The 72089-nt window shown below is 36.0% G+C and overlaps 3 protein-coding genes across 3 annotated transcripts; all 3 read left to right on the forward strand.

Annotated features, from left to right (window-relative positions):
• Nucleotides 1-1670: 1670 nt before the first annotated feature.
• On the forward strand, nucleotides 1671-2265 carry LOC141826023 (uncharacterized). Its single transcript, XM_074713278.1, has one exon. It carries the CDS (start codon nucleotides 1674-1676, stop codon nucleotides 2235-2237), a length of 564 nt encoding a protein of 187 aa, XP_074569379.1. The 5' UTR covers nucleotides 1671-1673; the 3' UTR covers nucleotides 2238-2265.
• Nucleotides 2266-8484: 6219 nt separating this feature from the next.
• Nucleotides 8485-31353, forward strand: LOC141826552 (uncharacterized). Its single transcript, XM_074713807.1, has 18 exons — nucleotides 8485-8570; nucleotides 8940-11980; nucleotides 12188-12338; nucleotides 14884-15041; nucleotides 15156-15235; nucleotides 16660-16791; nucleotides 16858-16974; nucleotides 17212-17304; nucleotides 17962-18039; nucleotides 19350-19406; nucleotides 22108-22843; nucleotides 22924-22979; nucleotides 24915-24991; nucleotides 25126-25208; nucleotides 25319-25398; nucleotides 25616-25695; nucleotides 26589-26634; nucleotides 29804-31353. Exons 2-18 carry the CDS (start codon nucleotides 8992-8994, stop codon nucleotides 30983-30985), a joined length of 6195 nt encoding a protein of 2064 aa, XP_074569908.1. The 5' UTR covers nucleotides 8485-8570; nucleotides 8940-8991; the 3' UTR covers nucleotides 30986-31353.
• A 35138-nt stretch (nucleotides 31354-66491) lies between these two features.
• LOC141826358 (WUSCHEL-related homeobox 11-like) lies at nucleotides 66492-67591 on the forward strand. Its single transcript, XM_074713599.1, has 2 exons — nucleotides 66492-67035; nucleotides 67389-67591. Exons 1-2 carry the CDS (start codon nucleotides 66492-66494, stop codon nucleotides 67589-67591), a joined length of 747 nt encoding a protein of 248 aa, XP_074569700.1.
• Nucleotides 67592-72089: the final 4498 nt, after the last annotated feature.

The following is a 72089-nucleotide window of genomic DNA, read 5'->3' on the forward strand; positions in this document are numbered from 1 at the left end:
GCAAAGAAAAATTCCTTAAGAAAAAGAAATTGACCAAGGAACGACTTTAAAAATCGAAAATAAATGACAAAGTAATTAAAATTTTAAATAATTTAGTTTCAAACGACATTTTGTATAGAATAGGAATATATCAAGTTAAGAATCTATAAAGTAAGTTTGTCAAACTTCATAAAAATTATTGATAAATAATTTGAAAAGGAGATAAATCATCAGAGATTTCATTCTGACCCAATAATTCATTGTACGAACGGGTGAGACAATCAATCGAATATATATTTCGCACCTATAATTTTATAATAAATAAATAGATCACCTTTTACAGAAGAGTTAACATCTCGCATTTGACAGGATAGACCGACCAAAAAGGATGTGTCCCCGTCCATAACAGTGATTCAACGATCCACATTATTAAACTGATGGCCTGTAATATTAAATCAATGATGACTCTACCAAAAGGAGGTGCATCTACCCCTTGAAAAGGTGCCTTGACAATGGAAGCAGGAAGGCAGTGTGTCAACTCTTGCATCGTCATTTCATCGTTCATCAATTTGAATCTTTGTCTTATCGATGAGTTGAATGGTTAAACCCTTTTTGTTGGACCAATCTCATTAGCTCAGAGAGTTTCCAATGACATAAGATGTTATAATAGTCTTCTAGTGCTTTTAGGTGTTTGTTTTTTTAAGAGTAATTAACTCAGCTAAGAGACAGTAAGGGCGTGAACTACATTTAATATCTTATTAATATTATTTATTATAAATTCATATTTATATATTTCTTTGTATATCTCTTTATCCATACTAGCGTGAAAGCTTTTTAAACACTAATTTGGTCTAAATTTTACTTTGCAAATGCTTATTTCCTAATGCATAAAGAAGAGGTATATATATACTTTTGTAAAAGGTGAAATTCGCTATCTCAGCAATCCCACACGGTCGGCTCCACGACTATCTATGAGGAGGTAAATCGAGAAGATACAATTGACCACGACGGAAAAAGACATTTCTCGGCTTCAGAGATTCAAATCTTATCCATTCTATAATTCCTTACCCATTTTTATTCACGACCATCTGTTGTATTGTCTGACTTCGCCAGGATCAACTCAGCTATAACTCAGAGACAAAGAAAAGATATATATACGTACCTTGATTGATTGGATCTTTGAGATCATAAAATCACACCCCACCCCACCCAAAAAAAAAAAATTGTTGACTAAATCCAACCAACGAAACCAAGAAGTCACTGTCAACATCCGGTCAGTCTTCTTCCAGAGACCCACTTGCTCAATCAACACTCTGAAAGTCTAAACCTACCCGTCATTCACGGGTCAGCCATTCCACAAACACTGACAGACTTCCCTTTAATCTCTTCTTCATCTCCTAAATACTCAATCAATCCGGTAAAAAAACTAATAAAGCGAAAGAGGAAGATCTTTCGAGTGTTGACATATAATTTATTAAAATGATATATTTCGATCATCCTTATTCGTCACAGTATGAAAGTAACAGCTACTAACTAAAAGATAAAGAAAGTTAAGCAGATGGTGAATGGAGTACTGTCACTGATGCTTTCTTTACTACTCGTCAACTGCCCCATTTGAGGTGGAAACAAGCTTCTAATTATAAGGCCTCACAAGTCTGTGCATGCGTTCGGACTTGCAGGCTTGTGGTTGTGCTATGGGGAATCTTCTTTCATGCGGAGTTCCCGGCGGCGTCGGCAAAGTTGTGCTCTCCGACGGCACGGTCCGTGAGCTCTATGGGCCGACACCGGCAGCCGAGCTGATGGTGGAGCACCCTCATGAATTCGTGGTCGACTTGTGCTTGCTAGCCGCTGCCAATTACACCAGCAAGGTAATACCGTTGTCCGCCGACCACATGCTTGAGCCGAGCAAGGTGTACGTGATGCTCCCCATGGCCGGCACGATGGCTTCGGCTGGCTTGTCGACGGTTGAGGCTCGTCGGGCCTTGGCAATGGCTAGGCAAACGATGAGATCAAGCACGAGGGGCTTCTTGGGAGTGCTTGGGGGAGGATCCAAGGAGGCAATTGAAGCACCGACGACCGAAGAGAAGAGCAAGGCGGGGGAACGGAAAGCATCTATGGCGGAGTACGGTGAAGGGGCGGCGGCAAGGCCGGAGGTTCTGATAAGGCAACAATATCTGTGCCCAAGGTGGAGGCCAAGTCTAGACACCATTTTGGAGATGAGCTTGGAGAAGCACAAGGTGCCTCACTGGTTGTTTTGACATGAAATTAATACAATGTTTTAACTAAGCATGTCATGTAGTTTTTACTCTATTGCAATCTTGTTTTATATAAATGTCTAATTAGAATTTCTTTATAAAAAAATTATATGGTAGTCAAGAATATAAATATGTATAAATTTATTATTGGGTAGGTGAATCAAGGGAAAATCATCTACTTGTTATTTTAAAAAATGCTTAAGAATTTTTTTTCAAGTCATTTTCATGAGAGTTATAACTAATCTTCCTTAGTCTCCAAAGGTATACCTTATCCTATTAAGCTCCAATTACTACCATATCATTTGATTGTGACCTAGCCTCATTTGATTAAAATATTAGTAAAACTAAAATAAACCCTAGACCTTTGCTTTCTACAATGTCCTCTTATTTCTAGTCACTTTTTTTCAATAAAATTCCATCCACTAACTCTCTTTTTGATTGGTGAATTCCAAGTAAGAAGACATGTAAATACCTGTATACTCTCGCAAACATAGTGTTACTCAATCTTACTACAGACATTATTGTCAGAGTTATACTGAATTAAAAATTATAGAAATTCAAATTTAAACTTATCTCTATTAAGTTGGCCTTGCTCACATAGCTTGCTTGGGAAGGCTGGACAGCATCGCTACTGGAAGTCCAATCTTTCCCGAGTGACCCAAGCTCGAGTGGGAATCGTGCCCAAGCAATCCGAGTGAGTCAACACTAGTGAGTAATGCCCGAATCCGAGTAGGTCGCTGAGTGGCAAGTCGGGAAGGAGAGAAGTCAAGGTATGTGTTTGATATAATTTTCTTAAAATAAATTCGTCCTCTTCGACAATACTCTGAGGTAACAATGGATATTTGTTTTTAAGAAACAGCGACAAAACCACTATTTCAGCTTAGCACAGATTATTCGTGAGGAGCTAAGTATGTACCCAAACAATATCATAGAAGAGCTACTGAGTGAGTCGTTGGATAGAGAAGAGAACGGAGAAACGAGCTAGAGTTTCTACTCATTATTTTTATGCATCTCTTTCTTCTACCAAAGGAGGAGCCTCCTTATATAAGGGCTCTTATCTTTAGCTGCATTAAATGACCAAATAATAATCATTATTCATTGCCTTCATATTGTAACATTAACAACTAACCATCAATGGTTGGTTGTTTCACTCGAGTAGGTACGAATAAGTAATTAAAGCGTCTGTTATACACTTTGAGCAGATAGTGAAAAATAAATTCATGTGGCAAAAGTAGGTTGATCCACTTGGATAAACTTTTCTCTTGATCGATTTGATATTTGACATGTGTAAGTCAGACTCGCACACAAATCAGTTGAATTCAATCCAATCTGGATCTTAGATTTACACATACCCCTATAGACTCATGTGTGAAAAAGAGTCTCTCCCTATACATGCTCACAACTTCGATAATTGTGATTCATTATAAACGAACCTTCAAGCCACTCATCCTTCAATGTGAGACTAATATCTTATTCACAATGGAGTCCTACTAATTTTCATCCACCACTTTTATCATTCATATTTTTCCATCTTATCACCTGACTAGTCCTAAATGTGGGTGACCTTTCTCTTAATTCGCCGATCAAATAAATTCAAAAGTATGAGTGGCTTGGTGGTCCAACTGTTCCAATTTTTGACTACGACGACAAATTTCTTATTGGTCCTGATTCGAACCTCGGTGCATGGTAGTATCTACTAGGGCCTTGTCGCTAACACGTGCCCAAGGAGGCAAGTGAGTCCTATTATATATGCCTCTATTCCAATCCAAAACTATTGCAAAATGATCATTTAAGAGATTAAAAAATCTCCTTAATGCCTCGTCACACAAAAGTAATGTCGTAGCTAGCTCTTCTTTGATATTCCCAAAAGTTCAACTCTATCAATTCAGATGAGACTAAGGTCCAATTGGTTATTAAAGAGTTTCTTTTTTAGACAATCCTCCTAATTGCTAATTTTGAAAAATAAAAAATATAACACTTCTTTGAAGTTTCTAAAGAGTCCAACTATGTCAATTGTTAGCTATATAAGGTCGAATGAATCACCGAGGAGATTTTAGAGCATATCCTTATGGTTTGCACTCCCAAGCGTCGATATAAACCAATTTTAGGCTAAAATAAGGTCAAATTGCAATCAAGGTACGATGAATCATTTACTTTATAAGATTGCATGGAACTAGTTAGAGGGATCCAAGAATGAATAACTAGTGTCGTAAAATTCTTACAAACCGATGAAATGATGATAGAAAACATGATTTATATTCTGATTGCTTGCCAATGGCCGACTGTGAACAAAGGATCAACTATCATATGAGGCGTGCAAGACTTGTCTACTATGCTAATATGTCGAATAGAGGGACCACCTCTTCTTTCAATGCTTAGTCAGTATGAATTTATGGACAAAAGTGAAGCAGTGGCTAGGCATCCGACGCAAACTTGCCCAGCATCTCGAGGCTATTACGCACCATCCGAAGCAAATTCTAAGACAGCAGACGCTTGATCAAAGCATGATCGTATTCCTATTTTATGGCCGGTTGCATGTGATTTCCTTATATGGAAATGCACTAATCACTCCTTGTGAGGCAATAGAAAAAATGTACAAATTGTTCTATTAAGGACACAAGCTCGATAGCTCTACAAACAAATAAATCTAACTAACCTCTCGATTTCCTCAACCAAGAACGGTAATCAGTTGTGGAAACCCTTTAAAAGGAACAACATGTTCTAAGTAAAGAAACAAGTACAAGAGAAAAACAATCCTAATCTCATCTTCAAGAATGAATATTATCACAAAGATAAGAGTAGACTTATCGAACCAATTGAGAGATTGAAAATGAAATTGAAGCCTTTGATCAAGAGCAAACCCTTGGGATTTAGATGACCTCTAGTAATTAGAATATATAAATCTAGATTTGAATGGTCATTTGTGGAATAATTAGGTCTACCTAAGAAAAGTGTATATTGACTTAAGTCAAACTTCTATGATCATTAGAAGCCAATGTTTAAATTTGGGTTGACCTAAGGAAATCTTAGGCCACATTAGAGATATCTTGGCTGATCTAACCAAATGTTAGTTAGGCCTACCTTCAAATTTGAAGGTTCCATTATTCATCTTAGGGCGAGTAAAAAATATCAAGGTCAACGTAGCTTTGAATTAGTGGATCATGTAAGGTCAACATACCTTTGATTATTGGATCATATTGTTACTGTTTTTTTTTTTTTTTTTGTAGTAATTCAGGTATCCAGCTCTTCAAATCGATTAATCCTAAAGGTGATCGATCCGACCCCATCAAAAATTTTTCATTGGCCACGACTAATCCTAGAGGTGATCGATCCGATCCTACAAAAGTTTTTCATCAGCCACTAGAATAATTGAAAAACGCAAATAGTGTATCACTTCGTAGCTAGCATTCTAAAGTTGTCTTCCATTGGAGGAAATTAATCTGTAGTACACCGCAGCTAAGAATTGATATGTGAATGCTAGTTAACTCCGGAAGCATTTTGCAGTTGTACCGTAGCCCTGAGGGCTCTTGGATCATATTGTTATAGTTAGAGGTGGTGAATAGACAAGTATCAATTTTCATTGTTAAATCATTTTTGCCTCTGTATTTTGTTAGTTGCACATCAAAATATTAAAATATACATAAAAAATAATAATACACCAATCGATTTATATAGTTCGTAACTTACAGTCTATAACCTGGTAGATTATTTTTGATAACACTATTATATTTTCTCCACTTTACATATTTTTAGGAGGTGAAAAAACTTCTTATAATTTCTATTCTTACATCAACAAACACAAAGAAATGCAAAAATACAATTAAATAACAAAAAAAAATATAAGAATAGTAAAAAGTTATAAAGAAAAAGATCGTTTGGTTGCATTCTTGTCCTAGTAAATTGCTCAGAGGCTTTGAAATGCAATAATACTTTCCTTGGAATCAATTATGAGTGTTTTCTTCAAAATCTATATGAGATCAATTTTTATAAGCCTCTTATTTGAGTTTAGAAATTACTAATAAGTTGATTAATTTTAACATATCAATCGACTAGTTCATTGTTTCATCTAGGTTTGTACTTGTTCGTTCACTGACTAGTTCATTAGTTGGTTGAACCTTGATACATTGTCCATTTTCATCTGGATCTAGATCTATTCATCCATTGATTAGTTCATCGGTCGACTAGTAATTCACTATCAATTGACTAAATCTAAGTTTAATGTTTATGTAATCATACTCTAAAGTGGTTTGATGTGATCATGGGATTTGATGTTTGGGCAAATGGTTTAAATTAGACATTTTATGTGTATGTGTTTGAGCATGCAGGAACTGCAGAAACACATATGAAAAAACTCTAGAGTGTTGACCTAGTGTGACTACGTTGGAGCTTGATGGCTCGATGTCCATAAGATCAGAGAAGATTACATGAGACAAAGTGAGGTACTGCAAAATAAGGAGTATTAAGGCAGCGAGGATGACATATGAAGAAAGCAGACTTCAAAGGCAATGATGTAAAAGATGGTATGGAGAAGAGTCATGAGCTTAGGTGCATTTAAAAGATGTGGGGCCTAAAGGAAAAGAAATTTGATGTGAAGTCAAATTCCAAGGGGGTAAGAAACTACTGACTAAAGAAAAAGAGATTTGATGTAGGCCTATGCTCTTGTATTAAACTACTGACTATAATTAAAAACCCATGTTTTTATGTTGTAGGCTCTCTACAAGTGAAGCTTATCAACGTCATCTGTTGCATAATATTGCCCAAAACAAGTGAAGCCAAAGATGAATTCTTAAATCCACCCGTCTATTATTTTATAATAAATAAATAATAAAAAAGATAAATAAACTATTCTTTTGTTTGAAATAAACATCAGAAAATATTTTCGTACAGTAAACTTTCTTTAATTTTTATTTTCGTCCTCCCAAATAAACATAACATTATGCCCAAAGGCATCCAAGACTTTTGGTTTATTCGATGGTTTATATCATCCTTTACTATAACAATTAGACTCTGTATGTAATTTACAAAGTCCTCACAAACACATACACAAAATCGGTAATATATATAAGCATAATTTAAACCCTTTATAACACTTCAAAATATTTTGGTCGAACCTGATTGCTTGAAACACAATTAAACAAACATGTATTAGGGCTTGAAAAGGAATAATATGTCATGACTAAGAATTCATGATGACAATAATATAGTTTGAGGAGTAGTATTTCCGTAGTGGTTAACTGTAATTTCTCGATTTACCTTCTATGATAGTCGTGAGACTGACCATGTGAGACCGTTAGGTTGACAGATTTTACCTTTTGTTGCAGAGGTGAGGTGAGTTCCTAGGATTAGTGTGTACTTAGTACTAAATGACAATTCTAGATCTTGAGAGGAGCAATATGTAGCAATTAGGTGTATAAGAAAGAAACAAAGGTTAGAGCTTTCAGGAGTTCAATAGATGAGTAGAGTTCAAATCTAAACATTTTGAAAAATTGATGTCTTGATAGGAAAGTATTTTCCAAGTTTGGCAAATGACATGAGCCGATGAGCAAAATTTGTCGTCTTCGGCTAAAAATAGAAATTCATAATCTAACGGAATAACTATTCGTTAGTTTAACTATAATACATATACCTTATTTTGGACCAATACTTTTGTTGGAACCTAATAACTCAAAATGTAAATTAAGATGAATCTCAAGATTCTTAAACTCTTCTTTTGAAATCCTTACCTATTCCACCACTCGAAACCTTCCCTCATCAACATCTATTAAACTGAAATCTAATTAAGATTAAAGAAAAATTAAAAGCTAAAATAAAGATTTCAGACCTAAACGGCCCCCCCCCCCCCCAAAAGTGGCCTGATCATTGCATTCCTCCTCCCCTGAAATTGTACATTTTACTATATTTAGGCACCCAAAAATATATTATATTTACACACAATTATCATTTAATAATTAAATTAATAAATAAACACTAATTTTTTCTCCTCGGCTCCGCGTAAAGACCATGAGAATATATAACACATATGCCAAGAGGACTTTCCTGACGTGGAAGAGTCTTATTGGCCGATAGGTAGGGCCCGGATTGGGGACCGCTCGCAGGATAAAGACGGGTGGATAGGTGAGCGAGTCGAAGAAGTATCTACCCCCTCCGAAATCGTAGAAGGCAAGAAAAACAATTTCTATAAAGCGCCGCCGCCCTATTTATTTTCGTTTTTTGATTATTATTAAATCCGTAACACCAACCGAGGGGAAGGGAGAGAGAGAGGGAGAGGGGTTGGATGGACGCCGACGAGGAGGCGATCTCTCGCTGAGCGTCAAGGATTCGCGGTTCCTTCTCCAGGTGCGCGTGGGTTTTTTTGTAATGGTTTTTTTTTGTTTTCTGAATTTTTGTTATTGGTTTGGTTTTGGGACGATGTCGTTGGATGGTTTTGACGAAAGCCCGTTTTCGTCTCTGGATTGGCTGTTTCTGTGATTGCGATTAGGGTTATCGCTTCCCCTTTGGGGGATTTTGTTCCAGCGGATTTTCGGGCGGACATTTTCAAGGGTTTTCAATGTAGGTTTTCTATGGCCATATATTTGAAGACTTTCTTGGCTATGTCCTTATCTTTCTGCGTTCTTGATCTTTGTGGGTTCGGTACGGGATAAAAACTGTTTTTAGGCATTCAATTGATCTTTTATTTTTGTTTTTTTTTACCCTCTTCTATTTCAGGTGGCTGGATCATTTGTCGAGCAATTTGGGTATGATTTAGGTTGTCTTAGGAATGAGGGATTCCTTTGGCGATCGAGATATTTTGTTTGGATCGCCGGGAGGATTTGGAGATGAAATGCCCGAAGGGAACAATGATGGGTTTGTTTATAGGAAAAACGGGGAGGAATTCCCAAGTTTTGAAGAGTTTTGTGCGCTGGTGGATGACAATCCTGGTTTAACTGAGAAGGCGTTCAATAGTGTGAATGGATATAACCATCTAGAAGACATCTCTATTTTAAATTCTGGAAACAAGGACGAAGCATTCATTGAGGAGATAAAGGATGTAAATGAAAAATCTGGTTGTTTTACTGGAGTTGAGGAAGAAAGAAATAAACTTATTATAAAGCAGGGAGTCTCAGCTGAAAACCAAAAAACAGTTGCAGCAAAAGACTTAACTTACTTCATATCGGATAACTGGAAGGGTAATTCTGTTGAATCTATGAATAGAGCTGGATTATGTGTTGAGGATATGAAGGAGACTAATGAAAGTTGTGAGAGCCATTTGCCATCTTTTGAAAAAAATGACCTTGTTGTGGGCCAAGGTCTGTGTGTTATAACTCCAGATACAACTACAGATGTGCTACCTAGAGAGTCTTTGAGCACAATTTGTTTTGATTGTGGCGGCAGAGGTATTCATTCCAGTGCCGATAACAGGAAGGAGAACACAGAATCATATGAAAGATCTGTTCGGTCTGTCAAAATGGACGGTTACTTTGACTTAGAGGACAAACAGTTGTTAAAGGGTGCAAAGATTATTGATGAAGAAAAGCATCATAGAATTCCAAGTCTGTCATCATCACTAAAATTTACAGATGTTTCTGAAACTTCTGCAGCAGAAGATGCCTTAAAAGTTGAAGATTCAATTGCTCAGTCCCACAATGAGAAAGGTTCCAAGAGAGGTGGAAAACCTCCTCTGGGTTATTCTGGACTAACAATTGATTGCTCCTCAATCAGTGTTGATGGATTAATGCCTCAGCAAGTGGAACCTTGCATTGCTCTTTCTGATAACATGAATGCTACATGTGTTGGCTCTTTGGTAGCTGGTAAAGTGGAGGACACACTCCTTATAGATACTGACAGACTTGAATGTAGCCTTCCCAAGGATAAACTACCTGTATTAGATGGTGGCAATGATGAAAAACACGAGCCATTTGATTCACTAGATGACCAGGGGTTATGTTCAAGTTCCTTGAGAAGGCTGAGACAAGATGGTTTTTGTGTTGAGGGAAAATTTGTATCACCTCAGCAGATTGTTGATGGAGCTGTTTGTCTTGTTTCAAACATAGCTAGAGGATTAAGTGAAGGTTCCTTTGAGGAAGTTGCTTCTTGCTTCTCAGGAGAGGGATCATCCTTGCAGCAACCATTCACTGCATGTACTGCTGCATTGGGTCACTCTTTTGATCCTTCACTAGGAACCAATTATGACAGAGCAGCCATTGGTAATTTTAACATGACATCTACTAGCTGTAGCAATGTAAAAGAATCCTGTGGAAAGGTGAGTGAAGGGGGGACAGTTGATTCAAAACTTGATCCTACGATTGTCTTTAGGCGAACCAATCCAAAACGTGCTGTGTCCTTTAGAAACAAACAGATGGATTCAAAGCCCAATCACTTAACCAGAAAAAGGAATAAAGCAAGGAAATGCAAGACTGTAGCTGATGGTAGTTCATCGTTTTCAATACAAAATAAACCCACAAGGAAAAGAAGCTGCTTCAATAGAATGGCACGAAGATCTCTCTGGGGTGAAGCTTCCAACTTAATAACATCTTTCACAGTAAATTATGGGCCTGGAACATCCACTTTTGTTCTGGATCAGATTCAGAATAAACCCTTTAAAAGAACTCAGTACCAAAGAGCTAAAGGGGAAATACAAACTGGTAGCAGGGGTAGTATTGTTAAATCATTGCAAACACAATTATCCTTTTCAACTGATTCTGTCCACCTAAAGGATGAAAATAATCGGCAACTGAATGTCCTGAATGTTGCTGATTCACATTGTTCTCTGGAAGGGCGTAATATTGCTTTACCAAACTCAAGTGGTACTACTGAAGTGGGCATACCCAATATACATGGTGAAGCTGGTGAACCCTTGATTCATATGCTTGCTCATGGTGTATCGTTTGTTCAACAAGATGGACAGCAAGCTGATAAGGACATTGAAAGTACTCTAACACAAGATGTATCTGTTGATGACATGCTTGGGGAGTGCCCTGGTATTTCATCTGAAATGGGCCTGGAATCCTTGGTTCACACGGTTGTTGACAAACAGTTGCTCGATCAAGAATCTTCACCCGACTCTGATATTTATAATCCAGTTGCCAGTGCCATTCCTACTGATACTGATATTTTGAGGCTCCAGGATGCTGGAGAAGATCATGAGTCAGTTTTACCATTGGATATGCAGCATCAAACTGGAAATAAGAAAGTCTTGGTAGAAATAGTTGAAAAGACCAGGCAAAAAGGATATGACTTATATGAGGATACTTTGATCAATGATAAATTTCAGAATTTAAAGACTGAGAACATTGCTGCAGAGCCTTTAAAATATGTTAGGAAGAAACGCAATGGATATAGGGGAAAAAATCTTGTATCCTTAGAGTCTAAAAACGAGGCCAACATGAAAGCTTCCATGAGGTCATTTCTTGGTGAGTCTAGTATCCATGGAAAGGCAGAATTGGACCACAGTGAAGAACCCTTGCAAGAGCCGGAGTGTAAAACCTGGACATTGCCTGGTAATTCTATCAGGAATATACAGCCAGAAGGAGAATTGTTTATGTCTGATAAAATTAAAGGAAAGAAAGTAACAAAAAGTGACAGAATGAGTTTGGTTAAAGGGAAAGCAACTAAAACTGATTCTTCAAGATCTCACAGACTGAAATCTTTTGACAAAAAGAAACATGATGCAGTGAAATTAGAGAAGACAAGAAACAAAAAGAAAAACCAGCTGCTAGATGCTAGCCAGGAAGTTTGCAGGAGCACGTCAGGGTCTCCAACATTAACTTGTAAGTTAACTGTAATCGATAATGAGGGATAAGAGAGAATTTTTTGCTTGTTATCAAGCCTAAACTACCTCAGTTTATAGATTTTAGCACCTTTCCTTTTAAAATCTTAGCCTGCTAGACATGAGGTACTTATGATAGGATTGACACACTTACTGTCGCAATGTAACTTTTGACATAGCTCTCTCGTGCTCATTTTGGTACCTGCAGGTAATGAGTTGGAACTGAAGAACAGTAGCACTGGATTAGATAGTCAATCTCTACAAAAGAGGCAAGCATGGGTGCTTTGTGATGATTGCCAGAAATGGCGATGCATACCAACTGCACTTGCAGATACCATTGAGCAAACTAACTGTAACTGGTATGGAATTGCTACTGCAATTTTGCACTAATATATCTTATATATCTTATATAATGTTTTATGATTTCCTCTATTCTACTTTAGAAACACTTGCGCTTAAATCCTATATGGTTTATGGAATGGATAAATAAATGGCTATTATTGTTTATTAGTCATTCAGGAACTAATCAGCATATTTAATGTTTACTAGAATATTTCTTCTGATGTGAGACTTGATTCCTGGGACAATAATCTGCTCTTTGTCAGATATAGTACTAAAACCTGAATGTTTGATGTGGAAAAAATCTGAAATGATTTGCATTACTGAGTATTTTCTGTGGGAGTTCAATGCATTTTGATCATTTGATCGGGAGAAAATAGAAGCTTTAATGCATTCAGGCTGCAGTGCCAGAAATTGAGATGTGTTCTTTTTGATGTTAAATCTTAGATTTCTGTGAGAGAGTATCCCACATAAAATCTTTTAATAGATTGACACTAAACTTTAGACATCCTTTTTTATGGTCAATTTTATGTTAATGACAGAGTATACCACATAAATTACTTAACATTGTATTTTTGCTAGCAGAGAGTTTTGATTGGCTGTCATATAATTATACTAATTCATGGTGCTTTAGGGCATTTTGAAGTGGTTACATTTTGAAGTGTCAAGGTTTTGTTTGGTAACTAAAACTTCTCTATTTTTAGTTTGCATTTTTTTGGAAACTAAAATAAAATCATTCAGAATAAAAAGAAACAATATTTATCACATCATTCACTTCAATAAATGTAAATGTGTAAAAAAGTCAATTTTAAATATTTATTTTATTTATTTTTTCAACTTTAAGATTCTATTTTCTAAGAAACGAAATTATAATAAAGTCATTAAGAATTAAAAAAATCACATCATTAACCTCTAATGAATTTAAATGTTTTAAAAAAGTCAATTCTAAATATTTATTTTCAACTTTAAGATTCTATTTTCTAAGAAACGAGAAAAGATTTTAGTTTAATAAAATTCTGAACCAAACTGGGCATCATTACACAAGGACAGCCTCTATCCTGAATCACCATTTGCTTTTATTGGACAATTCCTGTGCTCAACTTGTTTATACAAAAGGTTAGCCACACCAATTGAATAAAACCTTAGTGAAATGACCAGGATACACATGCATTTTGATAGAACAATATCTAAAATATCCTATCAATGACCCATGGAATTAGCAAATAGGTCGTACATATGGCCTTGGAGAACTCTCCAATTTTAATTGAGATGATTTTCCGGTTGCTTTTTTCCCACTTGCTTGTGTTGCATAACAAAAATCTGCTAGAGAAGAAGATGATTTGCTCATCCCATCTCACCTTCTTTCTGCTCTGATTAATCCATTTTTAACCTAACAAGAATACTTTGGTGACTTTAATAATTGAAATCATAACATACTCTGCTAATTATGACGGCATGCATTTCAGGCATTATATTTCATTTTCTCTATTTGCTCACATGTTCTCTTTGAATTTGTATGAATTTAGAGGTATCTTTGTTTTAGTTTTCATTTTGCTTGCATGAGTATAATGCATCTAATATCTCTCACTCTAAAATCTACATGCCGCATATGTTTGGTGGTTGTCATGATATTTCATTCCATCTTGCAGACAAATAATGATAAATATAAAATGAAGCAATGCAATAAATATAGTGCAAAAAATATGATAATAAACAAATTAATTGCAAGTAAAACAATGTCAATGATTGGATTTTTTTAATAAAGAACAATATGATAAGTTTTTGTATGTTTTTTATATAAATAATATTTGATGATATACACAAATTTTGAGGAAAACCAATTAAATATGAAAAGGAATTTTCAAAGAGAAAATGTGATAATATTGAGATGGTTCAAGCTTTGTAGATGTTAAAGTCGTAGATTTATGTCAGCTCTAATTAGTGTGATGATATCCTCTTTTTTTCCCTTCTGTTGATGTAGATTTTTTCTGTTTCCTTAGTTTTTTTACAGTTATTGTTGCTGCAGTAACAATATATTTCTGAAGGACTGAAATGTAAAATTTCAAAATTTCTAGACTAGAATGCAAAAATACAAGTAATGTTACTACTGCAACAACATATTCTTCTTTCTTTTACCTTTTTGTAGTTTTTGCTAAATGCAATTGCTTAATGTTGCTCAGCTTTTTACTACCGACCTAATCCCAGATACTTCATACTTCAGTAATTTTGTACATGTTTGAGCTTGAGAGGAAGGAACTTTAGCTTCTTGCCATGGCTCCAGTTCACATGCCAAGAGTAAAACATCGCTGTCCATAACAAACAGAATAATTTGTTTGGTGAAAAATTGTTTTAGTTTTCTACCTTTTTATCAATTCACTAGATTCTTTCATGTATTTGAGTCAATAACTCTCTTCTATGTTCTTTAGATGACTGTTTTTTGGTGAGATATGCATTTTTAAGGATTTTGGGTGATGTAATGGCATGTTTGATTGGCTTGGAACTGATATGTGTCTTACAGATCCCTTTAGCTATGCACTAGACTTACATGTGTTATAATATTTACAGGACTTGCAAGGATAACACAGACAAGGCATTTGCTGATTGTTCTATACCACAAGAGAAGACAAATTCAGAGATAAATGCTGAATTGGAGATTACTGATGCTTCCTGTGATGAAGATGCTGCTAAGAAAAATTATGTTTTACCTGTAAAGTCAAAATTAGGTTGGTAGGATCATGAGCTATTTGATAAAGCAAATATATCAGTCATATAACTAACATGTACTTGAGCATTTTAACAGTTATCCTTTTGATCCATATTCTTTCCGTCATTTTCAGCTAACCAGCCAGCTCCTTGGGTACCTGTCAAATCCAATGTGTATCTCCATCGTAATCGAAAAAATCAGACAATTGATGAGGTTTGGGGCAATATCATCATTTAAAACTCTTTTATGCAGTAGTGTAATTAGTCTTTGATTTTCAGACTGAGTTCTGTTTTCCGTAAGAAAATCTTTTACGCACGTCTTCACTTCATAATTATCTTGAGTTTTCTTTGTGGAACAATAGATGTACAGCAGTTGTCAATGCTGACAATGTTTTGGAGTTAATTGAGAAAATTTCTTTACCTTTACTTTTCACCCTGCATAGTGTGGGAGCTATCCCGATATGTATCTTCCCTAGGCTCGATGTGATTACCGTTATCATGGTATCTTTGTTTTATACATCTATTAAGAAAATGGGAATACTACTGAAGTGTGGCTTACATATATTTTTGCTGCTTTTAGTAACAAACCAATATTTATGCTGAAGTTGGTTTCATGTAAGGTAAGGATGTTGGGATCTGGAGTAGATTTTCTAGATTAAGAAACAATTCTAATTTTGGAATTTTTTTCTTTTTTCCACTTAGGAAAGATACTATAAATAGGGTAAGTAGTAGTACAGCACACAGTGAGAGATGAAAGACAAATAGGACATGTGACCAACATGAATATTAGGATAAAAATGGGCAGGAAGTGTACTCCAATTGTCAGGGTAATTACAAGGGAAACTTTAATCAAGTTGGGTATCTGAATGGAATAAAGATATATATGCTGGTGATAAATGTCATACAAATTATGATTTAATCTAAGGAATGCTCTACAGATATGTTGCTGTGTGATTTTCCATTTTTTCCCCCAAAGAAGTGTGTTAAACAAAGGAATTCTAACTAGTGAGAGTATTTCATTTCGCCTCTATTTTTATTAAGAAATTCAGACTGACCAGTTAAATCAGTTCAACCAGGATTGGAAAGCAAAATTTATCCAGTCCAATTAATAGAAAACATTCAGTTGAAGTGGAAAACCAAATCAGTAGGGTAAACGATTCACCCTTCAGTTTTAGCTTCCAAAACGTTTGGTTTTACCTCTTCTGCAAACTGCCTTGAATTTCATTATTGTCAAAATACTCCTTAGCCTTTGTCTGCAAAATGCAACTTCATTGTTTATAATATGTAACTATTGGGGTCAAAATGTAATTTTATTATTGTTTGTGCTTGAATTCTCTCTCCGAGATGCTATCCCATTAAGCTTGAAAATAAGTCATTCACTGACCAGTTACCACAAGAAATGTTTTTTGCCTTTCCTCTAAATTTGATGCTTTGAAACATAGTGCTAGTCATCAGTATATAGCTATTCCTCCTGTGTTACTTTAGTGGGTGGCATACCTCTTAGGTTCATCTGCTTTATCTCTTTTAAAAGAACTGTTTTTTCATTTAATTCTTTCTTTTTAGATGAATATGCAGGTTCTCATTGGTTTTTGTCCCTATCATCATCATTTCCCCTTTGTTTGTTTTTATAAAAAACAGATCATGGTTTGTCATTGTAAGCCTCCTTCAGATGGCAGTATGGGTTGTAGAGATCAATGTTTGAACCGGATGCTCAACATAGAGTGTGTCAAAGGAACCTGCCCATGTGGGGAGCTTTGCTCGAATCAACAGGTCTGCATCTACTACTTATTGGTTGAACATATGGACTCTGTTTCATAGTAAAATTTTTGGAAGCAGTTCCAGAAACGCAAATATGCCAGACTCAAGTCGATTCCTTGTGGGAAAAAAGGATTCGGGCTCCAGTCGCTTCATAATGTATCCTGTGGACAGTTTCTCATTGAGTATGTAGGAGAGGTAGAATTAAAATTCCTTTTCTGTTCTTCTTACTTGTTCTTTTTACAATGGGATAGATGTGTATATGGTGCATCAATATGATTTATCGCTCTTCTAACAAAAGTTCCAATTTTTCTTTAATTTATTTCCCTCATCAATTGACAATAATGGCAATTCAACATACCGACAAAGTTGACTAATCATCTTGCTCTTTCTTTTTGATAATTAACTTCACTGAGTTCTCAGCTAATTTTCTAGGTGCTTGATTTTGCTACATATGAAGCCCGTCAAAGAGATTACGCTTCCCGAGGTCAGAAGCATTTCTACTTCATGACCTTGAATGGTGGTGAGGTTTGGCCTATTCATCTTACCCTATCTTTTAAATACCATTGCTCTTTTAGTTTGTCATAGCATTTCAATGCTAGTCTGCAACATATTTTCCTTGGCTTGCAGTATGTAAAAAAAGACGTGTATTTTCTTCACTTATTACTAGTACCATCACTTGCAATACTTTATGGAAAACATTAGATGATTGAGTTTTTTTTGTCACATTGTGGTTAAAGACAAATAAAAATCTGAGTCCTAGTGGGGGCAGGAATCATGGATGATTTCTTTTCTAAAATCATGAGTGCAAGTTGTGGTTTTGTCGTACCCTTGCATCGATTGATGCTTGTAAATAATTTTCAATATGGATATCTTTACAACACTGCTACTGTTATAGGTTACAGAAAATGTTAGATGGTTGAGGCTTTTTTTAAATATTTTGTGCTGACAGACAATAATATCTGAACTGTAATGGGAACAGGATTCCCAGATTATTGCTTTTTCAAAATAATGATAGCAAATTTTTTACATTTCCCAATTATTAATTCATCACTATCTTCCATCAAGTAGGAGAAAATTAACAGAAAATATCAGCTACATATTAGTCAATCAGGTGGATCTTATGCATGTTGGTTTGTTAATTTTCTTCAGATAACTAGCCTTTTTTTTTCCTACATGATTCAGGTAATAGATGCATGTGCAAAAGGAAATTTGGGACGTTTTATCAATCATAGTTGTGAGCCTAATTGTCGGACTGAGAAGGTTTTTTTTTTACTCTATTTCAGCTTTTACTACATGTTATTAAGCATGTGATGCATATTCCAGAGAGCATTCACTATTCAAGTGTTTATCCAGTAAGGTGTAATTTGTTTCAGAGAGCATTCGCTATTTTAACTAAAAATTGGAATTTTCAACTGTAATGCTTAACTTGGATCAGTTCATTTTTAATATTTGCAAAGGGACTTTATGTTCAAAGTTCAAAGAAGCTCTGTCTCTGATTTTTTAATCAGCAGCATAATATAACCAAGAAAACAAGTGTGTTGTTAGTTAAGATTCTGCAAGTAATTTTACTGTAAAATAAGCTGATGCACATTGTTAATTCTTGTTTTATTTTTTAAAGCAATACCGTCTTATGGAGTTGTGTCAGCTCTATTTACTGTAACATATTATTTTTATTAATGTATATCACACTTCAATGAAACACAGTCTAATATAACTAACATATCGACAACAATTTATTTTGTATATCCTCCTATTAAATGTGAGACGCTCTACTGACGCCAGTCTCAGTCTTTGTTAGTTTTGATTTCTCTATGCTGTCTCACGTCAATACATGGCTGTTGCTAACTATGTCAACCATATGGTTGTTGCAGACTGGTCTGCCTTGATTTCACCTTGGAGTCGAGAAACTATTCAGCTTAATACCATATGTTCTAATCACCTATAAGAAAACAAAATTTTTATTTTTGTATTTTATTTCATGCTTAATGTATATTGGACGTCAATAATATGACTAATATATCAAAAACAATTTAAGGTAGAGTAGGATCCTCTCTACTGATATCAGTTTGTAAGAGCATACTGTTAGGTCATGCTCCTGGTGTTTGTGCATTAATTAAGGATTGTTGATATTTAAAACTTGGATTGGCATGGGTGAAGCTTAATTATTTTAGAATGAAAGAAACATAAAGAGGTGAACTAGAGTAAAATAAGCAAAGAAAATTTCACATCGAGAACTTCAGCAAATCAAGCCTGTAAGAAGAGAAATAAAGTGGTGACAGAGATAGGGAGAGAAGACGCTTGAGAGGGGAAGATAGCTTGAGTTAGGAAGAGGCGGCTGGGAATGTGTGGTATGTGGTGAGAGAGAACATGTATAGAGGAGAGACTTGCTTGGTTACTATACTGGCTGTCATGTTCTGTTTCTTTTTACATCCAATTTCTTTTGTTATCTCGATAAATTGTTAAATATGTTTTAATTTTAAAACAAATATCCTTTGTTTATGTTCATTTTCCCTAGTATATAACTTGTTAATATATTATATAATTTGGTTATATATTTTCTTGACAAGCAGTGGATGGTAAATGGAGAAGTTTGCATCGGACTATTTGCAATAAGGAATATAAAAAAGGTTACATTTCATTATTTTAAATTCTTTTCTTTATATCAGTTGAACTAAAGCTATATGTTTGATGTTTTAGGATTGCCTACCTTATCTTCAAATTTGTATCTGTTAATAGCAACAGCTGTAGCTTTCATAATAGGCATGCAATTTTCCATTTTTTTTGTGGCAAATACTAATATATATTATGCTTGTGAACATGTAATTGACATAGAAAAACATTTTTAAGGGAAAAATGTACGAAGATAGTCTTTTTTATGCATTGAGGAATTGCACTGAATGAATGGAACAAAAAAAAGCAACACTGTTATTTGAATTGTATTTAGAATAATTTAACATTGAAGTAGGGCTGTAAATGAACTGAACGTTCATAAAATAAGCTTGGTGTTCGACTTGGTAAGAGCTTGTTTATGTTTTTTCAATATATACAAGATTAATTAAATGAATAAGTTTGAACAATTCATTAAATTAAATGAATAAGCTTGAATACATATATGTTTAACTCCTTCTTTCGTGAACAACGTTCGTGAACGATGTTCATGAATACTATTCGTGAATAACCAACCAAACAAACTTAAAATATAAAAGTTTCAAACAATGAATTGAGAGTTCGATAACATCTAAACGAATCAAACTCAAGTCAAGTTTGAACCAAGCTCAAGCTCATAAAAAGGAAACCAAGCCAAGCATGAATAATCATTTCAACGACTTGGTTCACTTAAGGCTCGGTTTGGCTTGACTTAGTTCGGTTATCTTATCAAACAAGCTTGAATACCATAAAGCTTGACTTGACTTGTTTACAGCCCTTTGAAGAAACAATTCAGTCACACAAAGGCCAATTTTCTGGAGTTTGAGCAGACTTTAGGTAGAATTTAAGTCACATTAAGATCAGGCACCCAATCACTCCAGCACTTTTTTTCCAAATGAAGAAACCCACTTTTTAGAATCCTCCTCACATGTGTCTCCTCAAACATTACCAAACAAGGGATTTCTGATACATAAGAGAACTATATCAACCCTTCATCTAAAAAAAAAAAAAATCAGAAAGTACCATTTCAATCAGAGAGATGGGATGGACAATCAATCAGAGTTCCTTGCTTGGCTAACTTCCATCAATGCCGTTCCTTAATGAGATCATGAGCAGTCACCCACTCCTGAGCCAATCATAGCTCCCAAATGACGAGAACCATCATTAGATAATCGACCAGGATCATTCAGCAGCCAGGATCCTGGGCTCATCTCCTAAACTATTGCTTGACAAGACGCCTCCAACCATCTTATTTCTCCAGAAATATTATGGAAAATTTTTTATAATAACACAGCTGAGAGTCTGAAGTCGTAGATAATGTGGATTTCTCCAGGCATAGCTGGAAGGGCTGTAGCTTAGTTACACCATACTCTCTTGGCTAACCAAAGAGAATGTCTAAGTTCTTCTGGAACTACCATTCATATGGTGGGGTTCTTCAATCAATCTTGTTGATGTTCCATGCCCACATAGACAAGTGGTCAATTATATAAAATTATTCTTGTCACAGCTCAAGTGTTTGGGATAAGTGGTTAACAACATATGGGAGCAAGAGCATTAGAGTTCGAATCCTGTGCATGTCAAAATAAAAAAGGCTCATAACTCTAGGTCATAATGAGCATGAAGGAGCATGTTGAAGAAAGGATGCTTCCTGCTCATTATTCCCGCATGGACAAGTGTGGTGGCCTTGGTCCTTGCCTAACAAGTAAAAAAGCAAGCTTTTGAGATAACTGGTGAGTCAACCTTACAAATTCTTTACATGGATCATTGTCGGACTGCTTCAAGACATCAAGTCTGTATTTTACTTAGGTGCTTGATGTCACTGAGTCTGTTATTGGAATAAAGGAAAATATCCTAACCATCAAAATTTCATTTTAGCCATTAAGGTGCTACAAAATCTATCCTTTTAAAATTTTGCTTGGCAGCAGATGTTGAAAATCAGCACAAAGTAACCTTCTCTTATACAGCTCCTTTTGCTTTCCTACATAGTTATGTTGGCAGATTGAATAGTGATTGTAGTACATCTGCATGATATCACTTTTGCTCGTGGAAGAAAAGCACATCTTGGAGCAGAATGCTATGTGAAATCTTTAAAACCCTTCTAATGGGGAATTTCACAATCATATGCACGGTTAATCATTGAAGTGTCAGAAAATTGCTTAGGTGCAGAACATAGGTATGTGGTTCTTTTATAATAAATTTGAGCAACAAGCCCCCTAAGCAGGCCAAAAAGGTTGAATGAAATTAACACCCTTAGAATATCAAATTCATAGGAATCACCAAGTTTAAGTACCATGAAACAACTTATAATAGTGATGTGATGGAAATATAAACCTGCAATAATTGCTGAAACTACTAGAATGTCAAGATCATGCGTGCTTGTTCCTTGTCAATTCAAATTCCTTCAGTGTCCTTAATGGAACTATAGAACTTGAACTTTCTATAACATATTTCAATCTTAAATGCTTGATTAAGTAGGAAATCGTTAGAATTGAAGCTATGAGGGATAGAGGGAGAATGATGAAGTGATTTAATTAATTTAAATATCACCAGTGATTTAGCCTACTTTAGTTGCACTTGTATTTGCATTCTCTTGTTTTAGAATAGATTTTGACATATCTTGCTTATGCTATCTTGTATCTAGGATTCTTTTGCTATTTCTTGTTTATGCATGGTCTTTCCCAGGGTGAAGAACTCACTTTTGATTACAACTATGTACGGATATTTGGTGCTGCTGCCAAAAAATGTGTTTGTGGTTCTTCTGTTTGTCGAGGTTATATTGGTGCTGATCCATTGAGCACTGAGGTAATTGTTCAAGACGATACGGATGATGAATATCCTGAACCCATTATGGCCCACAAAGATAGTGTAAAGGCATCATATATTGATATGTCAAACTCTGATGCCCATGATTTCCTTCTGAAAGATACAGACGTTTCTATTGAAAAAAAGAAATTATTAGATGAGTGTTCTCCAATCTCAATGGCAGATGATTGCCAACAATTGAAAGATACATTATGTGCATCTAGCCATAATGATACCATATTCACTGGTTTTGGCAATTTAAAGGTCCAGAAATCTATTTCTAGACCTATGAACGAGATCAAATTACCAGAAGACAGCTCAAACACATTGGATAATCAAAAGGGAGAGATCCTTTGCTCTCCCTCGACAGATGTTCAGCAAATTAATTCTCCTTCTAAAGCTTCTCCGTCGATTGCTGACCTCATTACTGATTCTGTAAACATTGCCTCAACATCTGATACTAGTAATGAGCAACTAAATATCGTAAAAACTAACATTCCAAAGTCTTCTCAGTCAAGTCATATGGTAAAAAAAATCAAGCCAAGTGTAAAAGCTATTGTGCCACCAAAATCTAAACGATCATCAGTACAATCTAGCAGTGCTGGGTTCGAGAGAGGTAACCGCCTTACTACTAATGGGATTGGTTGCTTTTTGTCATGAATGCCAAAATTTTAATTGGCCTCCCTATTTCTGCAGTTGAAAAAGAACTGAATGAGTTGTTGGATGCAAATGGGGGCATTAGCAAGCGGAAGGTTAGACCTACTCCATTTAATATATGCTTCTTTATGATTATATTCATCATGTTATTCTGTAACATTGATAAGCATTAGTTTTACTTTCTTTTTGGACTATTTTGATATGCTTCATTCATCATCTGTTTTTTAAATGGAAGGTAGATTATATTGATGCTATTCAGTCTTGTTCTTGATTCATTGTAAGGTAATGGTTCCACTAGTTATGAGGTCCAACATTTGGTGTAGGTTACTGAGCAATATTCTGTATAGGTTAATATAAATTTCTTAGCAAGTACAAATTTAAAATGCATATGTAGGAAATATGGGTTGAGTAATCATTTGTGTTATGTGAAGTATAGTGACAATGATGTATAGCTTCATGTGATTAAAAAATATGAGTTATCTATTACTTAAAAGCATGGGTTGTCTATTACATGATACAACAAATTAATCAACCTAAATAACCAAGATAAACAAAATTTGCATTTAACATTTGATAATTAGATTAATTATTCTAAGCAATTTATTATTTTGTGTAAGTGAATATGAATAAAAGGTGTATAAAACAAACAACACTAACATATAATAATGTGTAATGTATAATGCAAGTTAAACCAATTAACATAATTCATACAAAAGAAAATTTAAATCTTGTCCTATGCAATACTTAATGTATGCTTCTTATTTGTCTAGATGTATATTTGGCTAAAGTAGTTAAAGTCTCGTGTCGTGTTGGGCAGCACAGTCAAATAATGACACTAACCAAGCAAGGGTAAGGTATCCATGTCTGGAAGTGAGCTACACAAAATCTTCCACAATTTCTGCCCCTAAAATCAAAATAATTATGATGAATAACTCAATTTACCAAAAGGATTAAGGGTGAGATCCAACCTTGACAAAAGGATTCCTTAACAACCAATCCACTTTTCACCAAAGATAGATAACTTTGTCATAGGCCAACACCAAACCATCACAGAATTCCAACATCAGATCTCAAGAAATTGACCAACGAAAAGAAGGAAAAAAATATATCCTCCACTTACCTGACATAGGCTACAAACCTATGAAATTATCTTGGTGAAGAGATCAAAGGTTGGAATCACAGCCATGGCATCTAATAAACTGTGATAAAGGAACAGAAATAGGATAAAGGATGCTCACTGATAACCAAAAGAATTGAATTGGAACACAATTGCAGGAGCATGTACTTTGGTTTGGGGTTTTCGAGACACAAGATAAGTGGGGGGGGGGGGGGGGGGGGGGGGTTGGAACGCGCAAGGTAAAGAGGTAGGGGTAATGAATAGATTCTGGGAAAGAAACCCTAGATAAACCACTAAACTAGAATTCTCCGTTGAACTGGTCCAGTTCACTATTTGGATCAACCATTACTAACATTAACAAGACTCCTCCACTCCTCAATTTAATCCACATTAACTTTAGGTCCGCCCTAACATGATAAAATTAACTCCAACTCAAGCCTTGCTGGATTTAAAATTGAGCCCTACTTGTTCTAAGCCTCAATTTACCTCACGAAAGGCCTCTCACCTCAATATAATCCCTAAACGATGCTCAAATGAGTCCAACCCCTAAACCTGATTCCCAACCATAGAGGAAAAAAATAGAAGATGAAAATGAGAAAAAAAATCAGAATACAACAGTAACATAAACAGTTTATGTGGATGATTTGCAAAATAATGGTGTAATGTTTTGTGGTATACTCTTAAACCCCATGGAGCTACTAGTTGATTAGTGTTGTGTGGTTACTTGCTAGGCTGAGTGCATGTTGTTTAGACCTGCTTTATCATGCCATTCACTATAATGTCTTGAAGTTATATGAATTGTTTTCTAAATTTTGTTTGCTTAATTACAATCTTATCTATGTTAACCTTTTCAGTTTTACCATCATTATCATGTTTTATCCTCAATGCTTTATTTTTTTTTATTTGTGAACAGGATGCTACTAGAGGCTATTTAAAGCTTCTGTTTTTGACTGCAGCAGCAGGAGATAATGTTGGAGGCACTTCTCAAAGGTAGTTGTTATGCCCCGTATGTGATTGGTCTATTGTTTATTTGATAAATATCTAACAATTTTAAAAGTTAGCTTTTATTCTGCTTATACAGTTGGTTATTATGTGGTGAATATCTAACTTTCCATGGTATTTAGTATACGGGACCTTTCCTTGATTCTTGATGCACTCCTCAAAACAAAATCTCGGACAGTATTGATGGATATTATCAATAAGAATGGTATGCTATATCCTCATGTTTTGCATTGTCTAACATTTTTACAGTGCAAATGAAACTTAATGCTTGAAACATAATAAGCTTTTTTCTTCTTTTTGCTTTTTATCTTTTAGGCTTGCAGATGTTGCACAATATAATGAAGCAGAACCGAAGTATATTTAGTAGAATTCCTATAATTCGAAAGCTTCTCAAGGTTTGCAAATTTATTCATTTTAGTGTCATGTTCTTTTTAGATATGGCCTGGGTTTTAAGTCAACCCAGTCTATAGTACACTTTTGTTTGCACCCTTCACTTGTGGAACTTATGATGTCTTTAATATATAGGCACAAATATTTGTTGTGCAATTGAGTTATTATTTTGTGCTAAAATAACCATATAGTCTCCTTCATTAAATAATTATTTTCATGCAGGTGCTGGAGTTTCTTGCATTAAAAGAAATTCTTACTCCAGAGCACATTAATAAAGGTCCTCCATGTAGTGGGATGGAGAGGTTAGAAGCAAATTTTATTAAAATGTTTTTTGTTGTATTATTAGCTGTATGCATAGACTTAGAAAGGTTTTGCATCATACAATTGCATTGCATTTGTGTTTATTTAGTTCAAATAATGAAACTCATATATGATACTTAGTTAACCTTGATTTTAATCTTCCATGTGTTTGACTTGCTTTTTATATTTATATTTGATATATTAGGAAATATAACCAAAATATTCGATGGGAACTGAGCAAACCATTCAAGTATGATTTGAATCTGGTGGGTAATAATCCAATATCCCATTTACAAGTGACACTTTATAAGTATGGAATGTCAGCTAGTCTTAGGATGGTGGAAATTAGAGTATAATAGTTGCCTTTTCATAGGTCCAATTATTTTTGTTTGGGTTTAAACTTACACAGCCTGCTATTATCTTGTGAACCTCTTCTTGTGCGTGTATCTTTTGTCTATGAATGGATAGGGCTTGGATATTGGTTGGTTTAAGGATGACCGATGTGTTTCTTGTTAATGCATTTGATTATGCATGCCCCATATTAAAGTAACCAAGTTTATCATTGATAAGAAATTAAAAGTTTATAGTTTCTTCTTTCTTTTGCAAATTTCTTTGTCTTTTACCAAGGCAGCTTTTGAACGGCTTATAGATGGATGAGGCAAACAAACACAGCCAAATAGTAACCTTGTCATTGTTGTGCACTATGATGTCATCTATGTATACGTACCATTTCAGTAAATGGATTTTGGATGTGTTTCCTTAGTTTGCTTTACTCATTTGTATCAAGTCAACATTTCCAACCCAATCTTTATTTAGTCTTTCCTCATATTGTATTTCAACATTGTCCTTGTATCTACTGTTACATATCAAGGGGATTAATGACATTTCTTTACAGCTTCAAAGAATCAATGGTGAGTTTAACCAGGCATAATGACATCCAGGTAAACCTAATTATAGTATTTCTGATCTAGATTGACTATATTTTTGCCTCACACTAGTGTTTCTGATCTAGATTGACTAATATTTTTTTGTCATGATTTGTTCTTTCTACCTTGATGTTTTGTTTTGATCACATTGATCAATATGTCTACTAAAGTTGAGTTGTTCTTGTTGCTTTTTCTCCCGTGTCATCTAATGAACTATAGCTGCATCCTACTTTCTTCTGATTGCATTTCAAAACCACCATCATCATTATCATGAATCCATGTTAGTCCCATCCTTTGGTGCATTGCTTTATAAATATCTTTGTCAAATGTCTTTCCTAAAATCTTAGGTGAAAGGGCAGAAAAGTATACAATAAAGCTCCTAAATAATTGTGGCAGAAGTGCAAGAAGTATTTGGCAATCATATATCAATGTGATAGTGTACTATAATGTTTGTACTAGTCTTGTAACAATTGAAACTGTCACAGATAATGATATGTTCTTATAGTTGTAGGTTTACATCAATCTTTCTTTTTTAAATGTATTTGACAAATTATTAGGTTTGGTACCAAAATGGTGTATTTAATCAGCCACACCCCATTATATTTTGCTAATTGTTAATAATGTATTTTAAATAAATTAAACTTGCAATCTAGTCGAGCTCTAGAAATTAAAGGTTTTAGGTTGAAATAGAAGTTTTAGCAATAATAAAAGAGGTGAAAGAGTAATAAAATGGATGCAGAGGAAATCCTTGAGTTATTATTTGGTTACCCAACAATAAATATTGGTGAATTTTATATGAATGGAGATTAAGTGGAAAATTGGAGAGGAGCTTTTAAAGGTATGTGTTATCTTCTTGTACTTGTTAGTAAAAATAAAATTCAAAAGACTCTGGTCTCTTGTACAATTTGCTGAGCTTTGGGTTTTGAGTGTTGCACAATAAAATCATAACCAATGCATATAAACATTATGCATTAGAAATAAAAATATTAAGATTGATGTTCGACTAGGAGAGAAAAGTAGAAAAGTGTAATAGTAGCTTCATAAAAAAAGAGAGAAAATAGAATAAGGTAGTATTATCAATGATGACCTTAGATTCTATATTTTGTAAGTTGAATAAATTCAGGTTTCAGACCTCAAGAGTTCTTAGGATCGAGAAATTAAAATGAGGGGAATCCATTAAGATTAGAGGCTGTGCATTATTTGGTTCAAACATGGAAACCTAAACCAAAATGAATAAAAAATTTCTTTTCTTTTCTACTAAAGTGGCTTCTTTTAATTTGGGTTAATCAAAGCATGACAACATTTTGGTTTGGTTAACCGTGAAAGAAACCAAACCACAATTTTTTTTCTGGTTATTAGAAAATATTTGTCATTGATATGTATTTTAAGTAATTCAACATCATAAAGTTTATGTTAGAAATAGACAATTTGATATGAAAAGTATAAAAAATTATGATGTGGTTGCTAATTCATTTCAATTCAAACCAAACTGAAGTAAACTGATAAAGTTTGATGCTGCTTGCTCCTTTCACAATGTGGGAATCTTTATGTGACATTCTTGTGATATATAAGATCTATTGTTAGACATATCCTCCACGAACAACATGTGTGACATTTTCCGTCGCTTCCTACATACGCTGTGCTACTCGCATGAGATACCCTTCATGTTCTTGCTTCCTTCACATTGCCTTAAATTAGAAGTGTCTCAATCACTCAACATTTTATTTTTCATATATTCTCTTTATTATCTCTATGGAAGATATCATTATAATTGATGACACTGTAGAGATCACAGGGTTGAGAATTTATCTTCATCAACCTTTATTCACACTTTTAGATTTGGGTGAAATAAGATATTTAATATAGAGATTATTCACACGGGGGAGAGATTTATATCTTTGAATAGAAATATGTGCTTGATATGCTATAGGAAATCAGTACACTCAGAATGTGCCAATTAAAGCCTCTACAGATTCGAATGTTGAATTGATACCAGAGGAGGGGAACCATTAATAAATTTGAGAAAGTAGAATACTGGTTAGGACACTAAACTACTTTAGAATTACAAGAGAAGGTATTGTTTTTAGTGAGCATGATCAGCCAATTTTTCAAGTTTTATATTATGATCATTGAAGGTGGCATTAACAATTCTATGACTTGCAAAATGCAAGGCGGTGTCAACAATTTTATAGACTTGGAAAATGCACCAAGGAAAGGTCTTCTATATCAAGATGAATGTCCTTAAATCGTGTGTATGTTTCTCCCCAGATAGTGAAATAGAAGATCTATATTGAGCTATTAGTACCTCCTGATAGACAATCTGAATTTTTGGAAGAGCAAGAGTTAGTTTGCCATAACTAGATTGAGTGTATAAGCAAAGTATAGTGCTATAACACTAGCTATATGGCAGCTTATTTTGAGTTGAACAGCTCATGAATGAATCAGAACTCGGACTTAAACATTCATTAAGTTGTACTATGGAACCAAGCTATCATGAATTTCATCTCTTAGTGCTCGATAGAGAGATATACATAGAGATTGATTGTCACTTCTTCAGTGAGAAGGTGTAATCTATTAAGTTCTAACATATTTTGCTAGCTCCAATAATCAATTTGCAAATTTACTAACCAAGTCCTTAGTAGATCTTGAGATTGCATATATCTATAACAAACCAATTGAGTTTTCTTAGTAACTTGAGCCAACGTAAGTGGAAATCTAGGAACCTAATTATCTATATCATGTAATACAACGTTTGAAAGTGTAATTTTATATTAATGAATAATAAAGCCTAATAATCTTCCCATTGCCTTCTACAATGTTGTGTTTACATCCATTATATTTATCATAGTGAGATTTTCTATGGAAATTATGTTGTTATTTATTTCACTTCTATTTTAATACTTTGATTTCTTTTCTGTTAAAAAATAATCCTGTTTAATAAGTAGCTTGTTCAGACTGTATTGTTACATATGTTGGATGCCCTTCTAGTTCAATTCAATTTCTATAACCATCTTGCATTTCTACTCCAACTGATAGCCATTGCATTTTTATTTTTGATGCTGGTGCTTGCTAGTTGTTGCTTTACATTTGCATATTTGTACCCAAAATATGGGTGAAAAGATGGACTTTCTGTTTATGGACTTTTGTTCCATTGATTATTTACTACTCTAATGTTTGTATGTAGGTTCAACAAATTGCTCGTAACTTCAGAGAGAAGTGGATTCCTCGTGCAATTAAACGAGTTGAACCATCAGACCGAGATGTGGTACCAGATTCACAGCGATCCTATGGTGCTCGGTCTCATTTATCATTCTTTAAATGCCACCTTGATCTAGGCTCAAGAGACAGTGATGCCATTGTGTGTGTTAGTGAACCCATGGAGCAACCAATTATTCCGACTTTACTCAATCAACATGGGGAAACATTTGCAAATTTGACCGATAATAATTCAAATTCTGGGGCAAGGACTCGCAAACGGAAGAGTAGATGGGATCAACCATCTGATGACAAAGTTTCAATTCAACAAAACATCTGGTCAAGAGAAGAGCAAACAACAGAACCATGTTTGAAACTTAAGAAAACTGCTTTTTCAAATGTCGAGTTTAGTTCTACAACTGAAGTTCTGAGACACAGTCAGAGCCAGATTAAGGAGGATTGTGGAGCTTCTAGTGGGAAAGCTTTGGTCCGGCATAGTACAGATGAGGAGGTACCTCCTGGGTTTGGTTCACCACTGAAGAATCATGTTTCTTGTGGTGAAGTGGTTGCAGGTCATCGTCAGGATAGATTTCTCTCGCACATGACTGTGTCATATGGAATTCCTATGACCGCCGTTCGGAATCTGGGAACCCCTGACCGAAAAGTAGACTCTGAGGACCACAATCCTTGGAAAATTGCACCAAGCATTCCTTTCCACCCATTTCCTCCCCTTCCTTCATATCCTCGAGGACAACCAAATCACCAAAATTTTGGAACGGGATGTTTGAACAACAGCTCAGCCCATGCCTCAAGTGCAACACACTTATGCAAAACAGGTGTACATGATTATCATTCAGCAGATGCTCCTGTTCAATCTGTATCAGCAGGAATGACAGCAGATAAATCAAAAACTTGGCCAAGGAACCCTCAGATTCGGGAAAGAATGAATTGGAGTTCCAATGGCCATGGCAGGAGGTTCTTTCAGCCAGAGAGAAGGAACAACCAAAAATTTCGGAGGTGCGCTCCCTGGTCCCAAGAAGGCAATGCTTCTGAACTTGGTGGTAATTCAAGATGTAGAGAGAGTGGCAAGAGCTTCAGGGGTGAGAGGAAATACTGGCCTCCCTTCCCCCAGGAAGATTGTGTCAACTCCAAAGCTCAAAAAGGCAGATGAAAGTGTAGGCGTAGGAAAATCTGAGGGGCATTATTGGTGATTCCTGTTCCCCAAGTGTAAGAAATGGCAATGTTATCTCTAAACAGCTAGGCATAATTGAGACCTCATTTAATTGAGAACAGTAAAAGAGAGAAAAAAAAGGAAGAAGAAGAAAAAGGTAGAAGCAGCAGTTGAAGCGCTTCTGTGTATCTCTTATTCTTTTACAAGCAAATTTGCTTCTAATTAATTTTCCCTTCCATCTTTCTTTTGGTTTGCTTGAACAAATCAGTAAGTGTTGAACAGTTTGTGCTTTCAGGCATCAGCTAGAAGAATTACTTTCGCTACTCGTAGGATCAATGGTTAACATCATTGTAGAGTTTTCCCTTTCATGTTGGCGGATCTGTTGTGTTCATTTATACATAGCACTTTTCTTTCGATTGATTATACGCTCATTTGTAGGTCTCTTCACTTGTTTGGAAAGGTAGGAGGCAGGCAAAAGGAAGGAAGAATAGGGAAGCAAGAAGGTAAACTGGTGTCTTTGGCTTTTAAATATTTGGTTCAATTCACTTGTATAAGGGGGCTTAGAAGCTGGGATTGTGCATTTTGGTGAAAACTAGTATGCAGATCATATATATCCGTCATAGGAACCCAACTATTGCGCCTTGCTTGGCCTCTGTTGGGTTGGAATGACAAGAGAGGAGGGTAAATAGATGGTTACAATTTTTCACAAAACAAACAATAGTTAGCTCTAATTATTTAAGAAACCCTTCTTAGAACCCTAGGAACAAACTCTTTAAATATATATAAGAACGACGATAGTAGAGGCCAAAACAAATTACGTACATCTCTTACTAAAGGATAATAGGCACAAGGGAGAAACTAGGATTACTACAAACACTGGAAACTGAGAGATCATGAAACCTTGATGAAGCCAAGCTCTTGAAGATATTTGGGCTTATGAGAGCACATGGTCGTTCAAACCACTACACCCAAAATAGATAGACTCCAAAGACAATCAACTGGAAGTCTATCCAACTGACCAATTTTGGACTCCCAAATTACCTATATGAATCCAGATCAAAAGCTATTGTTTCATCTTCCTGTAAAGACCACTTCATCTTCTTGTTAACAATGTGCTTGTTTTCCCCAAGTTGAAACTGAACCTCTCCCCTTAATTCTTCTATCTTCTTAATCTTCATTTATGTGCGTTTTCACTTCTTTTATTTACTGTACTGTTTGTATTGGGTTGTGTGTTCATGTTGGCGTGTGTTGTGTCTTGCCGTAGGTTTTCATTTCTTCTGTGATTGTTTCTCCCCTTAAGGTTTAATGTATTTGAAATTGACAGATACGTATGGTAGTTTTTAAATTGTTAGATGTGTCTTATTCGCACAAGAAATTAATGAAACAAATGTATTTTATGGCTTAATTGCATACACAAATTTAAGAAACAAATGTTTATTTACTCCGAATTGAAAATACATGTCTTTATTTGATAATTCTTCAACTTTAAAACACACACAAACTAGCTAGAGAAACAACTTAATTTAATTGGATGAACTTCAACAATGTGTCAACCACTCCTACATCCTCATTCTTGTTGAATCATCTTTTTGATTGTTGAGGAAGAGATCAATAAACATGGGATTCAACATTTTAAAATATATGAGATTACACCACGACATCCTTACCTCCAAGACTCAAGTTTCTTTGTCTCTGTATCAACTTCTAATTATGTGATGAGGGCTTTTAGTTCTTTGTTTTTTTACCCTTATTCGCCTCCTCTATGAAGGCATTTGAATCCCTCCAACAACACTTTCCCCTTTAATTTGTTGATTTATCCTCTACGAAGACATTTGAATCTCCCCTAGACCTAAATGTGTGTGTATCTAATATTCTTTTTAGTGCACCTTTTTTTTATCTTAGTACACATGCGCTTCACTTCTTCATAGATATTTGTTGGAGGTGCAACTGAAGAGTGTTGGTGACTTGTGGTGACTTGTTGGAGGTATTCAATATTAATCTTGCTCTCTAGTAGACCACATAGCTAGCTCCTATATATATATATATATCCTCTCATTCTTCTCAACAGCAAGCTTATCCCTAGCATGGACACCGCTCTCCAATAAATCAAGAAGCTCTTGTATCCCTCCTATATCCTTCTCGGCAACAAGCTTAATTATCCTTGACAGTACTGACACTACTCTCCAATAAATCAAGATGCTCCTAGCTATATCTTCTTATCTTTCTTAGCTTCTTCAACAAAAGATGAAATCTACTATCCTAGCGGTCTCACATGGTCGGTCCCATGACCATCTATGAGGAGGTAAATCGAGAAGTTGTAGTTGACCACGACAGATGAGGACATTGCCTTTGCCTCGGCTTCGTCGAGATTCGACGCTTGCCCATTTCAGCAAATCTGCTCCATCGTAACCAACTCAATTATGCCCCGGAGCTTTTATCCTTCTTAGCAACAAGCTTATACATGATACTAGCACTACTCCCCAACAAACTAATCGACTCTTATATCCTCTTGCCCTTGACATCAAAGAGCTTATCTTTCTCCTTGCATGTTTGGAATCCATTTGCTTGTGTAGGGGTTAGTGGAAGGACGTACGTCAACAATGACCAAGTGCGACTCCTTAATTAGCTAATAGTACTGTTAAATTCACTATGATAGTGTGTGACGGAAGTTGCTCGATCATCTTCCTTAATTTTAGCAGGACACCAGAGTTGATTGATTTCTCAATCGGAAGGTGCTCATACGTCTAAACCTACAACAAAAGTCGATCGTTAACCTTGGAGCACAAGTGTTGGCTTTTGTGTTGCATCATGGCCTTATCGTTCTGATTCCTAAGAGTAATAGATTATAGGTCAATCACTTACTGCACAGTTGTGTACAAGATGATATCCAAAGTATGTCATTGACACCATATTGGATTTGGCTTCTAAGGGCATCAATCATCAATCGTGGAATATTTATCTTGTATAAAGCTATTGCGGAAATATTCAAAGCCAATATCCCCACGGTGTATGCCCAAAGTGGACTTTCAAAAGGCATTTGACATAGTGGACTAGACTTCTTGAAAAATGCATGGCTTAATTTTGGGTTTCCACAACTTTATATTGATTGGATCATTGAATGTGTTACGACTACTTCATTCCCGGTGGACATTAACGGAGCAATATATGGTCGCTTCAAGAGAGCTAGGGGCCTTCGACAGGGAGATCCTCTCTCTTCGTTGTTGTTTGGTCTTTGCCTTGAAATTTTTTCTCGGCTTCTTGGGATTACAGCGACGCAATCTGGCTTTCCATCATCACCATATGTTTGTTGCTGATTGGATAACTCATCTGGCGTATAGTGGATGACCTCTTTTGTTCGTGAGAGTAGATGAGTCCACTATCAAACTTGTTGCTGAAGTTCTACAACAGTTTGGAGATGTTGCTCAACTGTAAGCCAACTTGTAGAAATCCAAATTATACATTGGCAAGACTGATATGCGAACAAAAGGAGTAATGATAGGTAACATGAAAATTGTAGCATGAATGTAACATAACACACTCAATGCATGGATGTGGGTCCCATTGCATGAAAGTGGATGACCTCTCAGCCCATGAAATCGACCTCCTTTTATATAAGGTAACAAGAGTGAGATGTCACATTTGTGGTAGAAAAAGTATCCCATCATGGTAGAAGAAGGTCCCATCGCCCATGCCTCCCATCGTAAAAGACCATGCTGCATGAACTACACATCAGGTTACCATGCTATCATGCATGCTGTGTCATCCCACGTGTCATTCTAGTCCATGTGTCATTCGGGTTGCTACTAAACAGGCTGAAGTGGTTAGGTTGGAGGGCTTGACATGCAAAGCGAGAGGTGTCGGGTTGGTGGAGCTAAGCCAACAGGGCGAGAATGTCGATTCGGCGAGGCTAAGTCGATTGGGGAGTTAGCCTCTGTTGGAAAGACCGAGGAGTCAGTCGGGCTTGGAGTTAGTCAGACTTGGGGTTAGTTAGGCTTGGAGTCAGAGATCCCTACAAAGGTTTAGAGTTGTCCTACCAAAAGATCCCTCTTGGCTCGTCTTGATTCGCTTGAACCTTCGTTTAATTCGATGAGCTTCTTTCCAAAGCTCTTTGGCCGAGTCGAATGGTCCGACCTTACTCAGTTGTTCTTTAGAGAGCCCATATTGTAAGGTGGTTGTGGCTTTTATGTTTGCTTAAGCCATCTTGCATACATCCTTCGACCATTCCTTGGTAGGGAGAGGAACTCTGATAACTGACATTTTTACTAGGTAAATTAGGGTTATTTTGGACCGGTTTGATCATATTTCATGACATAATTGGGTTTGTTGGGCTTGATTCTTGTCTTGGATGAAATTATGCCTTCATTCTATTTTTTTATAAATTTTTTGGTAATTATTGATATTAATTTTGTGATCTCTGATTTTTGACAGGAATTAAGATGAAAGGAATGATAATTGAAGGGCTAAATTGCAATTCTGGTTCGAGTCCGGGTCAATTCGGACTCAATTTGGTTCAATCAAATTTGAAAACAACTTGGTTCAAGATGATGGTTCAACTCGAGTGCGGTTCAAAGATGAATTTAGCTCAATTCAACAAACTCGACTCGACCACAAATCAAAGTTCAACTCAATTGGCTCCACTTAACCAATATCCAAAGCTTAAATCAGTTCAACCATTGAAATCAGCTTAACCTGAGCTGAATTTGACTCAAACCCAAACTCAGCTCGGACCCAACTCAAGACTTAGCCGATGTAATCCTGATTCAATTCATTGAATTCGACCCGATTCAATGGCAATCAAGCCACCGGTTCAATAAGGCCAGTTCAACGCCTAGGTTATAAACATCGTCGGTTCACACAGCGCAAAGGGGGGCTCGAGATCGCGTCTACTGTACACTTCTCATCCATGATTTCTTCACTGTTCATCTTCTTCGTGGAGCCTCCTCTTCCTCCTTTGATCAGTGCAAAGCAAGGCGCAGCAGGCCTCCGGTTGCCGAGCATCGACGCCGCTGATGGTTTTGCCGTGAGCTCCGATAATACCTTCTCCCTTCCTCTGTCATCTGGCTTCTGTCGTTGTGGGTGGTTCTCCAGCACCTGCAGCCGGCGATAGCTCCTTCCTCCGCCTCCTCAGAAGCGCTGGAAATTATCGGGCTCCGTCTGTGGTTCAGCGAGGAATCATCGGACTCTGTCTGTGGTTCAGCAGAGGATTTTGTTGTCTGCGTCACCACTGTCACCGAAAATGGGGTAAGGTAAGGGTTAGATTTCAGTTCCTTTTCCTGAGGTTCTGTCTGTGGTTTCAGCAGGGTATCAGATCAGCGTCTAAGGACCCGAGTCTTCGTCTCTCCGTTCTTGTCGTTGTGGGTGGTTCTCCAGCGCGCATCGCCGTCCCGTGGGTGCTTTCAACCGGATTTGCCGAGGTCCATGTTCTGTGCTAATCAGAAGAGGGAAGAAACCCTAATTCCACTACCCCCTTGTTTCATTCTTTGTTTGTGTTTCTTGTTCTTTCTGTTCGTCAACCTTGAATCAAAACCCCCCCATTTTTACACTGTAAATACCCACTGCATTAACCCTAACTTTTACATTGATTCTTAATCCTAACCCTAATTCTAACATTAGCTGTAACCCTAATTCTGATCTAACCTTAACTTTAACTTTAATCTTAACCTTAATTCTAACCTAATTTAACATGTTTCTTTCCTTTCTGTTGTTAGCTAGCTGATCATATCAAGAACCTTGGATTAACTGTGTCATATCGCATGTCAATTTGAGTTCAATTTGGTTGTTTTGAGGTTAAGTGAATGGAGGTGTTAGCAATTCAGTTTTGGGAATGTTTAGAGGGTTGGATTGTAAAACTATGGTTGAACTGTTGTTGACTCAACTTTGTTGAGTTAGTATATATCAATTGTTGAATTTGGATGATATGTGAATTGGTAGTGGCTGGAATTCATGGGTTGTTTTGAATGTTTAGTGAACTGAACTGTTATTCATCTTGGTTGTTGGAATGTGAATTGAATTGTTTAGTTGTTTTAATGGATGCGGTTGGGTATGTTGGTTAAACTGAAATATTGAACTTGTGTTAACAATGACTCATTTATGTTGATGATTGAGTTGTTATTTTGGTGATGATCCTATGTTGAGCATGTTCAAGTTATGTTGTGTTGTTGTAATGCATTAGTTGTGTTGTTGTAAAGCTTGAATAAGATGGATTTATTTATGTTGGCCAATTGTATGATGTGGTAAGATGTATGTTGTATGTTTTAAGTATTGTATAATGCATGTTGTATGGAGTTGATTGTATATGTTGTTTGTACATTAAGTTGGCTGTATATGTTGTAGGTTCTGTAAATGTGAACATGTTGTTATATGTATTAGGATGTTTGTTGTTGTATAGTGCATAGTTGTGTGATAGTGTGCATGTTGTAGGAAGAACATATTGTATGTTGTATGTTGAATGGGTAATAATGAATGTAATTCATGTACTAAATTATTCTTGTTGTAATGAAACAATTTGTTGTGTAATTTTATGTTTGTTGTATACAATGTTGTTGTTGTTGAATGATTTTTGCTGTTGTAAAGTAGTATTTATATGAATTAGGATTAACCTTGTAATTAGAAATGTACACTTGGGATTCTTTTGATTTAATTAGCAATAAATGGAGTTTGTAAATAGGATTGAATAAAACACAATAATAAAACCCCGCACCATGAGTCTAGGATAGAACTTCCTGTCATTAAGTCCAAGAGAGATGACCCGGACCTCTCTATATTACTTTAGCGATAGTTAGGGGTTTGGAAATAAATAAATAATTAATTTTGATGGGTGTGAGTGACAACAAATAAGGGAATAAAAGTATATAAATAAAATATTCCCAACAAAACACTCACATTAAGCTCCAGAAGCGTTCTTCGATTTCTCAAAGTCATCTACAATACTAAACCAGTTTTCAATATCATTCATCAAATAATACTCCATTCTACCTTTCCAGTAGGCAAAATCGTTGCCGTCGAAGTAGGGAGGTCGTGTAGTGCTGTATCCTTTTTGAAATGCCATTTGATTTTCGGTTGAGTGTTAGTTCGCACGAAAGGGACCTGCTCTGATACCACTTGTTGGGACCGGTGCGTTCGCTAGAGGGGGGTGAATAGCATTTTTCGATCTTGCCTGTAAAATTGTCAGCGGAAGGAAAAGAAAACAAGAGCAAGAGAAACAAACATGCTAACCCGTTCGATTTACTTGGTATCCACCTCTTGCGAGGTGACTAATCCAAGGATCCATACACAACACACAACCTTCCACTATGAATCTTCTCCTTCTCAAAGCACTCTTTGATGGCGGAGAAACCTTTACAAACAATATCTCTTCCTCTTACAGAAATGAATAGTAAAGTATGGGGGAAGAATATGAAAGACAACATTTGAAGATCTTACAGAGATGATAGAATGAAAACCACACCTTCTCCAACCTTTAATCTGTCATTTTATATTTTTCACAATACGAGTCGACTGCCTCAGGCACCAGTCGACTGGTGGGCTTCACGACTATTTTAGATTGAGTTATTAATTTCTCCAGCTGTCTGCCTAACGTTCAAATATCAGTTGACTGATGGAGACATCAGTCGACTGGTCAACCGGTTAGTCGACTGATCAGTCTGTGTGCTTCTGGATCAAGGCGCTAGTCGACTGATGGCAGTGTCAGTCGACTGGTCAAGTTGAGAATCCCCTTTCATCTTCCTTCTTCATTCCTTAGCCTTGACACAAGCCTTCAAACGTCTTCCACAAGCCTCGTGTCCTTCCTTGCACTTGCTTGAGACATTTCCCTTAGCTTCACCGTGCTAAGTCTCCCATTGCTAAGAGGCCGCGCCTTCGAGACTTCACCTTTGCCAAGAGGCCGCACCTCCGGGACTTCACCGTTTGCCAAGAGCCGCGCCTCCGGGACTTCACCATTTGCCAAGAGGCCACGGCTCCGGGACTTCACCATTTGCCAAGAGGCCGCACCTCCGGGACTTCATCTATTGCCAAGACTTCAAACCTGGACTTTCCTGTTTACTCAATCACACATGTTAGATCACCAACATTGTCTAACTTAAACTCATTTTAGCCAATCCTAAGAAGCCAAGGAGGAAGGCACTTAGGGCAAGACTGCACCAACAAAGACTGCACCAACAAAGAAGCCAAGGAGGAAGGCACTAAAAGCAACATGGGATGAGTCCTACTCAGAAGAATTGAACAAGGAAAAACATGTAAGCTTACTACTCTATTGACACAAGAGCAAGTGGCCGAGACTGTATCCAAACCCGACACTGAAAGTGAGTCCGAAGTCGAGTTCAATACAAGCCATGAATCTATATTTAGTTTAGAAGGTTCAAACCCAATGTAAGTCCTAAATTAGTAGAAAGATTGTATTCAATGATTTACTGTTTAACTTAAAAATTAGCTAAGTCCATAGTCTAGGGTCAAGTCACTCCAAATGGAGGTAACAATCCTTAAGGAGAAGACTAACCCAAGTTTCTCAACATGAGATGTTCAGAGTAGAACTTCGACTCAAGTCCAACACTTGAGAAAGAAAATTTCACCTTGAAAGCTCAAGTTGAGGATCTCAAAGGCTCATTGGAATGGTTCACTTTGGGCTCCAAGTATCTTGACATGATGCTTAGGACTCAAAGATTGCATACAATCAATCCAAACTCGAACATAAAATTAAATCATGACATAGATTATATCTATCATTAGTTAATCGAACCTACAAATCATGAGCCCAAGCATGGGTAGCCAAGTCCAACTTGATTAATCAAGTTAGACTAAACTAATATTGGGTCCCCAAGGATTTGATTCATTATCTGATCATATCTAACAAGGGTCATGATCCAAGGGGAGCTAATACAAAATTCATCCTAGCTAGATGAATTAAATTCATGTTTTATTTTATATTTTTTGTTTTCTTTATTTTTTGAAGTTACACTGAACCTAGGCTAGATAAGGACAACGACTTGACTGACACTTGCCTAACCTAATACCAGGATAGGGCGAGATGATAGTACGTTAGGGAAACTTAGTCTAGGTAATCAAGTGGGGTAAGACTCTACTTGGTCTGCTTAGCTAAGTGAAACTAACTAAAGCTACCTCGCTAAACACTATACTAGTTAGACCAATGTTTTTTATTAGATTAACTAAGTATATAATTTCATGAATTAGCTTTGTCTTAGAAAGTGGTTATTGCTCTGATAATCATGAAGGCCTCTGTGCCTTGCCATGGCCTGAAAGCTAAAACTTGAAATGTATGCTTAATTGATCAATGGATAAACTTAAATCTAACTCAAGATTAATCAAGTCTAAGAATCTTATAATTAAATTAATTAAGAATAAAATTGACAACCATCTCACACCCATAGGACTAACGTGTTTGACAATCTAGAATGGATGAGATGGACTTAGGGTATAAGTTAAAATTAATTCACATAAATCCTAAATTTAAATCAACAAAAACTCAATCAATTCAACCTAATCAGTCAACACTGTCAAAATTACCTTAAGAAACTAAAAATAATCTTAATTAATCTAACTAAACTAAATGCAAAACCTAATTAAGTTAATCTAATTTAATTAAAATTTAAATCATAATTAACTATTAAACCAACTTAAATCAAAACTAACTTAACCAAAATCTAATTAATTAAATCATAATCAACATTAAAAACTCTTAATTAAAAATCTAACCATCGAAATTCGGGTGTCCAGATTAAATCTAGGCACTCCAAATCACTTTATAAAACCCACCCATGGTTTAGCTAAGGCGCTTGTAGTTTTTGAAACCAAGCACCCAGAGTTAATCCAAGCACCCTGCATTGCTTATTTAAGGTGCCCAGATTAGAATCTATGTACTCGAAACGAGTCTATATAGGGCGCCCGAAACTTTATTTATAGGCACCCTAAACTCCTTCCACCCTCGCATGTTCCAACTATGCTCAGTAGTCTATGTTGTCTAGGTCATCATTCCCTATATTTGGTCAAATATGCCTAGGTAATATCCTAAATGATTCTTAAATTTTATTTGTCAATTCAATTATTAAATTCTTAATTTATGTCAATAGGATTAAGAGAAAGGCTACTGAAGCTGGGACCTCTAGTACCTCCTAGTGTACAGATCCTAGATTTCCCACTAAGGAGCTTAGAACTAAATTTTCATCTATTACATATGTTCCTTTGCATTTTAGGTAATTATGTAGGATATTTTTCATGTGATCATGTAGATCTACAGTAGAGGTTATTGACTAATATACCTTATTTATTATAGTAGTTCGGTTAACACAAGACTATGTGTCGAGTTGTATAATAACCTAGTTAAGGTCGATGACCTGACCTATTCCACTAGAGTTGGATATAGAGATTTCCTTCTATTTCCAACCATCATTAGATACCATTTAAAACTCAGACATTCATGATCCATATTTTTTTGTTACCCTCCTAAGGATTTGCCATTTGGTGATCCCTACTCCCACATTACCCTAGATACGATGTATCATATTTTTTTAGGGAGGAGAGGATCCCTATAGTCACTCAGTTCTATCTGAGATCAGGGTACAAGACTATATTTTGTATAAAGTTTTAGTGACTTGCATTTTACCACTTACCACTAGGAATGTTGCTATATGCGATTTTTTATTATATGCATTTTGTATAGATTAAACATAGACATTAGTTTGCATATATTTCATACCATCATTTACTCTGCTAACATTAACACTAGTAAGAGAGTTTACATGCTCATACTGCTATATTTTGACCTCACTCCTAGCTTCCCTTGGATTTGACATTACTGTAGGCAATGTCAAATTTGTGAGTGAGTTTAATATGTTAGGCATTAGAAACTTGTTCTTTAGCTAGGGTCCATTTAGATGAGGATGGGATCTTGTCATAGAGATGAGGGAACCAGCCTCAACCTGAGCAGGCAGTAGAGGATGAGGAGGATGACATTGACCTTGCAGATCTCCTTCAGATCCTCCACCTCCACCTCTACCTCCTATCACTCTAGAGCAGAGAATGATCAGACTTGAGGAGGTAGCCACTAACATTCAGGCTTCAGTCACTAGTCTACAGGAGTAGTATCACTTATGACTATTATTAGTCAATACGAGAGATTGGAGGAGCAAAGTCAAGCTAGACACATTCAGATAATGGACATGCTCAGATTTTGGGGCATGAGTCATCCTCTTCCACCTCCCCAGTAAACCCCACTAGTTTTTGATCAGTACTGAGTTATAATTGACTATAGTTGACTTGACTTATGTATTTGACTTTGACTCACTTTACATTACTCATATTGATTTAGTTCGTCATCTGTTTAATATTTTGAATTTAATCAACTCTAACAACTAGGGATGTGCTTAGTAGAATAGAATTCATTTTCAAACATTTATTTCTGCTATTATTTTTTTTTCAAAAGTTATGATTTCCAAACTTATTTTTAAAATCTATTTTTTACTTATGTTTTTAAAACATACTTTTTTAAAATCTATTTTCAGAAACTTATATTTTTAAATTTTATGGTTTTTAAAATAAAATAAATTCTGGACTTAGCATAAGCCTTCCTAGTAGAAAATATGCACCTATAGATTTAAGCTACCCGCATCTCACAAAGTACCTTAGGACTAATATGCTTGTGTACTGAGACACTTAGAATGGTGTGAAATGCATAGGGTAAAAGTCTAGATTTCTAATGTTTATATCAATGCATCACCATAAATCTGAGCTAAAATATATATGAACATTAATCAAGTTAAGTGTTCCTTCATAGTAAATGACTAGCTGGAAACCTACGTTTAACTTGATTAACTTAGTGAAAACTACTATTTTCTGATAGTCAGCTAGTAACACAAGTTAGACATGTGAATAAAAATGAATTCATAGATGCTCTATTTTTTTAATTATATATTATATAAATTTAGACATCATGCTTGGACTAAAGTTTTTCAACCTTTAAATTTTTCTCAATACAATAATTGTTATTATTCTTACAATTGCATGATACAAATCTATTTTATCCAAAGTAGTTTGTTTCAAAAGTTTTTAAAATCTTCAAATTCTTTGTAAATTTTTTTCCCAAATCACATTCAAAACACTTTTCAAATATATTTTTGATTATGTCAAAGGAGTAGAGAAAGTTAATTTAAAAGTTGAGATATGTTAACTTCTTTAAAGTTAAAATAAATTAACTTCAAAGTTAAAAATTTTCTTAAAAGGTGTTCAAAAGAAAGTATTTCTTAAAGCAAAACCCTTTTCTAAAGTTTTTCTCAAGAAATTTCTTTAAAGTGATTTAAAAGCAAAATATTTTGCAACATTTTTTCATAAAGTGTTTTCCAAAACTTAGCTTTCTTAAAAACTAAGTTTTACTTGAGTGATCCTCAAACCTTGAAATTATAAAGTGATAAAGGACCATGTCATGTTCAGGAGGAGAAACAAAGTATGAAAGTTTTTAAAGTTAACCTTAATTTCAGGGGGAGAGACTGAGTTAAGGGGGAGCTTTATGTTTCCTTATTTGAAATATTTATTGAAATGGTTTTACCTTTTATGTAAGTTTTGACTCAACTTTGAACCAAGTTGCCATAATCAAAAAGAGGAAAATTGTTGGTACAGGAAGCACCAGATAATTGAATCGATGTTTTGATCATATAAAAAGGTTCAAGTTAAGGTTGTGTGGTGAACTAACAAGCTAATCTAAGTGTGCAGGTAGTATAGAAAAATCCTAATTGAGGCTCAACAAAGAAGTCCTATCAGTGGACCGGGTAAAGAAGTCCTAGTCAGTGGACCAAGAAAGAAAGTCCTAGTCAGGTGGACTGGGCAGGAAGACTTTACATATCAAGAGCATGCACTAGGCGAAAAATCTAAGTGGGTCAGTGGATCAGACTTCTAGCAGAATGATGAGTTAGCAAGGATTAGACATCGAAAGAAAGTCTTGGGGGTTGAGGATTGGATGCTAAACAAAAGTTCAACCAAATCTGGAGGACCGGATGGTTGGCAGAAGGAAAACTCCCCTGCGAAGAGTAAGTGAGGGCGCGTTCTCTTTAAGGAAACAGTAGGTGTCAGTCTGACTTAGGGTTTCACTGAAAACTTAAAAGTCATGACTAAACATTTTTACAACTGTCTAACTCTAAATTTCCTATAAAATATATCATGTGCTAACTCTGTGATGCAAGAAATTAAGAGACCGAAACTTGAGGTTCCGGGCGACTGGATGGTCCAAGCGCCCAGAAGGGTTCCAAGCGCTCGATGTCAGCACTTTGGGCCAACAAAGCTAATGAGGTGGTGAGTCAAGATTGGCCGAGGACACCTTAGCTTCCAAGCGCCAGAAGAAAAATAAGGCACCGCAGAGTTAAAGCTGATCCGACAACCTCCACGTCAGTATTCCAGGTGCTCAGAAGGGATACAGGCGCCTGGAGATGCTAAGTCAGCTATGATAGAGAATCAACTGACTAACATGAAGGCGCCCGGAAGGAGATCCAAACGCCCGGATATGTCCATATAAATAGCTATAAGGGGAACCCTAGACACACCAATTCACGCTCATCTTACGATGACTCTTCATGCAATTGAAGCTCTCGAGATGCTGCTGTGACGTCAAGATGCTACACCGACAACCGGACACAAGCTCCTATTCATTTTGTCAGTAACCATAGTTATTTTATTTCATCTATTATACTTAATTCTTAGGATGGTAAAAGTGTCACAGTTCCTATACTCTTTGTAAAGATGAAACTCTTTCTCGTGTGAGAAAGAGTTTGTTAGTGGATTGCCCAACAAAATCAGTCAAAGACTGTGAGCCTTGGAGTAGCAGCCAGAGGCTGTGAACCAAATAAAAATAAAAGTATCCCTACTTGAGTTTTTATGATATCTTCTGTTGTGTACTTTGTATTCAAGTTACGAACTTTCTGAAAAAGTGTGAAAAAACAAGCGTTATTCACCCCCTCTAACACACACATTGGTCTTACACACACGTGCCACAACCCTGTCAAGGGGATGACCAAGCCGTGTGACCTGCTGCTATATTGCCTTGATTAAGCTACAACACGGGACACGAATAGGCCATGTTCCTCTCTGGAAACGCTTCTGGGAAAATTGATTCCCTTCAATGATGATAGCAAGGAACATGGTTGTGTGGCCTTCTGGAGCTTCGGTTGATGTCTCCTTTGATGCCCTACAAAACAAGACACACTTACATCTTAGAAATAATATTATCAATCAAAAAGGAATTGAAATGAAGCTCAAAATAACCCTTGCTCGTGAAATATGATATAAATACAAATTTAATAATACAAGACTATTAATATGTCAAGTACAATGTTGGTTATTAAATCCCCACACTTATTCTTTGCATGTCTCAGGCAACTAACAAATTTAGAAAATAACCAAGAACTTATTCCCCAATCAATCCTCAATCAACACTTCGAAGATTATAAAAGATAATTATGGAGCGTCAAACTCTTAAGGATCAAGGCATTCATAGGCCCAATTCTTACAATAAGCATGGTGATTCAAATAGACTAAGAATGATAGAATCTCACAGGTCAAGTATTTTTTGCTCTTGCTCAAATAAGAATTTATTAGGGTGGAGCCCATACTCAATACTACTCACTACAAATTTCACTATCATATGTTCGCTTATTTTCTAATATCCTCTACTATAAACATATAAATGCATAAATCAGAAGGACTTATTTAAGGATGTAACAGGGCCAAAAAGAAATCAAGAGAAACAAGAAAGATAGGTACAACAAGAGAAAATAAAGAGAACATGAGAATATTAGAATGTTGAACATGATAAGTATAACCAAGTATAAACAAAAGTTCCACCCAAGCATTCTAACACTCAACTTTCTTTGTACATTCCTTCACCCAAACAAGAAGGACCCCTTTTATCCTTTTATTTACTTTTTTCTTTTTGAGTTCACTAAAAGGATTCTCCTTTTCTCTTTATTTTTTCCTTTTTTTTTCTTTTGAGCTCACACACACACACACACACATATTATATTTCACTAAAAGAATTCTTCTTTTTCACATATATCTCTCCCCTCCCCCACACACACTTAAAACTTTACCATCTCAGACAATGTAGCTCATCATAAGATCAACCAATACTCACATTTTCTTGAAAGATAGGGAAAAGGGTAAACCAAATGGAGGTTTGGTAAAGAAAATATAACAAACAATGAAGGTGTTAAGGGAATTATTCAACAAGTAACTAAGTAAGAAAGAAAATCACAAAGTGAACAAGTGAGATGACCTTCATCACATTCATGCTTGCATATCATAATGGGATTAAAAAGAAGCAAAACAAGTTCTAGAGTATCAATTATCATAAGTGCAATTCACACACAAAGAGGATAAAGAATAAGAATGACTTAAATCCTTGCTAAGTGAATATGAACCATTAACCTTAATCTATCAAAGTAAAGTCCATCACCACACTAGTAACCACATGCAAGCAATGCATTCAATCATGTCAAAGATCTCAAAATATGATGGTCAAACTTAAGAAGTGTTTACAATTCTCAAAGTGTTATGTGGGAAAACATAAGAAAATGCACCCAAAACTAAACCAAGTGAAAAGAAGGAAAGTAAAGCAAACAAAATAAAGCAAACATATGAACATAAAGATGAAGAAAAATAAGAAAAAGAAAGGAATAGACTCCCCTTTAGGTTGGGTAGATAACATCGTTAAGCATTGCTCCCTCTACTGTCGACCCTTTGAAACTTCTCTCTAATAGTTAGAGATGGTTTAATTGGAGCATCTAGTATAGAGGTGGAATGATTCGAATTGAGGTGAGGGCCTTCTTCTAGTGGTCAGCGTAGTTAATCGTTGCTCCCTCTACCATCGACCCCTTGAAAGTTCTCCCTAGTGGTTGGAGGTGATTCTATTTGAGTATCCAATCTAGGGGTTGAATGATTGCAGTTGGAAGTAAGTACCACTTCCTCCACCTTTTTCCCCTTAGTGCTTGGCTGTTGGAGTGGTTTAATTGAAGTATCCAGTTTGGGGGATGGATGATTGCAGTTGAAGTCAAAGCCTTTTTCAAGAGAAATTTTAGCTCCGCATGATCAGAAAAAATCACTATATAAGAATAGAGCAGATAAAATCTAAATTTATCTAAAGAAAAAATAATTACTAAGAGCGCATTTTTTATTGTGGTGTAGGTGGCTTGTGTTGGTACAATCGACCTTCAGGATTTTGATGATTTGATTTGACTAATATATTTAAGGGAATTTAGTTAAGGGTGACCAAATAACTTGATCATGATTGATCAAGTTGAGCATAGAGTCTAAACAAAGTCAAGTATGAGATGAAATTAAAAGTGAGTGAGAAGTCCAAGTTCTGGAGTCGACCCAGATGGGCTCTGGAGTCGACTCCAGCCGAATCAGCCTGAATCCAGAAGTCAGCGCGTCGAGGTCTCCGCCAGATCAGCCTAGAGTCGACTCAGGTGAGCTTCTGAGTCGACCCAGAGTCAAATCCTATCGATAAGCGACGAAGCTGATAAAGTGTTATCTGCCACGCACGCTGGAGTCGACCCAGATCTCCATCTGAGTCAACTCAGGTCGGCTATAAAAGGACCTCGCGAGCAGCAGCCAAGAAATCAACTCACACATTCGTTCTTCCGTCAAAGGCTGCTACCGAACGCAAACAAGGCCAGACGCTTGCAACCGGGGAAGGTCCAGGAGGGGTGCGCGGCGCTCGGACTTCCAGATCGGCAACAAGTGTTTGTTTTAATTACTGTCCTTTATTTTGATTGTCTATTATTATTTATACGGACTGTAAGACGGGTTGCTCCGCCTCTGAACGAAGTTCAGAAAGGAGACCACTAGTGGACGGGCGCCTCCCGAATTAGGCCTTGGACGTACTAACCCTGGGGGGTTAGGAACCAAGTAAATCCCGCGTGTCCCCTTGCATTTATTTCTAATTCTGCTGCTCAGTATTTGTATAGTTAAACAAACGATTTGCGAAAAAGCGACACGCGCTATTCACCCCCCCTCTAGCGTGTGTATCGATCCTACACTGATATGTGTGTCTAAGTGTGTAGAGACTTAGGAGAACACACAGGTACCCAATGGCTCAGGATCCTATGAAGTATGGTGAATGGTGGTATGGGACACCCGAGGGATTGAAAAGGATGAGGAGCATTGGAGATAGCAAGACCTTTGCAAAAGACATAAGCAAATAAGAAAGAAGGCACAGGAAGGGAGCCAACAAGCTCAGTGCATTCGAAATACAAAAAGTTACAGAATCTTACTCCAGTAGAGCGAAAAGGATGACACAAGGAGTAAGCATCGGAGAGATAAGAAGCCGAAAGGAAGTCTATGCAAGGTAAGTTGGTGAGATGAGTTGAGTGACCTATATTCGGGATGAGAGTAGACTCGACCATAGATAGACTCATGCGTAGTACTAAGTCATGAGGTTCCAGTGATCAAAATAAGGGTTTTGATCAATCGAACATCAAGTTCGATCTACCTATGCATAGGATTATCCTTATCTATTTGGGAGGTTATCGCTAAAGTTGGATCAGGCGACTAAAAGCCACATGGAAGTTGATCTAGCAGTGCAGATCTAACGTAATCAAGATCCGGTGATCAAAGTGAGGGATCAAGTGATGGGATGACAAATGGCCAACAATCCAGACACTTATATGAAGTTGACTGAGTTCTAGTCAACTAAAATAGAGTTCGAGTGACCGAAAGGATTCCATGACAACAAAAGGATGAGTAAAGACTGTCTCATTGATGAGATCGACTTGCCACATAAGTGATTTTTAGTCGACCAATAAGGGCTTTTCGATCGACCATAAGTGCCACGACCAGACTCTATAAAATGAGGTGAGGAGCTATTGTTCAAAATAATATATAGCCATGATCAAAGCTCAAATTGCCTTTAATGATTACTATTTTCTTTCTCTCTTCATATTATACAAAACTGTTGTAAGAAGTTTCTCACCTCCGACACTTTACCAAAGAGGAAAAGGATAGTGGACAGATGCTTCTACTCATTGACCTTAGACGTAGCACTCTAGGGGTGTGAATAAAGTAAATAATTGCGTCCATCTCTTTTTATCTTTCTTTACATTAATTAATGCATATGTGTGTCTTTGTTAAGTAGTTAGCAGAAGAAAAGAAGTTTTATTTGTAGGTGTGTTATTCACCCTCTCCTCCTTTAGCGATCCATAATGTTTCTGCAACACATTTAGTACTTAATCTACCTGACCTACTATGGTTACTTGTATAGAGTTCACTCCTGTAAGACTTCCCTCTTGCTTGGAGTTCACTCCTCCAAAACTTCCCTTTTGCTTAGAGTTCACTCCTCCAAGACTTCTCACTACTTAGGATTCACTCTCCTAAGGTTTTCTTTTTACTACCAAGCATCTGGTCACCCTTGATTTGTTTAGACTTTCCCATTTATTTTTAAGTGTTTGGTCAACCTCGACCAATTTGGATCAACCCATAGTCAACCTTGACCATACTTCTCATTAAACATATTGATCAAACAACCATTAAAATTCTAGAGGTCAATTATACTAACAATCTTCCTCTTTTTGATGTTTGATAATATGATTAAGTTCAGATCATTAACCCATCTTTCTCTCTTGATCAAAATTAAAGAGTTTGACTTAAACTTCTAAATTCTCCTCCTTTATCACACATCAAATTAACAAAGATAATGGAATCAAATTAATAAGGCCTCCATAGTGTAGGATCATAGAGAAGCATTGGAATGTGCTAGGGGGGGGGGGGGGGGGTGAATAATGCTTTCAGGGGGGTGAATAATGTTCGTTGCTTTTTGATTTAAAACTATTCTTTCTTGAACTTAAGAGTAAACACACAGTAGAAAAACAAATCACAAATATTCAGTTTATTTTTACTCGGTTTACAGTCTCCGATTGCTACTTTAAGGCTCACGATCATTGATCACTTTCGAGTGGCCAATTCACTATCGATCTCTTTTTGAACAATTATTTGAAAGCAGAGATTCACCTCTTACAAAAGGTAAGGAACGATAACAAGTTTACTATTTCTTAGAATTGAAAGCACGAAGAGAAGTGATAATATTTAAATAATACCGACAACAGTACTTCAGAATGAGCTTTGTTGTGAAAGGAGCATAGCAGCACAATGTCGGAGCTTTTGCACAATACTAGAGCAAGAGGACGTTTCAAAGTTGATCTTGAAGTTGAGCCTTACTTTTATAGGCTTTGATCGGTCGACTCAACCACTCGTTCGATCTATCGATCCCCTAGATAATCGGATCTAGATTCGATCTATTGGTCGACCAATATACAAGTTCGATCTACCGAATCAATATTTCACCACTGCCCTATTTCCATATCAACATCATGACATCAAGCCTTTGTCCACGTCAACTTCATAACACTTATCCTTGACCACGCCTTGTGCCACGTTAGCAGTACAACTTTATCTCTTGCCATGTCAACTCGCATATCTATATCCCTTGCCATGTCAGCTCATTGATCTCTATCCCTTGCCACATTAGTCATCCAAGACTTATTCTCTTCCATATCAGATGCCACGTTAGCTACCAAGTGATACACTATAACACCTTATCTCCCAATTAACTGAACCTTACCATTCTATCACCTGGACCTTTCGATCGACCGGTTAACCCATTTGATTGCCAGTTATAAAATAGAGTTAGTGCATAATATGATATTTTATATAAACTCTATTTTAGATAGTGACTTAACTATCCAATCTCGACTTCAAAATCCGAGTAGGACGCTTAGTCGGATCATCGCCTAAGGTCGTCCCCATAATGAGGACTCATCCTTACCTGCTCATCTTTATAGAAGAACATCTCCACTCTAGGATCTTACCTTCACTTATCATTTGCCAAAACATATGGTCCTTCAGACTGTTTGGGCTTACACTGCTCAACATCCGATCACTTGACCCGTCAAGGCTTTCTTTGGCTCGATATTCGCTCCTTGTTGACCCATTGAATTCATCTTGCCAAATCTTCAGTCCCTTGACCCATCTAGACTTCCGTGTCTGGTGTTCTTAATCTGCTAAGATTTTTGCCACCTACTATTCAGTCCACCTGACATATTAGGGCTTTCATTTGCCTAGTATCTAGTCAACTTGACCTACTAGGGCTTTCATGATTAAGCTACCTACACACTCAAACAAGTTATTAGATCACAACATGACTTTTCTTTAAACCTTTGGCAACATCAAAACTTAGGTTCAATTATGTTGTGCTATTTGCACTAATAATTTCTCCCTTTGATCTCTAGCAACATGGTTTAAAGATAAGATAAATATGCATAGTCAAATAGATTAATTCTTTATTTTTAAAACTCCCTCAGAACTTAAACTCTCCTCCTGAATTTAAAATTATCTCACAATTTTTGAAAATATGAATACAGAAATATTTTCAACACTTTAATAATTTTAAATCAATACTTTAAACCTCATTTCTTCCCCCTTTGACATACATCAGAAAAAGAAAATTTTGGTTTAAGTAAACATTAATTTTGAGAGGTTTTTCAAGAATATATTTTCAAATAAATTAAAAATAAGCTTGTGGAAATAATTTTTGAATAGTCAATCTAAATCACACTTTTCAAAAATAAAGTATTTTTAAAGTTCTAAACCATTTTGAAAAACAAACTATGCAATCAAAATATTGTTGAAGCTTTTTCAAACATCTTTCAAAACTACTTTTGCAAACGAATTGGTTAAGTAAATATTACAATCTTATTTTATAAATATTTTAACTATTTTCAAAGTAATTTTCAACTGAAATTTTCATAAAGCTATCTTCAAAAATACTTTATTTCAACAATACTTTGAAAAGAATTTTTGAGCAAATAAATGTCAAAAGAATTTTTGAAAATAAATTTGAGATTAAGAATATTATGAAGGTACTTAAAATATTTTGAAATCTCTAGACAAAATAATTTTTGAAGTACTTAAATTATTTTCAATAAAATTTAATAAAGTTAAACACACTCAACCATTGAAAAGAATTTTTGAGCTAATAAATGTCAAAATACACTAAACTTAGAAAATTTTAATACTTAATTAAACAACTCGAATAATATTCAATTTGAAATCAAGAAATTTAACTTATGTTAAATAAAACAAGATACTATGCTTTTAAGTAGGCATGGTTAAGTAAGTCCTTAGAGTCCAAGCATGCATCCCATATTTGACAAATTAAATAGTGCTAAAGTATGGTTAATTTACTCTAGATTTTTGAAAATATAATATTTGAAAATAAGTCATCTAATAAATTGTCTTTAAAAAATTTCTAACTTCTTTTCCTTGTCTCAAATGCTATTAAGAGATCATCAAGTCTAATTGGAAGTTAATCACCAAAGTGATCAATTTGAGTTTATACCCCTTGATTCATGTAGATGCTTTAAGTCTATATCTAGAATCAAGTGTCAAGTCCTAACATCTCATGCCCATCTACGTGGTTCAATACACAACCAAGTTGAACCTAGGTGTTGTGAGATACAATGGCTCCTTAAATCTATAGGTGCATGAATTCTAAGGTATAGCCTAGGTTAGGTCCATTTTGCAATTAAATAAGTAAGATATAAATAAATAAACATGCAAGTGAAACAACTACCTATTCTACTAAGCACATCCCTAATTGTTGTCTAAGAGTGTTGAACTCAGCTTTTGGTAGGGATTTTATGAAAATGTCTGCTAGATTTGACTTAATCTCAATATAGTCAAGTACAATGTCTCATCTAGTGACATGATCCCTAATAAAGTGGTATTTTACTTGTATGTATTTAGTTCTTGAGTGATATATGAGATTTTTAGTTAAGTTTATTAAACTTATGTTGTCAATTAAGACTTTAATATTTTTATAGTTTAATTTAAAGTCTTTTAATAAGAACATCATACATAAGAATTGAGCTACACATTCCCCCATTACTATATACTCTACCTCAGAGTTGAAAGTGCAACATAATGTTGTTTTCTACTACACCAGCTGACTAGATATTTTAATTTTTCTACTAGTAGAACTTTACAAATAATAAAGTTAGATTTTAATTCAATATTACCTATTTTGATTAACTTAAGTTTTTCATTATTTCCAAATGCTTCTGATCCTAGGTTCTTGTGTTTTAACTTTGTAAATTTCAGTCGGTCTCCGATCATATGTGGAGCACTCACTATCTAGCGTCCATTGGTCTAAGTCTTTATGTTCCTACACAAAATATATTATTTTGGATCCAACTCGTATCTGGAGTCCTAATGGGTTGACTAATTTAATTAATTTTCCATCTCACCCATTCTAAATTATCAATCATGTTAACCTTATGAATTATTGTGAGATGGTTTGACAAATTTACTTGATCAAAATTAATTTTGACTTTGGTAAAGGTATTTGGCCTTGGGTTAGATTCAAATTTATCCTTCAGTCAAGTAAGTGGGCATTTCTAGACCTTTTTAATCAGATCGATGACCACTTCCTTAGACAAAGGCAGAACAAGAAATTGCACACTCAATCAACTTAGTGCAAAACTCTAATCTAACTAGTTTAGGATGTGGTGAAGTAGCTTCAGTCAATTCCTCTTAGATGCATGAGTGCACCAGGTAGAATACTTCTTATCCAACCCAGATGCACTTAGACTAAATATCCCTAATGTACTATCATCTTACTGCATCCTAATACTATGTTGTCAAGATCAGACAATCCTTTAATTTTCCTATCTAGCAGTTCTAAATTAATCAAGAAAATAAACAATCAAGCATGCAATTTTAATTAAATAAAGAAATAATTTTCTTATTGCCTTCCTCTGGATCACAACTTTGATAATGTTTATCTAAGTAGTGTACTTGATCCTTGGGAATTCAATATTAATTAGGTCATACTTTATTGATTAAACTTGATTTTGGGACCCATGCTTAGACTCATTTTTTCTAGTATTTCTATTGATTAAGACATGTAAGAATTATAAATTGTGGGGACCCATGCTTGGACTCATTTTCTAGTATTTCGATTGACTAAAGACATGTAAGACTTATAACTAGTCTTAGCTTTGAATCCAAGCCCAAATCTGTTGTATATATGGCTCGTTGAGTTTCAAGTATCATATTCAAGTACTTGGACCCCGATGTGAACTATTCAAATGAACCCTTGAGTTCCTCAACTTGATTTTTCAAGAGGGAATTATCTTCCTCAAGCTTTTAAACTTGAGTTGAGGTTCCTTCTTGAATATGGTCGATTGAGGGACAAGGGTTAGTCTTCTCCTCAAGGGCTTTTACCTTCTTAAGCAATGCCTTGACTCGAACATTGGACTTAGCTAACTTCCTAGTTAAGCATGAAATCATAGAGTATAGCTTATCAACTAAGGGAGAAGTTACCTCTTCTTCTTGTCAGTTTAACTCAGATATGGATCCGTGGCTTGACTCAAACTTAGATTCAACCACTTGTTCTTTCGCCATTAGATCCATAAAGCTCGCTTGAATGTGCCATGTCCAATTCTTCTAAGGAAGATTCATCCCATGTCACTTTCAATTATTTCTTTTTGTTTTTCTTTTTGACCTCCTTTATGTTCGGGCAATTGGCTTGGTAATTAATGACCCTTTTGGTTGCATCTGTAGCAAGTCACTTCCGGCTTTGGTTTTGTGATTCTATTAGGACCAGATTGCTTGCCCTTCCTTAGATCACCTTATTGATTTCTCACTTGGTGAACCCTGTCTTCTTCTTGAATATTTTTTAGACTAGGTTAACTATTTCTGAAGTTAGCTATTCATCTCTTCTTTTGAATCTGATTCATCTTCAAATTCTAATTTGGGTCAGGACTTGAGTTTGGACTCCTTGTTTTTGACTTGTCTTGCTATTAAAGTCACCCCTTTCTTAGCTTGACTTGAGTTAGTCTATTCATGCAGTTCAAATTCACTAAATAATTCATCTAATTTAATTTTTGAAAGATCCCTTGAAATCTTGTATGCATCTACCATCAATAATGTGTTTCTAGGGAATGCTTTTAGGGCATACCTTATAACGTCATGGTTCTCCACTTGTTGTCTGATTGAGTGCAACCCATTAAATATGTCTTGGACTGGATGAGTAGCTGACTTGTGGATTTATCATCTTACATTTTGATGTTAAATAATTTATTGAAATATAAATCACGTTTACATACCTTGTTGTCGTCAGTTCCTTTGTGTAGCTCAATTAGTTTGTCCTAGAAGTCCTTTGCGCTGATGAAGGAGCCTACTCAATTGAGCTCTTCTTTTGACAAACTACATTAGAGGGTTTGAGTTGCCTTGGCTTTGGCTTCAAACTTTTTCTTGATTTCATTGGACCACTTTTCGCATCCTAGTTGTTCTCCTTCTTTGTTTGTGGATAATGTGAATCATGTTTGGATTATGATCCACATTTCTACCTGAGTCATCAAATGGTACTCTATCCGACCCTTCTAGTAGCTGAAGTCATTTCCACAAAAGAGGGGGGGGGGGGGAACAAACTGTATTTTAGCCTTCCTGATGTAAATAAAAAACTAAAAGAGATGACCCAAGACTTGGGCTTGGATTAGTATTGTGAAAGAAAGAGTTGAAAATGAAAAAACAAAACTACTCGAATAGTGGTTGCACCAATTTAGAGTGCTCTCACTCTGATACCAATTGTAGGATCGTAGAGAAGCATTAGAAGGGGTGAATAACACTTGCCATTTTTTGATTTAAAACTATTCTTTCTCTAACTTTAGAGTAAACACGTAGTAGAAAAACAAATCACACAAATACTTGTTGGGTTGCAAGGGTGCAAACATAGCCCCACATCTAAAGCACATGGAAAAGATCATGGGTTTAAAAGGATGGAAGATATCTCCATTGGATGAGGCCTTTTGGGGAGAGCCCAAGAACAAAACCATGAGGGCTTAGGCCCAAAGTGGACAATATCATGCCATTGTGGAGATACAAATATCCTTTAGACCCAACAAGTGGTATCAGAGCGAGACCGCTCTTCACCGGACTAACCACCGGATGAGCCATGATCCAGATCTAACCATGTGGTTTGAACCTTAAACAAAAAAGAAGTGGGTGCTCCTGTGTCTGAATTAAGAGGACCAGACACCAGGTGAGAAGTCCTAGTAGGTCGGGTGGATCGAGGGGCAAAAAGTCCTAGTTGCGGCTAGGTGGAAGTCCTAGAGGTCAGGTGGACCGAGGGGCAAAAAGTCCTGGTGGGTCGAGGATTCAGACCGAGGGGTCTGTGGTCCTTTGTTTGAGGGGGGATTGTTGGGTTGCAAGGGTGCAAACATAGTCCCACATCTATGTAGGGTCTAAAGAATGTTTGTATCTCCACAATGACATGATATTGTCCACTTTGGGCCTAAACCCTCATGGTTTTGTTCTTGGGCTCTCCCCAAAAGGCCTCATGCCAATGGAGATACTTTTCATCCTTTTAAACCCATGATCTTTCCCATGTGTTTTAGATGTGGGACTATGTTTGCATCCTTGCAACCCAACAATCCCCCCCTCAAACAAAGGACCACTGGAAGCTCCCCTACCATTTCTCATGGTCTGGCTGTCATTTCTCATGGTCCGGCTGCCATGTCCTCATGGTCCGACTGCCATGTCCTTCATGGTCCGGCTGCCATGTCCCTCATGGTCCGAGCCTCCCCTACTTCCTTTATTTTTCCTGAGGGTCCCCACATGGTTAGATATGGATCATGGCTCATCCGACGGTTAGTCCGGTGAAGAGCGGTCTCGCTCTGATACCACTTGTTGGGTCTAAAGGATATTTGTATCTCCACAATGGCATGATATTGTCCACTTTGGGCCTAAGCCCTCATGGTTTTGTTCTTGGGCTCTCCCCAAAAGGCCTCATCCAATGGAGATATCTTCCATCCTTTTAAACCCATGATCTTTTCCATGTGCTTTAGATGTGGGACTATGTTTGCACCCTTGCAACCCAACAATCTAAAGCACATGGAAAAGATCATGGGTTTAAAAAGATGGAAGATATCTCCATTGGATGAGGCCTTTTGGGGGAGAGGCCAAGAACAAAACCATGAGGGCTTAGGCCCAAAGTGGACAATATCATGTCATTGTGGAGATACAAATATCCTTTAGACCCAACAATACTTAGTTTGTTTTTACTTGGTTCACATCATTCGATTGCTACTTCAAGGCCTGCGATCATTGATCGCTTTCGAGTAGGCAATTCACTATCGATCTCATTCTGAACAACTATTTAGAGCCAAAGATTCGCCTCTTACAAAATGTTAGGAATGGTAACAAGTTTATCGTTACTTATAATTAAAGGCGCAAAGAGAAGCGACAATATTTAAATAATATCAACAAGAGTAATTTGGAATGGGCTTCGTTGTCGAAGGAGCACAATAATACAGTGTTGGAGTTTTTTCATGAGATGAGAGCAAGAGAATGTTTCAGAGTAAATGTTGAAGCCTCTGGCCGAGCCTTACTTTTATAGGCTTTGATTGGTCGATCGGACCACTCATTCGATCTATTGATCCCCTTGATAATTGGATCTAGATCTTGTTGGGTTGTAAGGGTGCAAACATAGTCCCACATCTAAAACACATGGAAAAGATCATGGATTTAAAGGATGGAAAGTATCTTAATTGGTATGAGGCCTTTTGGATAGAATCCAAGAATAAAATCATGAGGGCTTAGGCCCAAAGTGGACAATATCATACCATTATGGAGATATTTTGATTCCATCGGTACTAACAAGTGGTATCAGAGCGAGGTCGCTCTTCACCGGACTAACCGCCAGATGAGCCATGATCCGGATCTAACCATGTGGGTTGAACTTTAAACAAGGAAGTGGGTGCTCCCGTGTTTGAATCAAGAGGACCAGACACCAGGCAGGAAGTCCTAGTAAGTTGGGTGGACCGAGGGGCAGGAAGTCCTAGTTGCGGCTAGGCAAGAAGTCCTAGTAGGTCGGTTGGACCGAGGGGCAGAAAGTCCTGGTGGGTCAAGGATTCAGACATCAAAAATGATATTTGAGGGGAGCCTGTGGTCCTTTGTTTGAGGGGGAGATTGTTGGGTTGCAAGGGTGCAAACATAGTCCCACATCTAAAACACATGGAAAAAATCATGGGTTTAAAGGATGAAAAGTATCTCTATTGGTATGGGGCCTTTTGGGTAGAGCCCAAGAATAAAATCATGAGGGCTTAGGCCCAAAGTGGACAATATCATACCATTGTGGAGATATTTTAATTCCATCGGTACTAACAGATCTGATCTAACGGTCGACTGGTATACAGATTCGGTCTACCAAACCTGTATTTAACCACTATTCTACTACCACATCAATGTCATGATGTTGATCCTTTGACCACATCAACTTTGTAGCGCTTATCCTTGACCATTCCTTATGCTACGTTAGCCAGTCAAACTTTATCTTTTGCCATGTCAACTCGTCAATCTCTATCCCTTGCCAGATCAACCATCTGAGACATATCCTCGTCTACATTGGATGCACATCATCACAATGGGCACGTCAATTTTCTGGTCATACACTATGACACCTTAGCTCCTAGTCAACTGAATCTTACCATTTGGTCACCCAGACTGTTCAGTTGATCAGTTAACCTATTCAATCACCCAAATCCTATAAAATAGAGTTAGTGCATAATATGATATTTTATAGAAACTCTATTTTAGATGGTTGCTTAATTGTCCAATCTCTACTTCAAAATTTGAGTATATCCCTTAGTCCGATCATCGCATAAGGTTGTCCCCATAATGAGAACTCATCCTTACTTGCTCTTCTTTTCAAAAGAATCTCTCCACTCCAGGAGTTTACCTTATCATTTGTCAAACATCTGGTCCTCCAAACTTGTTTAGGCTTACTCTCTTTAGCATCCGATCACTTGACTTGCTAAGTCTTTCTTTGGTTTGATTCTGATCCTTGTTTATCCATCGAATCCATCTTGTTAGATATCCTAGTCCCTTGATCCATCTGGACATACTTGCATGGTGTCCTTGTTTTTTTACAATGAATTTAGAAAATCATTGCAAAGTTTGCAATGAATTCAAAATTCATTACAAAATTTGCTAAGACTTTCGTCGCCTAGTATCTGATCCATCTAGCCTATTACCTAACCTATTAGGGCACTTGCTTAGTATCCAATCAATATGACTTACTAGGGCTTTCATAGTAAAGCTATCTGCACACTCAACCGAGTTGTTAGATCATAACATGAATTAACTTTAAACCTTTGTCAATATCAAAATTTAGGTTTGATTATTTAATGCTCTTTGCACTAACACTTAATCATTACACTAACATCAATGTTATATCCTTTTTGCCTTTTTAAAAGATAATTTTTAAAATAAAATCACCTTTTCTAAAGATAATTTTTAAAATAAAATCTCCCCTTTTAAACTGCATTGAACATATTTTCAAAATTTATTTTTTTCAAGACAATGTTCATATATATATATATAATTTTCCCTTTTTGAAAATAATGAAAACATTTCTAAATTTTTAAAGATATTTTCAAAATAATTTCAAGAAGGTATTTTTCTAAATAGTTTCAAAATATTTTTCAAAGAGTAATTTTCAATCAGTTTGAAACTATTTTCAAAATAAATTTTTTATGATTTTTCAATCAATTTTCAAATTGAATTTTTCAACTCAACCTGCTCTTAGGATCCATGTCGCACACATTACTTAGCATTATGTGTTCTCATTCATTACATTCATGCATACCACATACTTAGATTAGTACGCATCTTAGAGCACGATTGACATTATACATTGACATATGTATTTTTTTCATTTCCATACTTTGGGCATTCTCATTTACATACATGTATACATACCGCATATGTACCAAAAAAAACTTTACATTTTGGTGCATGAATCCACCCCACTAGATCTATCTAGTCCGCAGCAAACGGCTCACGGTAAAGACGTTTTAAATCCGTTGATGGCTGAGGTTTTGCCAAAAAGCCTATGAGGGTGAATAGGTCCACCGACATTGGCCTATCTAGTCTGTAGAAACGGCTACGGTAAAGACACACCAAATCCGTTGATGGTTGAGGCTTAGCCAAAAAACATATGAGGGTGAATAGGTCCACCGATAAATGACCTATCTAGTCCATAGAAACAGTTACGGTAAAGATGTGCCAAATCCGTTGATAGCTGGCCACTTGCTCAAAGTGTGCAGTTCACGATGGACTGGTTCTTCAGAGGTGGGCTCTTCAGATGGTTGGGAGCCATGGCGGCTGGAGGAGGATGCAGAGGGAGGCTCGCTGGACGTGGACCATTGCAGTAGTTGGGCGATGCTGCACTTGCTAGTGGTGGTAGAGGGTGTGGTTACATGAGAGGATGACGGCAGGGATGCCTCATCCCCGACTGCGCGACTTGCGGTTGATGGAGACACATGGGTGTCCACAGGGCTGGCTGGCTGGAGGATGATAGCGGTAGATTAGGCGGGACCCGCAGCAGCTGGAGGATTACCCTCACACTTCGGGAGGGCGGCGAGACTACCTGCAGAGGACATGAGCTGGTGACTTGGTTTTTGTACACATGAGTAGAGAGAAATGCTGAGAGGGATAGTAGTAGAGATGAGTTTGGTATTCATGTGAGCGCATGTACAGCATACCTTTGGCGATTGCTCAGATCTGACATTTCGTCAGACATGATATGAGCCGACGTCATAGGAGCTTCTGTATGGTTGTGCAGCTTTCTTTGATGATATATATATTTACCTTTCATAAAAAAAGTATCAATTAAACCTCTTTTTGCACTATCTATCCTTTGTAAGATAAGCAATTAATGAATGGATAATAAACATGGTATGTATTATTAAGCACATAATTAATTAAAAATATGTATGAATCAAGGCAAGTCTAATATCTAAAGCATGCAACATATTAAGAAAGTAATAATTATCAAATAAGAAAATTTAAGACATTGGTTTCTAAAAATATATCAAATACATAATTTGACACATTGTGTGTTAACCATCGAATGTGTCAATTCACTTTTGACATATTTTAATTATTATTTTTCTTGACTATGATTTTATTAATTAGTTCTATAATCAAAAGGTACTTGATTATAAATTAGTTTATGTATTTTGAATTTATTTTCTTGACTCGTATATAACTTAAATTTGTGACCCAAGTCTATATTTTGTAAGTTTGTGAAATTATTGATAATGTTTTCAATTTTTATTTTCAAAATATTATTTTACTTTTTCAAATTTCTTGATTTTGTATTTTGAGTTTTTAAAATTTAATTTTTTGAATTTTGAAATTTAAAAACTTATTTTTCAAAAATTTTAAATTAAAGATTGAATTTTAAGATTTGAAAACTATTTTTTCTGATTTTTAAAATTCAAAAATATATTTTTTATATTTGAAAAATATTTTTTTATTTTAAAATTCCAATTTTTATATTTTGGAAAATTATAAAAGGGGAGCTAGATGGGGTCTTCAAGACTGGCAAAAATAAGGTTGGTTTAATCTTATTAGAGTCTTTTTTCCTAAACTTTCTTGTAATCTATTGTAAAACTCTTGAACTTATAATAGGGTTATTTATTGGATTTAGTCTCTCTCAGGTGGATTGACATGTTAATTAATAACACATGGATTTGTCATTGTAAATAAACCTATTAAAGTGATCTAATTTGGTGTTTTAATCATAGGTTTGTGTTATTGGATGTGGACTTATATATGTAAAATTCATTAGTCTGTTACTATTAGCATTGATGGGCTACTAACAGGTTTAGGTCCAATATATATAAATGGACATGGCCCCCGTAGGAGAGGTGTTCTTACAGCTATCTTGCTTTTCCCATCGGGCTGAGAATTCAAAGTCATCTCCCTTGCACCTATGGAAGATCAAGCCCTAATGTCGATTTGTTTTGTTCTTTAGGTTCTTCTAGTGGCAATGAAGTCAAGGATGTCTTTGGATTCAGGTCTGGATTTACATATTTTTGTAATGCTTTCATTGTATTTTAGTATCCCATATTTGTTGTAGATCTTCGACAAGATCCTATGTTAGATCATTTGAATCTTCTGTCAATTCATATGCAGCAGCACGATCTTAAAGAGGGTTGGAATCCTATCATTATTTACCTTGAATAGTTGATCGAGAAGGAAAAAAGATAGTGATTTTCTATAAGTGATTAATTGGTGGATCATAGACCATGAAGTAAAAGCATAAGGGTTGTCAAACCACGTTAAACAAACATGTTAACGATCTTGTAAGTGTGATTTTGTTTATGTTTCATTTTCACTTCTAATTGTGTATTTGACCTTACTAGTTTGTAGCAAGAGTAGTTTAAATTGCACTTGTAGGTGTACACTCATTATTCACCGCCTCTAGCTCTTTCATTCTATCCTAACATAAACCTTACAATATGGCATCATCAAATGAGCTAATATTAGCTTCATCATAAACCATGCTCGTCATCTTATATATGCTTTCATTGAACAACATAAAAAAAGGGGTTTAGGGTTTAGGTATTCTATGTTGTCTTGTTTTATATAGCTAGTCATCGCAAGAGTTATCTACCAACATTAATGACCTACTAGATTGGATTGACTATCCTAAAGACCTTTTATATAGCTAGTCATCGCAAGAGTTATCTACCAATATTAATGATCTACTAGATTGGATTGACTATCCTAAAGGCACACTCTACTAACCAATATGTAATATTTTTTGGATGAAATCTTATTTCATAGCATTCTAAATATTAACTTACTATATAATCAAGAACTAGGACTGAATACAAAGATATAACTAATATAAAATCTAAAATCATCTAACATTAATCTATTTTTTCTAAATATTTTTGGGATGAAATCTTATTTCATAGCATTCTAAATATTAACCTACTATACTGAAGACAAAGATATAACTAATATAAAATGTAAAATCATCTTAACTTTAATCTCTTTTTTTCTAAATTATATTTTTCCACCAATACTACAATTAAAATCTAGTGTCATAATATTGAGGTGATATATTGACGCCGAACGAGATAGTGATTGTCCTACGGGCAATATTGATTCCCTTGATCGACTACGAACGTCAAAAATAATATTCTAAAATCTATTGATTCAGAAGAATACCAGGAGATAGAAAAATAAATGGTACTGGTAAAAAATATTATTAAATCAAAAAAAATTTTAAGCATCAACTAACAAGATGTCTATATAGACTTAAACCCTAACTTGTAAAGAAAGGAAAGAAATCTTAATAGAAGGAAAAAATTCTTAACAGATTCGAAATCCTAAAAATCCTAAACTGACATAAAATTCTCAAATATAAAAAAATAAAAATTTTTAAAACTACTATAAATATCAAAAATCTTAAAAATTATTTAAAATAAAAATTATCAAAAATAGTAATAAAAATTTTTAAAGTCTCCTGCATCAGTCGTCCCGAGTTGAAAAAACTCATCCTCAAATTTAGAGTAATGTCAGGTAGTCGCCCAGGAAGAAGATCGTCTAGCACCAAATCAATAAAATCTACTAGTAACTGTTGGACTTTGGGAATCCTCATTGATCCGCCGATGAGAATGACATCATGAATGTTGCTCATATACATCTTTGTGTCCCTCAAGCACTTCTTTTCCTTGTAAATTGCATCTAACTATGATGACACCAACTTGTTCCTTTTAATTTCAATGGGAATCACGATGTCATCAAACATGACTGTCCAAGGAAACTCCAGTGGATCATAAAGAAACTCTCCCATAATGATAACCTTGGTGTTGTCATAAGAAAATAATTATTCTGGAGAAACTTCACACTTGCTGAAACAATATTATTGTGAAGTTAAATCTATTGCAAGAGAAGTTCAAATTGACTTTGATAAAAAATGCTAGAGAAATCTATAGAATTTGTATTATTTCCCAGAGCTATGGGGATAGCTTTGACCCAATCAACTGTCCTGCAAAGCTCTATGCTAAGATCCATATCCTGCATAAAATTATCAATAACAGGCTCAACATCCTTTCCACTTTTAAGTTTGGATTCTGTAATTTTTGAAATTTGCATCACAATCATAGCTTCACCAGAGGGCCACATAATAGAAGTTATAGAAGCCTTTTTCAAAATAACAATTGCATCATTGTTGTTTGATGAAGAAATAACAACACCTGATATGTCCAAGCTTGAAGTGGTGCCCTTCATAGAACTAATAACAATTTGAGTGCCACCAATGGATTTATCTGATTCTACAAGTGAATCCTTGAAACCATGATCACAAGAACTTACATTTATTGTAGAAGGAATAAATTCCATATTACTTTTGCCAAAATCTGATATTTCACAACCTATCCCCAACCTTGAAGATTGTGCTAAAGCAAACTGAGTCTCATTCACTTTATCATCTGATCATTTAGCACCTTCTACATCTAGCCATGAAGGAGAATCCAAGCATAATGGTTGATTTTGTTGTGATTCATGGTCACCATCATAAAGTGTTTCCTCAACTTCATCATGGTCATATACTGGCTCACTAATCACCTTGGTCTCATCTGCATGCTGAATAAATTGGGACACCAGGTCAATGCTAGGTGAAATGATGGAGGCTAGGGCTTCGTCGATAGATGAACTAGATTACCAATTGTCGTCAGACAAAGTGGGCTTCTGATACTCAATCAACGTTTCATCTAGGTCTATCTCCTCTTCGTTAGCATCATTATAAACTGGATCACCAAATATTTCTGTCTTATCATCATCTTCATCGCCTCCTGTGATCGTACTATTGAGAGAGTAGGATTGATCGTACTCGATGTTGTCGAGGTCCACATCTTCATGGTTGTCTTCACCGTCGTAGGAGGAACAGGGGACGTAGAGGCGTTGTGGAGCTGGCGCTCTCTCAAAGTTGTAGGTGGTGGGGTAGTTGATCTTGAATCCCTCAAAACCAAACTTGTGTTTCGACATCTCTCCTTCATTAGAAATTAAGGATTTTTCAAAAGGAGAATAAAGGAACTTATGCCCTTTACAATCTTGCACCACTATACGCTAATATAACTTTATGACTTATCTTTGTAGATCTTGAAGTATCTCGTCTTGAGTACTACGATCACAGTGCGAGGCTTCCTCAGTCGGAACCTGCCTGTCACGACCATGATCACAACCACGATGGCGATCTATCGAATCTGAGAGCTCTGATACCAATTGATGTCGAACGGGATAACGATTATCTTACGGGCAATATTGATTACGTTGATCAACTATGAACATCGGAAATAATCTTTTAAAACATATTGATTCAAAAGAATATCAGGAGATAGAGAAATAAACGACACTGTTAAAAAATATTATTAAACAAAAAACTTTTTTAAACATCAACTAACAAGATGCTTATATAGACTTAAAATCTTAACTTGTAAAGAAAGGAAAGAAATCATAATAGAAAGGAAAAATTCTTAACAGACTCAAAATCTTAAAAATCCTAAACGGACTTAAAATCCTCAAATATAAAAAAATAAAAATTTTTAAAATTACTTTAAATATCAAAAACTTTTAAAATTACTAAAAATAAAAATTATCAAAAATAATAATAAAAATTTTCGGATCCTCCTGCATCATATATCTTACTATAAAATTAATTTTTTATACTTGTACAAAATATTTGGAGTGTAATTTTCACTTTATTCTGGAATATATATAGCTCAATAATCATTAATCTTCTATACCTTCACGGAGGATCAGCTTGCTAATATCTTCACCAAAGTTTTATCTAAATAACATTTTAACAAACTAACAATCAAACTCAAAATTTGACACCTCCCAATGGATTTGTTGGGGGAGGGAGTAAATGAAAATTATTAACCTTAGTTATCGACAGAACAAGCCAATTAAGCGCTCTGTCTCTATGCATGCTATGTTAACCCTAATAAATTAAGCCTACTTAACTTTGACTAATTCGTGATAGTATTATTTCATGTAGATAATCTTCTCCTCTTAACCCTGACCTCCTATTGCATACTCTTTCACATCTATACCCACTAATGAAATCTACAATCAAACCCTAACCCTTCTCATGAAAGATGACCTAGATAGCTAGGCAGAACAAACCTCTTGCAAAAGCAGGCCCCACATGTTCCCCTTCACCTTTCTTCCTTATTTCTGCCATATCGGTCGTATTCTTCTGGTCATTTCGCCTCTTGGCCTCAACACTCCTTAACTGTGCTCAAAACTAAAGTCTCACCTCACTTGAAGTTTCCATAAACTTGTCGTTAATGAACCAGTGCATTGGTCCTACTAAGCAACAACCAAGATCAAATTAAATTACATAGAAATTTGTGGGTTTTAAAGCTAGCTAACTTTTCAGATTAAAAGAGAATAATTAACCCCACCATGGGACATTCACCTCGATGTGTTCAACCCTAAACCCTAACAAATTAAAGCGCCTATAAATAACACACCAACACTTATCTACTAGAAACAGTTTGGTTGATCACCTTGCAAGATTAGTCCTCCCCCTTTGACTTCACTTTTCTTCCTGGTTTACCACTCCACTCAACCCAACCCCAATTCTTTTTCCATGGATTCTAACTACCGGCCTAACATCACCTCCATGACCAACCACTCCGTTCTTCCTCCTCCTCCGGCGCCAGCACCTGCAGAACATGTTCGCACCCGGTGGATGCCTAAGCCGGAACAAATCCTCATCCTCGAGTCCATCTTCGACAGTGGAGTGGTGAACCCCTCCAAAGATGAGACGGTTCGGATCCGCAAGCTGCTCGAGAAGTTCGGAGCCTTGGGGGACGCTAACGTCTTCTACTGGTTCCAAAATCGGAGGTCGAGATCTCGTCGCCAGCAGCGGCAGCTGCAGGCCAGCCTGGCTATGCAGCAGGCTGCCGGAGGCAGCAGCAGCCATCTCATCGGTCAACCACCCTCACTGCCTTCCTCTTTGACCACCGGAGGCAGTGGAGCAGGAGGATTAGGGTTCTTTCCTTGCTCCTCCTCCTCCGATGATCTCTTCGCGATCTCGCGTCAGATGGGCTTCACGGAGGCCACTGATCAGAACCTTGCTACTACCTTCATGAGCTCGTCTGATCATGCCACAGAACTGCAGTGCCAAACCGGTTAGTATAATATGACTGCATGGCCAGCTATGTGATATATTTTAAAGATGACACGACTCTTTTGCTTTTTCAAAGTTTCACAAAGAAAAAGTTGAAATTCATATTTACTGTGATTTTCACACAAACTTTGAAACATGTCGACATCTGCTGCAGCATAGTTTCTACTAAAAGCAGTGACCCACTTAGGGTTCTTGTCCTTGGTGACCCACTTAGGGTTCTTGTCCTTCCCATTCTTGCCTTTTTATGATTGATTTCATATATGCCTTGTCCTTGTTCGATAAGAAAGAAGGTTACTGTGCATATATTGTTGATGGATGTAATTAATACAGTGGATATCTGGACGAATGATGCAGGGACAGTAACAGTGTTCATTGATGGAGTTCCGTCTGAGGTTCCACGAGGATTAATAGATTTGAGAGCAACCTTCGGCAGCAACGTGATGGTTGTCCATTCCTCTGGACAAATTCTACCAGTCGATGAGCATGGAATTCTCATGCGGAGCTTTCAGACGGGGGAAAGCTATTTCTTGGTAAAATTCAGCGAATTTCACAAGTGAGAGATTTTTTTTTCCTTTTATGATAATTCAGGTATATGGGTTTCGCTCGACTAAACCTAAATGTAGACGGTAAATTTGGAACATAGGTTATCTACACAAGTAATAGTTTGTTTGTTTATATGTTACTAGGTCTAGTTGGAAGGACGAACTTGCTTGCTATTTGGCAAAGAATGGAAGGATGTCTTCGATGGACAAGAATGAAGCAACTTGTCCATGACTTTTGCACTTGAACTTTTGGTAGACTTGTAACCGTGCACTTGTTTTGATTAAGCTCGATCATGGGTTTTAGAAACAATTAAGGGAGTTATTGTATGATTACAAGGTGCGTGTGGAATATTAGTACCCAAGTGGTTTGAGTCATGATTAGTTTAATATGTTGTCAAACTAGTTTAAGTTAGGATTTATTTTTATTTTTTTATATATATATGTCTAAGTGTTCAAGGACTTAAGAAAACACATAAAAATTCGATGACTCATGATCCAGTGGAGTATGATGAAAGGTGATATGAGAAAACCGTGGACCGGAAAGGATGAGAAACATTAGAGATAGCAAGACTTTAACAGAAGACGCAAATCTGCACAAGGTAAATTGGTGAGAAGAGTTGAGTGACTTGTATTCTGTACAAGAGTAAAAATCAACCATAGTCAGACTCAAGCATAGTTAACTGAGTCAAAAGATTTGAGTGATCAGAACAAGGTTTTCGATCCACTAGATCTTCTGGTCGACTAGACTAGTTGGTTCGATTGACCTATGGACATGATAGTCCTCTGATTGCATGTTATCATTGGAGTTGAATTGGACAACCAGATATGGAGATCGGGCAACTAGATGCCACGTGGAAGCTGATCTAGCAGCACAAATCCGACATAAGCTGTAGGATCAAATGACAGAATGCAAGATTATGCAATCGAATGACGACATGTGGCTAGCGATCTAAAATAGTTATTCAAAGCTGACCAAGTTCTAGTCGACTATAATGGAATATGGGCGACTGAAAGGATACCACATCACCAAAAGAATGAGCGAAGACTGTCTCTTGGATCAGATAGACCTGCCACCTCAATTGTTTCTGGTCAAGTGATAAGGGTTTGTCGATCAACCGGAAGTTCATGATCAGACTCTATAAAAGGGAGGCGAGGAGCTCTTGTTCAGCACAATACAACCACAACCAAAGCTCTAAGTGCATTCAAGTTTTCCTTTCCGCTTTCTCTATTGTACTTACTTGTTATATAAGAGGTTTCTCCACCTCCCACACATTACCGAAGAGAAGGATAGTGGACAGGCGCTTTTGTGTATAAACCTTGGAGTAGCAATAGTTGTGAATTAAGTAAATTCCGGTGTCCATCTTTTTATGTTTATTTACTTTTATTAACTTGTATGTGTCCTTGCTAAGCACTTAGCAAGAGAAAAGAATTTCTAATTTGCAAATACACTATTCACCCCTCCCCTTCTAGCGATTCAAAACGCTTCCGCAGCACGTACATGGAATATTATTATATTGGTTGGAGTTTCTTGCTATTGTTCTTAGCTTTCTTTGTTTAGAACATTTTTTTTCTATTTTGTGCTACAATGATGAATTACGAGTTTTTTATTGACTATATCTACAAATCTTTAGTTAAGGGTGACTATATCTGCAAATCTTTAGTTAAGGGATAATTTCTGTCATATATAGAGGCTGAATATGATATAATATTTTTTAATAAAATTATGATAAAATAATATAAATTTGTAGTTTTATTTGTACTCATGGTTGAAGTACCTATATTATCCTCTATAATTTTATTTATGTCATTTTTATATCATAATCACATTAATGTTGGATTGTATATGGCCACTAGAGAGGGGAGCAGAAAAAAAATATTTGAATCAAAATATTAGAATTTGAGATATGTATAGCATATGCAACGAAATAATCCAATGTATTTTAATGTAGTGAGTATAATAAAGACTTAATTAATTATATATGATACAGTTAGTGCAATAGATAAAATATAATGGAAATGCAAATGATACTAGATGCAACGGAAATATGAAATGTAGAATAGTAAATAATTGCCCCCGAGCATAGTTAAGTTGGTTACAATAAGACGTCAGACTTGCTAAAATGGGCCCTCCCATGTCGTGGTCAACTGCAGCTTCTCGATTTACCTTCTCACATATGATCGTGGAGCACACCATGTGGAGACGTTGAGGTGATAGATTTCACCTTTTTGCTGAAGTAGCATAGTAAATAATTATAGTGAATAAAAGTGCATAAACCAAAATAGAATATATAACGTGGTTCGACTGTTCCTCATGACTCCTCAACAACCTAGCTATAGACTCATAGGTCACCCCTCAAACCTTACAGATAGTTTTTGGACCGATCGTGTGAAGCAGTTGGGGTGACAAATTTCACTTTTTGTTGAAATGAGTCACACCTCAAAAAATAATTATATTTTCTCTTTTATAGAAAATATTCTAGAGGCAACAAACGTTTACAAAAATTTACAGTAGTAGATAGAATATAAAATGAAAAACTCAAAGTAAATTGAAAAATTACTTTAGTGAAAAAATAAAAACAACAATAGAAACAAAATTAATAGCAAAATAAAAACACTTAGAATTGTTGTGAGGGACGCTCTTATTATCATTGTTGATATTCTGGTCTAAGTGGAAAGGCTCAGTTTATATAGAGTTCAATATGGGAAATATTAGCAACTATCAGTTGACTACTCCACTTCTTAGAACTTATAACCGACATTCGTTGAAGTTATCAGTCACGGGTAGATATCAATCAACTACTGTTCACTATTAATCGACTCCAACTTGCCACATCATCTGCTTCGATTAGATGGACTTAATCCTTCATTGAAAATGAAAAAAAATTGACTACTCTAGATAAAAAAATGCAGCTAAGTTTCTTGGATTATGAGTGCTTCTTCAGTTGATTAAGTAACTACTCAACTATATATCTTTCCTTATCACTCGACTTCTCTAAAACTTTTTTATCTCTAACTCTAATGACTTAGTTTATCAGTTGACTACTGCTGATTGCTGATGATAAAATTTGACTTCTTTAGGTCATATCATATTTAAACAATTACAATGGAATTTCAAACTATCAGTAACTGTTAATGTTTGTGTTAGTGTTTGTGTTGACTTTGTCTTTTAGTCAACCATTACCTACATAAGAAAGCTACCTTCATGCAAAATACAAGTCACTCTCTCATATCTTACCTACTAAGTTTAACTATTGGACTTTATCAATCTTGGTCTCTAGTCATCTTTGATTAACTGACAAGAGGTTTTACCTCTAGATCTTCCTTCATTTATCTAGTATCTAGCCCACCTTAATTAACCTACTAAGACTTCCTTCATGTGCTTAATATTTAGTCCTCTATGGCTTATTAGATCTTCCATTGCCAACCATGATTGACTTCTCTAGTGCTAAAGTTCTAATTGACCTGATTTATTTGGACTTTTCATCAACTAAGCGTAGAGTTAATCTTAATTCATTTGAACTTTTTTTATTGCACTTGTAATCATTGTGTCAACACTTGCATTCTCGACATACATATTATTCCAAATCAATTTTAACTTTAAGCCTTTTCTAACTACATCAAAACATGATACCCAGGCTCGATCACTTGGTGTCTTATTGCACCATCAATTAATTGACTAAAGGAGTAACATTAAATACCTGACCCTCACTTGCAACTCATGTGCATGGGTTGAAAAGCAATCCATGCAACTAGACAAGAACATCAACAACATATAATGGTTAAAGTTCATGCCATGTGCTTGATGTGCATGGATTGAAAAGCAATCCATGCAACTAGACAAGAGCATCAACAACATGTAATGGTTAAAGTTCATGCCATGTACTTGGACTATCTTTCAGAGTCACTTGCCCTACTTTATGCTCTTAATTAATTTCACTTTAGTTGTCAAATAATATAGTTTTTTAGTCAATAATGTCAAAATTAGCATATTACACCCTTTTATCATAAGTTAATCTTCCATTTAGGAACTAACCAAAGACAGATCCACATTAGGTCTGTCGTAGGCTATAGTCACCCCAATTTTTTTAATTATTATTATCTATATAAATTTTATGAAGTTTGATTTTTTTTTACAAAATAAATAAATTAATTAAATAATCAAACATGAAGTGAAGGTGCGGATTTAAAATTGGATTCGAGTCAAACAAAATTCATTTAGTTTTGATTTGGTCAAGTTATGACTGAATCAAATTTAATTAGATTAAACAGATTCAATGGATTTAAAATAAGTTATAAAATTTTTGAAAAAACCTAATCTTTCCTTTTTTATTCTTTTCCACATAAGCAACCTCGCAAAGTCTCCACGTGTCCGCTTCTTCTTCTTATCTTCTCCTGCCTTCTCTCTGTGTTTTTTTCTTGCCAACCATAGCTTAGTTATTTTTCTCTTCTCCTTCTCCAACAACAGTTCTCTTTTGTTCTTTGTCTTCTCAAAAACAACAACCCTCCTTCTTCC

This window comes from Curcuma longa, chromosome 4, assembly GCF_044706935.1.
Source record: "Curcuma longa cultivar G26 ecotype Majalengka, Jawa Barat chromosome 4, ITB_CL_G26_1.1, whole genome shotgun sequence".
Classification (NCBI taxonomy): Eukaryota; Viridiplantae; Streptophyta; class Magnoliopsida; order Zingiberales; family Zingiberaceae; genus Curcuma; species Curcuma longa.

Bases quoted from the DNA above. Each gene is read 5' to 3' on its own strand.
- LOC141826358 (XM_074713599.1), top strand. From the start codon at position 66,492: ATGGATTCTAACTACCGGCCTAACATCACCTCCATGACCAACCACTCC. The intron at 67,036-67,388 runs GTTAGTATAATA...CGAATGATGCAG, and splicing joins AGAACTGCAGTGCCAAACCG to GGACAGTAACAGTGTTCATT.
- LOC141826023 (XM_074713278.1), top strand. From the start codon at position 1,674: ATGGGGAATCTTCTTTCATGCGGAGTTCCCGGCGGCGTCGGCAAAGTT.
- LOC141826552 (XM_074713807.1), top strand. From the start codon at position 8,992: ATGAGGGATTCCTTTGGCGATCGAGATATTTTGTTTGGATCGCCGGGA. The intron at 12,339-14,883 runs GTATGGAATTGC...TAATATTTACAG, and splicing joins GAGCAAACTAACTGTAACTG to GACTTGCAAGGATAACACAG. The intron at 25,696-26,588 runs GTTAGAAGCAAA...ATTTCTTTACAG, and splicing joins CCATGTAGTGGGATGGAGAG to CTTCAAAGAATCAATGGTGA.